Raw genomic sequence first — 72,089 nt, 5'->3', positions numbered from 1 at the left:
ATGGGGATCTGAACCCTGATTGCATGGCCCCCTACTCCATTAATTTAACTACTCTGCCATCCTATCTTCATTATAGAAGTCTGAACTTCCACACAGAATTAATGGAGCTTATGCATGCATTTATGGAAGTTGCATATGCCCGCACCAGCGTGTATATGTAGAATTTATTTATTTATTTATTTATTTATTTAAGTTTTTTTATATACCAACATTCAAGACAGTAGTCCCATCATGCTGGTTCACAAGAAACAGGGGTGCAATAAACTTTACAATTTGAACAATGGTGCAGAAAAGCAGTTACATGTAACAGGGAATCAATAACTAGGAGTAAGAAGGAAAATGAAGATTAAATAATTATATATATATATATATATAATAACATTATAAGAGGTGGCTATTAATGCTAATACTAGCGAAGAATGTTGATTGGCTATTAATGCTATTACTAGCGAAGAATGTTGATTGGAGGAGGTTAAGTAATGTTGGAGTTAGGAAAGGCCTGCGTGAACAGCCACGTCTTGAGTCTTTTCTTGAATGTTGAGATGCTGGGTTCCAATTAAAAGGATGCTGGGTTCCAATTAAAAGGATACCCCTGCCAGGATCCCCTTGGATGCCCTTATATTGAAAACCTAGGGCAGATGGGGATGGGAAGGGGTGAAGTACAGAGATACACATTGCACATAGACATCGTGAACTTAGATGCCTTTTCCCCTTTTTAAAGTAGATTAAAAACAGAAATACAAAAATCACTTTGGTATTGCTTTGTCTATCAGTCTGTCTGTGTACACACATTGGGGTAGATTTTAAAAGAAGCATGTGTGCGTTGATGTACGCGAGCTTCCCGGTGCTCGCACATAGATGCGACGGTTTTATAACGTGTGTGCTGTGGGCCGCATGCTCATGCGCGCCGGATTTTATAATCCACACGCACAGGGGGGCCTAATCTTAGAAACATACACCCGGCGACGAAATCGGGCCTCTCCCAGTTCTCTATCCTCTACCTAATCTCCCTTCCCCTTCCCCTTCCCCTGTCCTCTCCTCTCTTCTCCTTTCCTCCCCACCCCTAAACCCTTTCTCCTACCTTTATTTTTTTAATTTTGTTGCTTACTGCTCCGTTTGAGCAGTAACAACTTGTGTGTGCTGGCAGTTCCTTCCCCCGGCACTGTGGCAAAATGACCGCTGTACCTGCCACCTCCAGCCCTGCCCCTCCCTGCCCCCCTACTCGCCTCTTTCCTTTGGCCCAGCACTTCTGCATGTAACAGGACTTACGCGCAAGGCTGGGCCTCTTTGAAAATGTGCACGCCGCAAGCAAGGCCCAGCCACGCGCGTAACTCCCATTTTTTACACGCACAAGTGATTTAAAATCTGCCCGATTATCTCTTGAACCTTTCAACCTGCAGCAGCCAAATATTCAGAATAGGTGTACCTATATAAAAACTAACCAGCAAAATAATGGTTTCCCAAAATTAGCCCAAAATTGAAAAAAAAAAAAAAAGACTTTTCCACGTTCGGGCAGATTTTAAACCGGGGTTATGCACGTGTATAAGTGAATTAGATTCTGGTAGTGCCTAGGCCTACGTTTGTGATGAGAGAAGAGATTAAAAGGCCAGACTAAATTAGTAGTTCCCAGACTCTGTCTTCAAGATTTTCAACCATCTCTGGTTACTTTAGGATATCATCAAAAGTATTTGTACATACTGAGTAATCTGATGAGATACCTTTACCTGGATATGCAGCAAACATACCTGGTTAAGTGTTCTATTGGATATAGTTGGATACAATTTTGGGCCTGGATTTATCAAAAAACTAAATATCACATGCAATAGGAAAAAGGATGTGTTTTATGGTTATAGGCTGTTTATCGCAAAGTGCACTAACTTAGTGCTTTGCATGGGTATTAATGCGATAACTTTTTTGCACTTTGTAGTAAGTAACAGTTGTTACAATTCATAAGAGAAAGTAAGAGAGAGCGAGAGAGAGAGAGAGTGAGACTATCTATAAGGCACTCATACTAGGTAGATATTTATACCTCTATAGGAGGCCCACCTAGCTACTCGAGATGAGGTTTAGGTATTAGTGTAGGGGTTAGGGGCCACTTTGACATGCAGAGTGTGACATACGAACAGAACAGTGCTCTCTTGTGAAGATTTGATGACCTTCGGAGTGAGGAAACTCACCCAAAGATGAGATTTGTGCAATGTTCTCTCAACCTAGCTTGATGCATCAGCATTACCCAGTATGATGGCCTTATAGCTAGGTGTGCTCTCTTTCTCTCTCTCTCTCTCCCCCCCCACCCCAGCAGCTTAAAATGCTATTTGCAAAGACATTGCAAAGTGCAATAAAGCCATATTGCACTGCTTAACACAAATGAAAAAGCTGTAATTAAAGCTGTGCAATATGGCTTTGCAATTTGCGAAGCCAGCCCACTTGGCCAGAAATCTCACCCCAAACTCTTTCCCTTTTCTTAATTTGCATCACACCATGCGTTATGGTGTTTTTGCATATGTTAAAGGTGCTTTTTGCATGTCAAAATGCCTTAACGCATGCGAACATGCCATATAGCACTTTGATAAATGACCCCCTTGGACAGGTATTTTTTCAATTAGACTTGCTGGGCTAGCTTCGTCTGGGTAATGCTGATGATCAGTGCTGCCAAAAGTGAAACCACACTCTGGGAATGCCCACAGTGCATCCTCTTTATAGCCGGGTAAATTTAATGTGGGTAACAAGTTGCCTGGACAAAATTTAGCCAGGGAGCGGGTGGAAATATTCAAATCTTGTGGTTTGTCTGGATTTCTCTAGAAGTTACCTCAAAAACCCTTTGAACATTGACCTCATTTTATTTGTTAACTTCCATTTCATGGTTACCCTGCAAGCCTGACCTGGAGCTGCAATTGGGAACTGCTGGCCTATTGAGACAGACTGGAGGCCTTAGCAGAGCAAAATCTTAACATTTAACTTTCAGTATTAGGAAAAATAGCTTTGTTTTTCTTTTTGAATAGCTTGGTCTTGCAGGGAAGGTTGGGGAAAATGTACATTAATATTGGACCCATTCATTCTGTGAATGGGAATCAGTACCCAAAGACAGTTCACATTCTAACCGTGTATGGGAGAATGATGGCATCTGCGCACCAGCAATAAGCTGTTTAGCTTCTCCAGTGCTGATGAAGTGGATATGCTTGCTAGTCTGCACAGTTTATGGAAGACTTATCTGTGCTTTCACTAAGACTGCATGTGACATTATGCTATGTCAGCTAATTCAGCTGTTGCATTTTTATTGTACAGTTACTACATAAAGAGTAAAGGAACTGGGTTTTTTTTTCTACTTTTATAGCCATATTCTTAGTTTTTTAAACTATACACAGTCAAGAAATAACATTGCTGACTGTAAAAAAAATAAAATAAAAGGAAATTACATTTCATTAACATTTATAAACAAGCAATATAAGATCTCTGTATACTATGGGGACTACAGAATAAAGTTTAACATACATGGTAAGGGTGTTTTGTGCACACTAAAAATAGTGTTGTGCAGTAAGTCCTTAACATGCATGGTAAGATTGTCCCCCCATCACATCGATGTGCAAATGCTAAAATGAAGATCTTTCCTATATGTAAAGGAGCATCATATGCAAATTATGTTTTACTGAGTCTATGGAAAATAATATGCTATTCTTCCTATACCTGCTATTTTCTATGGGCTCGGTAAAACCAGAAAAATGAACATCATCTTCACGTCAGGTGTTAAAGTTTAACTGAGCCAGTTGCTTTAGGATGTCCCCTATGCTAACTGTTCTGAAGTGAAAGGGCTAGTTAGCAGGTCAGATTCCCTTCTTACCCTTCAAAGCCCGCTGATTGTACCGTCCCCCCTCCCCCCAACTGGCAATATCCCTTCCTGTTGCTTTCCATGACGCTAACTGGTTATGTTAAGAAGGTATTTTTCAGTCCACACACAATTAAACAGTGAAACTTGTTTCCAAAGGATGTGGCCAAGTGTAAAGGCAGAGCTGGATCTAAAAAAAAGGTTTGGATAAATGTTTGGAACATAGGCTCATTAATAATTATTAGCCAGGTTTGTGTGGAGATTGCTATCTCTTTTGCCTGGAAATGAACAGCAGGGAGTAGATCTTCCCATTAAGATCTACTTGTTTCTTTCAAGTGACCCAGATTGGCCACTGTCAGAGACAGGATGCTGGACTTGAAGAACCACTGATCTGACCCACTAGAGCAATTCTTATGTTATTATGTAACAGTACCACTTGTTCCCCAGTGAAAGGGCAACCTCTCCCACTAACAGTCCCTACTCCTCAGACCCCTCTGAATCCTCAAGTAGGGAGAGCCCTATCACCACCTCTCCTCCAGAATTAAGATTTGCTATTCCAGAATGTCCCAACCTTCGTGAGGCAGCAGCACTCCTACCACTACTGGCTGTTGAAAGATGAAGTGCCCTTAGCTGTGCCAATAAAGCAGGCAAACTCTGATGTCTTTTCTGGTTGTGTACAGTGGGATCCACCAGAATGGAAAGTCTTCATTCTGGAATTATAGTGTGTGTGTGTGTGTGTGCGTGTGTGTGTGTGTATGTGTGTGTCTATGTGAGAATATGTGTGTGTGTGTGAGAGAATATGTGTGTGTGAGAGATAGAGAGAGTATGTTTGTGTGTGTGTGTGTGTGAGAAAATATGTGTGTGTGTGTGTGTGTGTGATAGAGTATGTGTGTGTGTGTGTGTGAGAGAGAATATGTGTGTGTGTGTGAGAGATAGAGAGAGTATGTGTGTGTGTGTGTGTGTGTGAGAATATGTGTGTGGGGGGGAGTAAGGGTGGTGGCCAGTGGTTTGGAGCTTCCTGTTTGGGGGAGGTGTTTGGAACGGGCTCTGAGATCCAGTACCGTCACTTAGAGGTATTTTGCAGGCCCTCACTGGGGATGGGTTCTGTCACTCAGGAGGAGGAGGAAATCCCTTTATTAGCTGACTTTTCTCTTTGAGCCAGTTAACACTATTGCATAGGTTCCTATATATCAAAGATTTATAGGCGTTATAACCTTAGTAGCAGTTTAACAGAATACTGTAAATCATATTTTATTAGTAAGAAAGAAATATATAATTTTATCAAGGCTTCTTATTTCTTCAGTAGGATGTAATTTACATAACAGTATTTCAACTCATATTTTTGTGAGAAGGGAGCCTGGTTTATTATGGCATGCAGAATAGTTGTTTATTGTTTATTTCAAAGCTGCGAAATGACCATTTCTACATGGCAGAAAGTAAATAGATTAACATTGTTATATATTTTCACATGTAAAAACAATGTTAATATTTATAATGGTGGTAGCCAGTGTGACCACAGTAAAGTGTCAGTGAAGTCTGATTCAGATATTAGATTAAGATATTCTTCAAAATAAAAAAACAAGATAATATATTTTTAAAAACTGTAAATGATGTTTGCCTACAGATGGCACTGTTGATCTTTGAAAAATTAAAATTAGGCTAGCTCAGGCTTAGGAGTACACACACTTGAAAGATAGGATAGATGTATTACTGTATACAAATTAATAGATAAACAGACATGCAGTGATAGGAAAATATACCTGGAATGCTAATTAATAAAATATAACACATATCAATATCTTGAGAACACAATTATAATAATTGTAAAAGAACAAATCTTCCAAATTATGTTTAGTGAAAGAAAAGCTAGATGTTCATCACAGGCAGCTGTTTTCTCTTCCTCCATCCCTATTTCACCGACACATTCTCCCAGCCTTCAATGAGATTGATGCACAGAAGACTCCATACACAGTCTTAATTGGATTAAACATGACCGCAGCATTTATTACCATCATGCTTACAATTCATAAATTTGTTACAATGGAAAACTGGGAGACAAGGTGCATCATTTATAAACCCCAAAATCCATGTTTTTATAGCCAAATATGGCAATATGTAAACAATATACATTCATACTAACAACTGTTGAGGGGTTGTAGCATTCAGATGTGTTAGACGAGCCTGGTCTACTTAAAGTCATCTATCATATGTCAAACTCAGTCTATGAATTCCCACTTGTAAACTAACTTGTGGCACATGGTTCATGATGAAGAGCTCAGTTCCTTGGCTGTTAATAGCTCAAAGATGATGAATACTTTCAGAACTGTACAGTTTGCCATTTTCTATAATTTTGTCAGCTGTCCACCAGCCAAAGTCTCTGAAAGTAGAATTTCACTAGTTAGTCTCCCCATATTTCATTGCAGTGAATCCTGAACGAGACTTTCATGACTTCCTGGATATTATTACTATTGAATAAGTAAGTCCATGTTAATTTCTAATAAGCTTACCCAATCAGATCTCTATAAACCCTTAGCAAACCATGCAAATCAAGTCATGGCCTATAGGTTGGCTATCCAGAATATTCATTTTATTTGAGTAGATTCTTGTGAATTCCTTTCATGGACTATTTACTCATATCACCTTTCCAATGAGTCAAGGAATGAAACTGGATGAGACAATTTTCATGTCGTGAAATATAGATATGATCTGTCTGATATCTTTTATAAAAATGTATATATCAACTCAAGGCTTCACATTTATCATAAACTGCTTATTTCTAGATATACAATCAGAGTGTGAGGAGAAACATACATTTTTTTCTTGAAATATAAGGAACATTACTATTATGACCCAGAGTGTTTCAGAAATCAAGACTGAGGCTTCAGATTGAACAAAATATATTTATTAAAACAAGGAGCTCACAGATAGAGTAGTTGTTGTAACTCCCCTTATACCTCTCCAGCAGCACCCTCGACTGCAGGTTTCTCTGACAAAGCTCCCAGCTCTGTACTGTATCCAGTGGTTCTGACTAGGAAGAAGTCTGCAGCTCCTGAGCTTTTATAGGCCCAGCTTTCAGGACTTCCTGTGGGAGCTGGCTGATGATATCTCCATCCTCCTTGGATGTAAGGGAGTTCAGTGCAGTGAGCTAGTGTCTCAGCAACAGGTCCTTATGTGGCTACCTCTGAATAGGTGTTGCCTTTGCTTCTGATCCTGACTCCTGTCCCTGTTGGTCTTCTTGCCTGTTTTCATGTTCCTGATTCTACTCCAGTCCTGCTTTTACCTGCCCTGCTCTGTTCCTGCTTGCCCTGCTTGTCCTTGCCTTTGGATTGTCCTCTTCTTGCTGACCTTTGATGTTACTCTGCCAGCCCTGACCATTGTCTGCTTTTGTCTCTGCCTGAATTCTGCCAATCCTGACCATAGTCTGCCTTAATTTCTACCTGAATTATGCCAGCCCTGACCATAGTCTGCCTTCGTCTCTGCCTGACGTCTGCCAGTCCCAACCTCAGCCCACTCCACTTCTCTGCCTAGTCCCTGTCCACCCTAACCAAATCCTGCTACACCTCAGCTTCCGCCCCTCAGAGCCTGGCTCATGCTTGCATAAACCAGGCTGCACCGATCCGACAGTAGCCCAAGGGCTCACTTCCCTGAAGTATAACAGTTGCTTTCTTGTGTAGCCAGGGCCAGTGCTAGCTTTTTGGCTGCCCTCTGCGAAAAATTATTCTGCTGTCTCTTCCCTCTCCCCACTTTTATTCAGTCTCTGTCTCAGGCCGCCAAAAAAAGCCCAACTCCTTCCAGTGACCTAAACTGGAATCCATGGCCAGTGGAAGAGTATTAGGTGCCCCAGGTAAATCTTATACCCTTGGCACCACCCCCTCCTCCATGCATTTATAATAAAAGATTTTACAAGAAAAAGAATATTCAAAGTACAGTCTTCTGAGATAAAAATATCACAACATGTATATTATATTTACATGTAATACTATAGTGGCAACCAGAAAAGCCTGCAAAAAAGACACTTGGAACCGATCGCTATAGCATTAGGGTTATTGTAATGTGTGATAGGTATGGGCACCCTCAGAAAGTCATGAGTAAATTACAATTAAATTATAACAAACCTACCACACCAAAACAGCACTTATTGTCAGCACATAAAAAGTAACAAGTTTACCTATGAAAAGGCAACACTGCAAATATTGCCCCAGGCCCTAAAAGACCAATAAACCTTCTATTAGGAAAACAGAACAAACCAAGCTGCTATAGATTCCTACATACTAGCAGAAGACCTCTCCTCAGTCACACATGCAGAACACGGGCAGACCCTCATCAAATACAGAAAAAAGAAACTATAAAGCATAATAGAAACATGCAGGCAAAAACTGAACTGGAAACTGCTATGTCAAACTCTGTATGCAGTGCAACAATAGAAAAACAGAACTATTATCAATCATCAGCCATTAAACAATAAAATCAAGAAACAACAAATATATTAATCATAATAGTACATACTAATAAAAATAATTATTATAAACAGCTGATGAATGGATTATCCAATAATTAAAATATACAATTTCTTTTAAATTTCTCAAACAGCTTTAAAATATTTCAAAACAGCAAATAACACCCAAATATTAAAACTAATAAGGATAAAATAATTCACGTTCTCCATATCTGGGAACTTTTGATTTGCAGCCACTCTGAAATTATTGTTGATTAGTGGGAGAGGGATACACAAACTTTCTCTTCCCTCTTTCATATATATAGAAATATATCTTTATATACACACATATGCTCCTCCCACATATATACATACATATGATCTCTCATACACACAGATGCTACCACTTACCCGTTCACACGCACATGTTCCTTCTTACATATACATGCTCACACACACACACTCATCCTCTGTCACACACTTGCTTAGAAACACACCTGCTCACACATGCTATATCTTACATGCACATACTCACACACACAAGATCCCTCTCTCTCAAACATACATGTTCAGACACAAACACACACTCATGCACATGCTCTCTCTCTCACATACACATCAGTCACATACATACATACACACACACATGCTCAGCCACACATACAAAGAAAAGTGGCAGGCTTGGAATCCCACCCACAGAGAACACCCTATGCTTCAATACCACAACCTTTCCCGATATAAACTGCATACTCAAAAGAACTTGCTACTTACCATTTAGATCTCTTACTCCATCTTCCTAGAGCTGGTCTCTGCCCTTGTTTCAGTGTTCCCTCTCACACACATACTCAGGCACACACAAACACACTCCCTCTCATACACACATGCTATGATGCTCAGAGACACATATACACACACAAATACATTGTCAGACACACACAGTGGTTCCCTCTCACACATACCAAGGTCTCTCTCGGCAGCCCGGAGCCCTCCTCTTCTTCACTTCCACCAAGGAGCAGGTTGGCAACTGCCTTGTGATCTTTTTTCTTCTGGCCGTTCAGCTGACTGGGAATTGTCGGGCAGCCACACAGCTTTCTCATCTCTGCCACGCGGTGCTTTGGCAACTGCCGGGTGGCACCACAGCTCTCTCTTTTCGGTGTGCAGTGGGTTGGGAACCACCCGACAGCCATGCAGCTCTCTCTTCTCAGCCGCGCTGCAGATTGGAAACCTCTGGGTAGACACGCAACTCTCTTATCTCGGCCATGCAACAGGTTGACAACCATCAGGCAGCCCTGGAATCACTGGGCAACTTCGTGGCATTAACTTCTTCAGGCCGTCTGGCAGGTTCTTGCATGGTGGGTGGTGGCCTCTTTCTTCGTAGAGTGCAATCCAGTAGTGGCAGTATTCTTTCATTTTGGCTGCTGGCACAGCAGCTTTCTCTTGACTTTAGATTCCAGTGCCTCCCAGGCTGCCGCCCTCTTCAGCCCATCTTCCTGTGCATGTGCATGGCTTGCACACTGGGTGGAGCCTGAACCTCCTACATCTGGCAGCTTGGTGGAGCTGTACTAGGGTGGTGCATAGGCAGAGATGAACTGTAGCAAGCACAAACAAATCCTAATAGGATTACTGGGACATTACAATAAAATTCCTTGACAGCCAAGTCACTAGGGGTGTGCATTCGGATTGACCGCATTAGTAAAACACAACTCATATTTTTTTTTTACTTAAAAAATTGATTCGACATAAACGATCGGATTTCCCACATATCGAACATAGATATGTTCGATATGTGGGAAATCGCGATTGTTGAGCCAAAATAAAAATATAAACCCCCTCACCCTCCTTAATCCCCCCCCCCCCCGACTTACCACAACTCCCTGGTGATGGAGCGAGGAGTGAGGACGCCATTTCTGCAATCCTTGGCGAGAAGCATGTGACGTTGGCGGCACGTCGAGTGACGCCGGCGTCACGTGATTCCCGGCTCCTTCGCGCCGGACGGCTCGTTCGGCCCAAAAAGAACTTTTGGCCAGCTTGGGGGGGCCTCCTGACCCCCCCAAGCTGGCCAAAAGTTCTTTTTGGGCCGAACGAGCCGTCCGGCGCGAACGAGCCGGGAATCACGTGTCGCCGCGTCACTCGACGTGCCACCGACGTCACATGCTTCTCGCCAAGGATTGCAGAAATGACGTCCTCAGTCCTCGCTCGATCACCAGGGAGTTGTGGTAAGTCTGGGGGGGGGGATTAAGGAGGGTGAGGGGGTTTAAATTTTTTTTTGCACATATGTACATATACCCAACTCATTGGATTTTTTTTATGTCCATATTGGCCGCAAGTGGGACCCCCTTTCGGACATAAAAAATATGAACATAAAATTTTGCTCTGCACATCCCTACAAGTCACTGAATACACAATCTGTTCCCTGTTAGTAACAGGTGCTTAAGTAGTCCCTCTTGATTGGTATTTTGTGGTCTCCAAAATATGATTACCCATAGATCCAGATAAAAATCATTCCTTGAATGTAAGATGCAATTACATTTGATAAAAGTTAACAAAGGCAAGCAGAATTTTGGTTGACTTGCGATTATTATGTAATAATTTTGTAATAATTTTGGAATTATTTCATAAGATTGAATGTGGTTCCACAATCATCTAAACTGCAAGTTCCCAATTTTTTTTATGGGAACATTTTTCAAAGCATATACAGTATGGGGTAGATTTTCAGACCGTGCGAATAGGCGTACTTTTGCTGGCGCATCAGGCGCAAGCAAAAGTACGTGGGATTTTAGTAGATATGCGCTTAGCCGCGCGTATCCGCTAAAATCCTGGATCAGCGCGCGCAAGGCTATCGATTCTGTATAGCCGGTGTGCACCGAGCCGCGCAGCCTACCCCCGTTCCCTCCGAGGCCGCTCCGAAATCGGAGCGGCCTCGGAGGGAATCCTCTAACGCCCTCCCCTCACCTTCCCCTCCCTTCCTCTACCTAACCCACCCGCCCGGCCCTGTCTAAACCCCCTCCTTACCTTTGTCGGGGGATTTACGCCTCCCGGAGGGAGGCGTAAATCCCCGCGCGCCAGCGGGCCGCTAGCGCGCCGGGACGCGACCTGGGGGCGGGTCCGGAGGGCACGGCCACGCCCCGGACTGCCCCGGGCCGTAACCACGCCCCCAGGCCCGCCCCCAAAACGCTGCCGACACGCCCCCTAAACGCCGCGCGGCTCGGGCCCGCCCCCGACACGCCCCCCTCGCCAAACCCCGGGACTTACGCGAGTCCTGGGGTCTGCGCGCGCCGGTAGGCCTATTGAACATAGGCCTACCGGTGCGCAGGGCCCTGCTCGCCTAAATCCGCCCGGATTTGGGCGGATTTAGGCGAGCAGGGCTCTTAAAATCTGCCCCTCTGTGTATAAAGTACAGTTTAATGTACTTAAATAGGCTTTTTGAAAATTTCCCCGGGGGATGTATGTAAAATAAATATGCACAGAAACAATTTTGCATGTACTTTTACTCATACTGCAAGGAGGTTTTCCCGGGGGCAGAGTTTGGGTGCAGAGATAATTTGTTATGATTTAGTTTCTCAGTGTATAAAGGAGATAAACCTTTTGTAACGCATTGATGAAATTGTGCACCTTATCAGCATGCATTTTATCAAAATAGTGCATTTCTCTTATTTTAAAACTCACTAACTGTATTTGCCCTATTTACAATGTATGTTCTGAGTTCTATGTATAGCCGTTCAGGCAATTTTCTGTTCCTTGTAAACCGGTTTGATTTGTATTTAATGCAGGAAGATCAGTATATAAAAAAAATCAAAAATAAATAAATAAATAACTTAAATAATTCTAGTTACAATATGAAGGCTGGCTCAATGTCAGCTTTTGATATTACTGCACTAACACCTCACGCAGGGACGGATTTTCAAAAGGTTATACACGTAAATCCGGAGGATTTATACGCATAATTGGCCTTGCGCGCGCCGGGCCTATTTTAAAAAGGCCCAGAGATGCGTGTAAAGCCCTGGGACATGTGTAAGTCCCGGGTCTTGCAAAAAGGGGCGGGGAGGGGTGGGGGATGGGCGTGGAGGGGGCGTGGTGAGGGTTGGGTAATACTTCCTGCACAGCGGCCATATTGGCTGCTGTGCCGGGGATAGCGTGCTGGCAATTGGCCGGAGCACACAACTTGCACCTCCCCAGAGGCAGGCGCAAAAGGTAAACAAATTGGGGTAGATTTTAAAACATGTATGCATGCTTGTTATAAAATCCGGGGTTGGCGCATGCAATGTGCACAATTGTGCACCCCCTTGCGTGCGCCGAGCTGCACTGCCTTCCTCCATTCCCTCCCCCTAGCCTGACCTTCCCACCCCTTCCCCTAATCTTTCCCCCCCTAACCCTACTCTAACCCCCCCAAAAGTTTTATCCTACCTTTTGCGCCTGCCTCTGGGCAGGTGTAAATTGCGCGTGCTGGCAGACTGCTGGCATGCGATCCCTCGACACAGTGGCAATGGCCGCTGTGTTGCAGGCCTCTAACCCCGCCCCACCCACCCTTGCCCCTATACCACCTCACCCTGCCTATTCCCTGCCCATTTTGTAAAGCCCAGGGACTTAAACACATCCCGGGGCTTTACATGCACCACCGGGCCTTTTTAAAATAGGTCCGGCATGCGTAACCTTTTGAAAATCTGGCCCATTGTTTGAGGGGGGTTAGAGTAGGGGTGGGGGGGAAAAATTAGGGGAAGGGGTGGGAAGGTCAGGTTAGGGGGAAGGGAACGGGGGAAGGCAGCGCGGCTCGGCATACGCAAGGTGCACAATTGTGCACCCCCTTGCGTGCGCCGACCCCTGATGTTATAACTTGCGCACGCAGACGCGAGCAATTTATAAAATCAGGTGTACGTGTGCACACGCCGGGTAGCGCGCGCACATGTACACCGTGCACGCATGTTATAAAATCTACCCCTTACTGATTGAACTAAATGACAGATCAAAGGAAGCACACTGTTCAGTGCAAAATTCAGGGGCAATAAAAACATACTGAGAACTTCCTATTGGGTAAGAGAAGGTAATGAATCAATTTGAATTTCACTTTGTTTCCCATTAGGAACGTTCCAGCTGGAAATGGTAACATCTATATATAAAATACACTTTGGGGGGTCGGAGGAGCCTGAGAGAGAGAGGAGGACCGCTGGACATACCAGGTGACGGCAAGCACTTGAAAGACCTTTTGCCTTGCCGTGTGACATCACTGCCTGCGACCGGGCTTAAAACCCCGCGAGAAGCGGCGCTTAGACGGGGTCGGAGGAGCCTGAGAGAGAGAGGAGGACCGCTGGACATACCAGGTGATGGCAAGCACTTGAAAGACCTTTTGCCTTGCCGTGTGACATCACTGCCTGCGACCGGGCTTAAAACCCCGCGAGAAGCGGCGCTTAGACGGGGTCGGAGGAGCCTGAGAGAGAGAGGAGGACCGCTGGACATACCAGGTGACGGCAAGCACTTGAAAGACCTTTTGCCTTGCCGTGTGACATCACTGCCTGTGACCGGGCTTAAAACCCCGCGAGAAGCGGCGCTTAGACGGGGTCGGAGGAGCCTGAGAGAGAGAGGAGGACCGCTGGACATACCAGGTGACAGCAAGCACTTGAAAGACCTTTTGCCTTGCCGTGTGACATCACTGCCTGCGACCGGGCTTAAAACCCCGCGAGAAGCGGCGCTTAGACGGGGTCGGAGGAGCCTGAGAGAGAGAGGAGGACCGCTGGACATACCAGGTGACGGCAAGCACTTGAAAGACCTTTTGCCTTGCCGTGTGACATCACTGCCTGTGACCGGGCTTAAAACCCCGCGAGAAGCGGCGCTTAGACTGGGTCGGAGGAGCCTGAGAGAGAGAGGAGGACCGCTGGACATACCAGGTGACGGCAAGCACTTGAAAGACCTTTTGCCTTGCCGTGTGACATCACTGCCTGCGACCGGGCTTAAAACCCCGCGAGAAGCGGCTCTTAGTCGCCGCCGGCGCGTCGCCTAAGCCGCGCGCGCCGAAGGGGCGCGCGCGGCTTAGACCGGCTTTGACCGCCTTTGACTGCCTAAGTGTTGGATATTATATTGAATTTATGGGGCGGAAAAGAAAGGCCAAGGCCTACACCTCATCTCCGCTCACTCCAAAACTCGGACCTATGGACACTCACTTGAGTCGACTCAACATGCCATGAGAGGATGTCAATAGAGACGTATTTGAAGTCTCATTGAGACCCGGCATATGTCCCACACCTCCACAACCTCCTGCGACAGCGGCCTTGGATAGTTCCAGTGGAAGTAAGACTGCCAATGTAACTGGAGAGGAAGTCCTATCCGACGAGGTAGATCATGGCTCTCCACAAACTTTGTCTTCTTTACATGAAGAAGTAGATAATGGCATAACAACGCCATTACAAGTAAGCGTCCAACCAGTGGATATGGACGCTTCCAAAGTGACATTAGGGGATTTGTGGAGGATGTTATTAAAACTTGACTCTAACGTTTCTCAAATGAACTCCTCACTTTCAAAGATGGTAAATATTAACAAAGTTGATATAACTGAACAAGGGAAAAAATTGGCAGAGATAGAGGTTAACGTGAATACCCTGACATTAAATGTTCAGAATATACAGAGTGTGGAATCTATGCGAATATCTGATAATATGATGCTTCATAATGATATAGAGAACTTAGAGAATATGTTACAGGTTAAGAACTTGCGATATGTAAATTTTCCTTATACGAGGTTAATGTCCCCATTTGAAATGTTTATTAAGTATTTGAAAGAAAACCTGGCATATAAAGATGAAGAAATACCACCTATTTCGAAGATTTACTATTTCCCCTTAAAGAAGGCTGATAAACCTGGGGATGTAGATAATTTACAATCCCCAGGAATATCAACATTCTTAGAAGATTCGTTAGATGTGATACACAAAAGGACAACACTTTTGGTGTCCTTTGTCCAAGAAAGAGATAAGGAGATCATTTTTGAGAAATCCCTGAAAAATCGAGATTTATTATTTTGTGGACAAAAGGTTTTCTCCTTTCCGGATGTTTCTAAGGTTACCCAAAACCATAGGAAACAATTTCTTATGTTGAAAGCCAAAACATTAGAGATTGGGGCAACTTTTTATTTAAAGTTCCCCTGCCGATGTTTTGTTAATTATCAGGGGAAAAAATTTGCCTTTACAATACCAGAGCATATGGAGAATTTTTTAAGGGATAAAGAACTAGAAAAGTTAAATCAGGTTCAAATAACAGAAGTGGGCTAAGTATTAAAGAGACCTCAATCTCTCTCTCTGTATTATTTTGTTTTTATTTAAACTTTACTTAAAATGGCCCCCTGATTATTGTAATATAATCTACCAATTTAAGAAGTTATTGGTTGGCTGATATTTGTGTATTATTATGTGGAATGATTATATTTACTTTTTTAATTTGTTTGAAAATTATTGAATATATGTATTGTATTTGAAAATTTAATAAAGTATAAATTGTAAAAAAAAAAATACACTTTGAAAGAAGCGTAGCAGCAGATGACCAGAAGGCTCATTTGCATACTTTTCCCCAATAGCCCTAGCAGAGAACTCCAGAGGACACTGAGAGTGTCCTAGGTTCAAGCTTTTTAGCCCCTGAACTCTTTCTAGTACCATAAAATCAGAAGTTGTATTTGTATGTTTCTTGCTGAGGGTAGTAGAATGGTCTAGACTTTTGTTTTTATGGTCCCTATGCTGTTTCCAACTGCAGAAAGGTAGAAGGTTCATTTGCATACTTTTCCTAGCAGTCTAGGCAGATAATTTAAAAGGGTTTGGCTTTTATAACTACTAAATTCTTTCTGATACCAGAAGACCTAAATGCTTATTTGCATACTTCTCCTAGCAGCCTCAGTAGAGAATACTTTGAGAGATCTAGATTTGAGCTTTCCCAGCCCCCACGCTCCTAGCAGTAAAGGATCGGAAGGCTCATCTACGTACTTCCACCAGCAGAGTACTTCTCCCAGCAGCTCCAGCAGAGGACTCTAGAGGACACCATGAATAAGCTAGGCTTCAGCTACCACAATCCAACTTCTACATCCCCTTTTTCTAGCAGTAGAGAATCAAAAGGCATGCATCAAAACATCACTTTCTATACATTTTTTTATCTGATACAAAAATGGGGAATTAGTTCAAAACAAATTTCAATAAGGTGTATAACCGTGTACTTATAAATAGGTTAATTGTAGTTTTGGGAGAATCACTGACAGATAGATTTATTTATTTATTTATCAGATTTTCTATACCGTCATTAAGATGAGCCATCACAACGGTTTATAAATTTTTTTAAATACATAGGATAAAACATACAGAGTTAATAAACCTAACAATAATAATAGGAATAAAAGAACAATTAATGTAAAAGGATAAAAGAGATAAAGCAAGTAAAATGATTACAAGAGATATTAGGAGTTAAGATTTAAGTGCTATCTCATTTTCCAGCCGTATACGCCTTTTCAAACAGCCAAGTTTTTAGATCCTGTTTGAACTTCCTAAAATGAGCTTGCAATCTCAAATTCATCGGTAGCACATTCCATAATTTTGATAGATATAAAATAAACCAATAGATTAATAGCACTTTAGATTAGTTTTAACATCCCTACTCCTTTTAGAAATGTTAAATTGCTAACAACTGAACAAAATTAAGTTTGAGACAGAGTTCAGCAATGAAACGAGGCCATCCAGTCTTTTATACTGAATGTGACATGTATGATTATCTACCATTTGGTGAGAAGTTTTATATATGTACTTGTGCAAAGAGCTCTTAGCTGTTATAGAATGAGTGTGATATCTGGAGGCTATAGAGGCTGAGGCTTAAGTCATTTGGAGTAGGCAGGCTGTGCTGTAGCTGGGGGAGGGTCTTAGCCTAGGGGGGATTGCTCTGCTAAGGCTGGTAGAGTAAAGGCTGTGCTGAGGCTGCTGTGGGATACGGCAGGTAATACTGGGGTTGTGGCTGCAGGTGTGGAGGAAGGCTGTGCTGGGCTGGAGGGGGAAGGGCAATAAATATTAAAAAGGTGTCTCTGGGAAATTTCCATGGGTACCTGTGCTGCAGCTGGGGATGGAGGGGGGGGGGGGGGGAGGCATGCTATGCTACTCCAGAGGCTGTGGTGTGGGGGGATGGAGCTAAGTAGGCTGTACAGGGGCTCAGTGGGAGGGTAGGTTGTACTAGGGCTGTAAGGGAAGGCAATTCATAGGGACCTCCAAGGAATTTCATGGGTGTCAGCTAGTTATTTATTTATTTATTTTCATATTTATTTACATATTTATTTACTTATTTATTTAAAGGCTTTTATATACTGATAACCGTTTGTACATCGTATCGCTTTACATGGAACAGTATAGTTAAATAATAAAGAGTAACAGTTACATGGAACAATTGGTAGCATAATAAGTTAAGATATGGTACATAACTAAAAACATAGTGATAACTATAGACATAGTAATAACTAATTGTGAATGATATCATGGTTTCAACTGAAATGAGTTAAATGGAAAAGGTTTACAGAGATAAGCCAGCGAGCCTCACCAATTTTATTTCATGTTCACTATTGTCAGTTATACTCTATCCATTCATCTAGATTAATTTTTGAATGCTTTATTTCATTCCTACACAGAGTAGAAAGGAAACAGTTTTGAAAGGAATTGTAAAACGCAAAGTAACTCTATCAAAAATCAGTGTAACTGAATCTACCATGAAGTACATGCTAAACTAATGGAAAATGTTATTATAGTTACTTGGGAATTGGGACATTGTCCAATGGCTGTTCTTAGTCCAGGATTTCGGGTTTGAAAATGCCTCCTCTTAACACCAAATCACTGTGTGACTTTGCCCCACAGACCAAAGAGCTGTGTTAAAATTTGCAGGAACTTTGCCATAGGTAATACTTTGTATTGAAGTGATGGCAAGTTCAGCCTGCAGCCTGGGTATTCAATTCACTGAAAGGACCTTTGCTATTAGCAAAGATAAATTTATGCTGGGTAATCTCATCTGGTCATTAGTCAATATTCCTGTATCTCTATGTAATACTTCTATACTGCCCTTTTATATTTGAATAAAATATCATTATTCAAGCAGATTATCATTCCTCAAGATATCTGTGTGCTTTAATAATCATCTCTCTCTTTCTCTCTCTCTCTCTTTCTCTCTCTCTCTTGCTATATATATATATATATATATATATATATATATAAAGAGAGAGAGAGAGATAGTATATATACAATATATAATTATATATTATAAACCTCATCTAGTGTTTTTTGTTTTTTTTTTGCAGAACAGAACTAGCAAATGTATGAAACACAGATACCCAGTTTTAAATCATCTTAAATGTATTGGGCTTGTTCTCATCTTTCTTGCTGCCCTTTTCATGGAAACTGTCCTCATACTGATCTCTCTCTAGCAGGAGGGGGCTCTTGACCTCCCCAAGGCTTGCCAATAATCCCTGGGGGTCCAGCGGGGGTCCGAAAGCGATTTCGTTGTCGGCTGCCAGTAATCAAAATGGCGCCGATAGCCTTTGCCCATACTATGTCACAGAGGCTTTCGGTGCCATTGGTCAGCTCCAGTCACATGACAGGAGCACAAGATGGTGCCGATGGCCATGTGACAGGGGCTGACCAATGGCGCAGGTAGCCCCTGTGACATGGTAGTTCAGAGGCTATTCGGCACCATTTTAAAGAGCACGGCTTGCAGTAGCACGGGCACGGAGGGCAAATGAACCATTACTATTCTGATATGCTATGCACACTATTTCACATACTATTCGCCCTTGACGAAGGCCACTGACGCCGAAACGCGGTCCGTGTCGGGCTCTCCGGTTGTAAGATCTCACGACCATGTCTCTGGCGTTTCTCCATTTTGCCTATGAAGCTAAGTTAAAAAATTTTTTGGAATAACCGAATTATAGGTCACGTATGGACTATGCACTATTGCACTTTAGCAACAAAATAAGCTCAAAAAATACAATAAGACCTATGATTATATTTTCGGTATACCTTTTGCTAAATAGCAATGAATTTGTATGCCTTGATATGAGGTCTGCTTACAACCATTATACTGTGTACTTACACGATTAATTGTATGGATTGTTTGGGATCATAGCTTTTGTTATTTCTGCTTACCTTATCGCTATTCCCTGCTCAGTACTGTTGCACTAGAGGATATAATAATGTTATCATTTATTGTGCAACATACTAGTTGGGAAATTTGCCTAAACATGCCCACATTTTTATAGAGCGAAGGTTAACTTCCATGGCATATGATATTTCATATTTTTTTAATGCAGCTAAATAAATCTACCCCTATACTTGGAAGATGTTTTTGGGATAGAATGACTCCTGTTCTTGCTGATCTCCTCTGGCTCCCAGAAGAATTTCAAATTCATTTAAGACATTGTGTTTTTTTATTAAAGTTTTGTAGAGATCAGAAACAGGTTATTTGCAAAAATTATTGTCGAATTATGCACCCTCAAGATGTATTCCTTGCAAATGGCTTTGCTGGTGGTCCCCCACTGCAGGCTCTTAGACTATGCTCCACTCATAATATTGCTTTTAGTACAGTGGCTCCAAAATTGTATAATGAGTATCCTATTGCATGTCTTTTTTGCATATCCTGAGGACTGTTTTATTTTGTGAGTCTTTTAATTCAGGCTTATACTTTGGAGTGAAATTTCAAAGGAGTTATGCACATACAAGTAGTATATATAGTAGCTATTTTCAAAGGCTCATTTGCAGGTATAAAGTCCATTTATGCATGTAAAATATTTTGAAAATTCAGCTCTAAAGAGTAAATTTTCAAAGGAGTTATGCGCATTAAGACCATAACTTTCAAACATGTGTGATGGCGCCCATGAGTGCTCGTACATGACTGTGAATGCACAAAGAGGTCATTTTGTATCATGTACACAAGTCTGACTTAATGATTGTGCATACATCTATGTGTGCACACCCACGTTTATGTACATATGTGCACGTATACGTATGCACATGCACACTCACACACTGATGCTTCTGCGAGGGTGGCAGTTCCTGTTCTGCCAAAGTGTGCTGAGCTACGATGCTTTCACCAGTGCAGCAACCTAACTTTACCACCAAGGACGTCACCAATTTGGCATCCTTGGTGGTAGAAAATGAATGGGAATTGCTTCCCCATGCTGGTGTGAGGTGTAATCTTTGTTGCAACATGCTGGCCTGACACACCTTGTACCAGGTGTTCAACAGGGGAGCCTTCCACCCACATGGGGTAAGCAGTGCATGGGGAGGCACTAGGGGCTGGGATGGGTTCATTACTGCATGGGAGGGCACTAGGGTGCCAGAATTGGCCAAAATATAGCACCAGAGTAAATAGATATGCCTGTATAATGACAATTCTGGCATTAATGTTTATATATTGCCAATATCATATAATGTTAGGGCCTGCTGCATGGTTCTTGTTACTTCACAAAGTTGTCCCCTCTGTGTAAATGGATATTCTTTCTGGCTGCACTGAACAGCTACCTTAATAGTGACCTGGAATATTAGGGCCCTTCATAGAGGCTGTCTGAGCAGTATATTTTTGGTGCAGGTGGCATCACATCACTTCTATGTACAAGTAATGGAGTGCAAATAACTATACTACCCACTTCATACATCAGTAGCATACATGATGACATACCATTATGGAGGTCACTGTAACAGTTATAGTATACACTCAACTTTGTCATTCTATTCCTTCCTATAGATAGAGGACCTAAAGAAGAAGGCCCGGTGGTTGCACCTCATAAAAGGAGATGGTTGGACCAGCTGCAGGCTCGATGTAATGGATAGGGGTGTGCATTCGTTTTGAACTTAAATGTAAAACGCAACTTATTTATTTTTTTTAACTTAAAAAAGTGATGAGGCGAAAACGATTGGATTTCCAACTTATTCAACATAGCTATGTTGAATAAGTTGGAAATCGCGATTGTTGATCCTAAATAAAAATTTAAACCCCTCACCCTCCTTAATCCCCCCCCCCCCCCCAATACTTACCAAAACTCCCTGGTGGTACAGCAGGGAGTCAGGACGCCATTTCTGAACTCCTTTGTGAGGAGCATGTGACGTCGGCGTCACGTCGAAGTGACGCGGCGTCACGTGATTCCCCGCGCGTTCGCTCCGGGACCCTCGTTGCACCCAAAAGGAACTTTTGGCCAGCTTGGGGGGGTCAGGAGGCCAGCTATGTTGAATAAGTTGGAAATCGCGATTGTTGATCCTAAATAAAAATTTAAACCCCTCACCCTCCTTAATCCCCCCCCAAGACTTACCAAAACTCCCTGGTGGTACAGCAGGGAGTCAGGACGCCATTTCTGAACTCCTTTGCGAGGTGGTACAGCTTGGGGGGCCTCCTGACCCCCCCAAGCTGGCCAAAAGTTCCTTTTGGGTGCAACGAGGGTCCCGGAGCGAACGCGCGAGGAATCACGTGACGCCGACGTCACGTGCTCCTCGTAAAGGAGTTCAGAAATGGCGTCCTGACTCCCTGCTTTACCACCAGGGAGTTTTGGTAAGTCTTGGGGGGGGGGATTAAGGAGGGTGAGGGGTTTAAATTTTTATTTGCACGTATGGACATAGACTCAACTTATGGAATTCTCCATATGTCCATATTGACCGAAATTGACCCCCCCTTTCGACTTATGGACTTATGAACATAAACTTTTGGTCTGCACATCTCTAGTAATGGAGCTGGAGGTAAATTCTTTCTTTAGCCATTAAGACCATATTCACATGATCTGTATAGGTCCTATTTCTATCAGCACATGGACATGGGCCTACTGCCTCTGCTTTCAGCTTCCAAAAATCCTCATTCATACATATTTATTCTGCAATGGAGGAGGAAAAGAATTACCTAGAGCAACAGATATCAGAGCAAACTCTGGTGAAGAAGACAAAAGAATCTTCTGCTAAGACCTGGTCAAAGGAATTTCCAGTGGCAGCCATTGTTAAGGAGAATCATCACTCTTTGAAGATAAAAATGGAAAAGATAAAATCTCCTGAAGAAGAGGAGGCTCACTCTGTGGTGATAGAAGGGAGCTCCTCTGAAGAAGTGATGTCAAGGGAAGATCTTGTTGCAGAAGTGGTACTGAATGAGCTTCATTCAGATACAGGTTTCCTAGCCTAAATAGAGGTGGAAAAGGTTCTTGTTGCTGAACTGTTGGTAAAGAAAGATTCCTTTCAGGAAAGAGATAGCCTCAGGCTGGGTATCATCTGAAGAAGGACACTGGAGAGGAATTTCGTATTAATGAGGAACCAAAGGAATATTCACTGGCTGACATGAAAGTGGAAGAAGAACATTCTCAGAAAGATTTCTCCATTCAGGAGACTATGCCAGCTCTAGCTACAGAAATAGTTCCTCTGAATAGAGAAAGTGATACAAGCACTAACCTATGCATAGCCAACAGAGATAACTTGCCTGATTTAATAAAAGGTAGAAGAGGACCGGAAGGCTCATCTGCATACTGCTCCCAGCAACCCCCAGGAGAGGAGTCCAGAGGTCACCGAAAGCGATCCAGGGATTGAATTCCACAGTCCCAGCTTCCAGAGGCCCTGCACCCTTTGCAGTAGAAGAGGACTGGAAGGCTCATCTGCATATTGCTCCCAGCATCCCCTGGGAGAGAAGGCCAGAGGTCACCACAAGCGATCCAGGGTTTGAATTCCACAGCCCCAGCTTCCAGAGGCCCTGCACCTTTTGCAGTAGAAGAGGACTGAGAGTTCATGCCGTTTGTGTGTGTCTGAGGTAATAAGCAAGCCAGAGATAGTTAATTTAGTGTCTGTCTTTCCCACTCACTCAACCCTTGATTTTTAGGCAAGAGACACTTTCTCATTAAAAATCAATCAGGGTCTTATCTAACTCATACTATTGTACCAGCCTTTATTGAAAGTTTAATCATCCCCTTGTAGGACACTAGCTGATTAATTAGTAAATTCACCTGTAAATTTAAAGTACTTTAATTTCCACTCCATTAGTTATCCTAAACTTAACTAGGAACTTAAACTTAACAATTCCCAAACTAGAGGTAGGCCTGTTCAAATCCAAATCCCTCCAAATTCTCCTCATATATGCCCCCCCCCCCCCCCCCCCCCCCCCGGATTGCTAGACTCGGACGCCTCACCTTTAGTAGAAATCATAGCTAAATACCTAACCCTGGACTTACCAGCCATCATTCTTGGGGACTTTAATATACACATCGACGCTAACCCTTTATCTTCTAACTGCGAAGCACTTCTATCTTCCCTCATGGACATGGGCTTCACTCAACTCATCAACCATCCCACACATAAGGCAGGTCATACACTTGACCTCATCTTCACAAATGCCAGCCTCATACAACTCTCAACCATCTTTATGCCTACCAGTACCATGGTCAGACCATTTTATGATTACATCCACTCTCAAAATGACAACAAGACCTCCTGCACCCCCTCCGCTCACCACCCTGCACTATAGGAAATCCTGCCCATCAGAAGCCCTAAGCAATTCTCTGATCAAAGAACTTCCCAATCTGGATCTTTTAAATCCCAATACAGCCATACTCTCCTGGCAAAATATCACGGAAAACATAGCTAATAAACTATGCCCAACTTCGACAAAGAATATCAACCTTACTCAGAAAAACAAACAACCATGGTTCACAAAGGAGCTCCGCTCATTAAAACAAAAGCCTGAGACAAAAAGAAAAGTTATGGCGGATCTCCCCCAACCCTCATTCTCTAGCCATATACAAAACCGCGCTCCACTACTACAGAACTGCGACTCTACGATCAAAGAGAGACTTCTACGCCCACCGTATCCATGATATGATTTTCGATGCCAAAGCACTCTTCTCTTACGTCTCGGATCTCACTAAATCTACCACCTCATCAATCCCGGATGATCTAGCCCAATCAAAAGCCAATGATTTGGCCATCTTCTTCCAGAATAAAATCTCCAACACGCTGGCTAGATTACCCTCTAAACCTAACACACCATCTTCAGTACCTGCCCACCACCACAACTCAGATGCAGTGTTGGATTCCTTTGAGCCCACTTACACCACAGAAGTTGAAACCCTGCTAAAAAGAATGAAACCCTCCACTCACCCGCTTGACCAAATTCCATCCAAATTACTGCTTCAAGTACCGGAGTCCATTTCCAAACATCTAGCAGATATCATCAACTGCTCTCTCTCACAGGGAATCTTCCTAGATGCTCTCAAATTAGCCACCCTTAAACCCATACTTAAAAAACCAAACCTGGACCTGGACGACCCCAATAATTATCGACCAATATCCAACCTGCCATTCTTAGCCAAGATCATGGAGAAAGTGGTAAATAATTAACAAATTACTTGGAAGAACATAAAATTCTCCACCCATCGCAATATGGATTCCGGAAAGAACACAGCACTGAATCCCTCCTCATCTCACTTTTAGATCAGGCATACCTGGGCCTTGATAAAGGACGCTCCTTCCTGCTAGCTCTTCTCGATATTTCCGCAGCGTTCGACACTGTAAACCATGCCTGTCTATTAAACCGTCTATCAGATATAGGAATCACAGGAGCCACCTTCAGTTGGTTTAAATCATTCCTAAGTAATAGAGGCTATAAGGTTAAAATCAATAACAAGGAATCTCCCCATACCTATTCTCCATTTGGAGTCCCCCAGGGCTCCTCATTATCTCCCACTCTATTTAACATCTACCTCCTCCCCCTCTGCCATCTTCTCACAACATTAAAACTGAAGTTCTATATTTACGCAGATGACGTTCAAATTTTGATTCCCATCACTGGCTCTTTGGATTCTGCAATCAAGTTATGGGATTCTCACTTACAAACAATCAGATCTCAACCTGGTGCTTAACACCACCAAGACAGAACTCCTGTTTATCACTCCAGAAGTCAGTCAACCCCAACAACAGCTGTGCGCTAACATCCAAACCTCTCACACTAGAGACCTCGGAGTCATCATTGACAGCCATTTGAGCTTAAAGAAATTTGTAAACCATACTACCAAGGAGTGCTTTTATAAATTACAGGTGCTCAAAAAACTTAAACCTCTGCTATACCACCATGACTTTAGAACTGTTCTCCAAGCCATCCTTTTCTCCAAGGTCAACTATTGCAATTCTATTCTGCAAGGTCTGCCTGCTGCTACTACAAAACCCTCCAATTGCTTCAAAATGCGGCAGCAAGAATACTAACTAACACCAATCGGAGAGAGCACATCACACCTATATTAAAAGATCTACACTGGCTCCCAGTCAACTTTAGAATACTCCACAAATCACTCACAATTATTCACAAATGCATATACCATCAGACCCCTCTTGACCTGATACAACCGCTCAAACTACACACTACGGCCAGACCGATAAGAGACATTTACAAGGGATCACTTTACGTCCCCCCGAATAAAATGGTACACAGATTAAACTTCAGAGAGCGGGCATTTTCAACAGCAGTTCCCTCCATCTGGAATGCCCTGTCCTCTGACTTCCGACAGGAAACCTGCCTTCTGACCTTTAAAAAGAAACTCAAAACATGGTTGTTCGGCCTAGCCTTTCTGTGCGCCTAGACCATATTTACATCACTGAACTTTAATATACTGTTTCGTTACGCCTCACATAATCACTCATTAACTCACATAGATGTCATAATGTTCAGAAGTAACCTTAGAGATTGGCTATAATAGCCACCCTCACTCTCTGTATAAAGTATCCTATTGTTTTTATACTTTTGTTTTCCCCTTTTCTTTTCCTAATCCCCAGTTGCTCGCCCTTGTTAAAATGTAACTTTTGACTCTGCCAATATCTGCCTCATATTAATATGTTTCTTGGCTATGTTATTGTTAAAACTTTTGTTCGATGTAAACCGAGTTGATTTGATCTGTATCAAGAAATTCGGTATAGAAAAGCCTTAAATAAAATAAATAAAATAAACTCATTAAAACTAAGATGAAAGCAGCAGTCCAGCAGCAAGAGGAGGCTTTCCAGTCTTTTGCATTCAGTATCACATGAATGATTTTTTACCTGCCGGTGAGAAATTGTATTTGTGTACTCGGTGCAAAGAGCTCCTGGCTCTCAGGGAATGAGTCCAATCTCTGGAGGCTAGAGTGGCAGAGTTGGAGGAGCTGAGGCAGAGAGGTACATTGACGAGACCTTCAGAGACATAGTAGCCAAGTCCAAAATCCAGTCTAGCAGCCCCAGTGCTGTCTTGGATCAGTAGGAGAACATCACCCTGGTGTAGCAGGAAGTGATCCTGTAGCAAGGACCTGCTCTCCAGGTGATGTATTGTCCTCTCGCACTGAGGACAAGTCTTCCAGGGCTTTTGCCCAGAAGGGAAGGGTTAGGCTTGCCATCATAGTTGGTGATTCAATTATTAGAAATGTAGATAGCAGGGTGGCTGGTGGACGTGAGGACCGCCTGGTAACTTGTCTGTCTGGTGCGAAGGTGGCAGACCTCACACATTACCTAGATAGGATTATAGACAGTGCTGGGGAGGAGCCTGCTGTCATGGTACATGTGGGCACCAACAACATAGGAAAATGTGGGAGAGAGGTTCTGGAAGTCATGAAATGACATTTGAAATGACAGGTACCAGCGCACCCAGGATACTGTATAGGCGCTGTATAGCGCTCTATACAGTAAAATGGATTGCGCACGCCTACCGCTTCATGGACGCGCTTTGCACGCGGCTTGCATTTGCGTCTAATTTAAATACTGTACCGAGCGGTATGTGATCCGAACTGTGTGCGCGGCAAACGAGTGGGCACCCAGCACTGCTGCACTTTTTCTTACGCGCCCTTACTGTATTGGCCTGAAGATTAGCAGCCCTGTCGAGCATGGGGAGAAAAGATAGGCTTTGGTGTAAGGTCCTGCACACCTAACTGTACAATCCACTTGTCATGTCAGAGATGCTGTTACAACCCCCCAGCCCCCCTCCCCCACCATATCCATGCCATTTGCAGCTAACATATAGCCAGAGATGGAAAAGAGAAATAAACATGCCTTAACTATGAGTCAACTGCCACCATAGAGGCCGTCCTCAAAATTTTCAAATAGGCCTGATTGCCTAAGTACACCATCTTGTGCTCCCACCATGTGACAGGGCTAACCAATGGCACTGGTAGCCCCTGTGACTTTTGGCAAGTCTTGGGGGACCCTCCTGACCCCCACAAGACTTGCCAAAAGTCCCTGGTAGTCCAGCAGGGGTCCCGGAGTGATCTCCTGCACTCGGGCCATCGGCTGCCAGTAATCAAAATGGTGCCGATAGCCTTTGCCCTTACTATGTCACAGGGGTTATCGGTGGCATTTTGAATACCGGCAGCCGATGGCCCGAGTGCAGGAGATCGCTCCTGGACCACCGCTGGACCACCAGGGACTTTTGGAAAGTCTTGTGGGGGTCAGGAGGGTCCCCCAAGACTTGCCAAAAGTCCCTGGTGGACCAGCGGTGGTCCGGGAGCGATCTCCTGCACTCGGGCTGTCGGCTGCCAGTAATCAACATGGCACCAATAGCCTTTGCCCTTACTATGTCACAGGGGCTATCGGCGCCATGTTGAATACTGGCAGCTGACAACGTGAGTGCAGTAGAAGGCTCCCGGACCTTCGCTGGACCACCAGGAAGTTTTGGCAAGTCTTGGGGGGGTCAGGAGGGTGGGGGTTTTGTTTAAATTCGCTCCTTTAGATGGCCGAATAATTCGGTGAAGATTTGTTGTATTCGTGGGAATCGCAATACGTTTCACTTCCCCACGAATACAATGAATATGGCCCTATATGTTGCGGATTGCCAATACATTGCAAACGAATGCACACCCCTAGTGTTTGTTATTCTATGCAGAATGTGGTAGGACACCTTGATTTGTATTAACGTCTTCCACTTGCATCCTAAAATTTGCATGCTAGCTTGCGTTGTGCTATATATAAAGTGAGCAATTTGCGTTAAACCCCATTTAAGGCATATTTGGGCTCTACCGTAATTTGATGAATGACCCGGAAGGTTGGTTAAAGTTTCATCAAGACAGTGTAGACATCACATGCAGCAACACAATTAAACACATCTTTGGAAGAGGGGATTGTGGTTAGTTTAATTAGAGAATACATGTTTTTATTTAGTTAAAGATAGTCAGGTTCCCAATCACTGGCACCAGAAGAAGAAGAGGAGTAAGACAGTCCAGCAACCAGTGTCCAGAACCAGACGGGAAACAAGACAGGAGTGGCCTAGAGGAAAAGGAAGGAGACGGAGTCAGACACACAGCAGAGCGGCTAAGTGAAATCTCTATTGGCTAGCCATAACATTGAGATAATTAAATTAAATCAGAAACACACAATAGAAAATAAAAAAAGATTAGAAAAGAAAAGTAGAGGATAAAGAAAAGACAGTGTTACCACTAATTATTAACTAGAGAAAGAAAACACCAAGGACAGAAAGAGAAAAGAAAAAAATCAAACATTCATACCATCTTTTGCATCATCTGTGGGTCAACTGTGACACCTGGAAAAGAGAATTTAGAAAAAATCACTTTCTTTTAAACTTAATATTGGCTGAGTTAACACATTTTTTTCAGCAGAGATCGATACAAATATTCAGATATTAGTATATATATGTCTATATTATAATTCTTATCTGAAAAGTGCTCAGAAGTAAATATTCTGGTACCAGAAATGAGTCAGTGATCAAGTAGAAAAAAAAAATTGAGATAAAAATTTTTAGTCTGGAGGTTACCTGTTTGCTTTTATATTGCACATGAAGGGCAGATTTAAAAATGTTCGTGCGCGACCTACATTTGTGCGTGCTACCCGTCGTGCACAAATGTATGCCCAATTTTACAACATGCGCGCACAGCCGCACACATGTTATAAAATCAGGGTGCACCCTGATTGTAAAATCAGGGCGTACCCCCTTGCGGCGCGCGCAAGGGGGTGCACACTAGTGCACCTTGTGTGTGCCAAACCCTCGGGGAGAAGAGCTAGCTTTCCCCATTCCCTCCGAGGCCGGTCCAAAATCGGAGCGACCTCGGAGGAAACTTTCCTTCCCCCCCCCACCTTCCACTCCCTTCCCCTACCTGTCCCGCACCCCAGTCCAAAACCCCCTGTACCTTTATTTCACAAGTTATGCCTGCCAGACGCAGGTGTAACTTGCGCGGGCCGGCCAACTGTCAGCGCGTGATCCCCCGGCCCAGCGGCCTTGCAGAGGCTTCTGACCCCGCCCCCTCCTCGCCCCCGCCATGCCCTCAGACCGCCCATTTTTGTCAAGCCCTAAGACTTACTCATGTCCCAGGGCTTTCCCACGCTACCGGGCCTTTTGAAAATAGGCCCGGCACGCGTAACCCCTCTACGCGCGTAAATCTTCCTGGATTTACGCACAAAGGGCTTTTAAAATCTGCCCCGAAATGAATAATTGCCTATTTTATCAGTTTTTGATGAAAATTTGTGAATACCTAACCTGCTGATTGAGTTTTCAGAAAAAGTAAATTGTTTTTCTGGCATGAAACTGAATTTGGAAAACTGAGTTGTGTACTTAATCCTTGAATTCATTTGACCAATTTTATGTATTCATGTATTTATTTATTTATTTATTTATTTATTTATTTATTTATTGTTATGATCCTGCCTTCCCTCTCTACCCCTGGGAGACTATTTGAGTGGGTTTCAATCCTTAGGTTGCTTTTGAAGGGAAACCTCAACCAAAAAGAAGGTACATTTACTCTCTTCTCCCCTCTTTAGGTGGTGATAGTGATTCATTTAACATCTTAACACCTTATTGCCAAGAATACCTCAGTCACCATAATGGAGAAGTCACGGCCCGAAAGGGTGAGGGTAAGACTTACATGGAGAAAGTTCTGTAAGTCACAGGTAATGCTGTCATGAGATGTTCATTTAAAGTTACCCTCTGGCCTAGCTGGTAAAACTTCAAGCTCTTCACATTTCTTTGCATGCCAATTATATGTGCCCTATCTGGCACAACTATGTACAGGCTCATGGCCCCAGATGCCATGCTATGAAGACCACTACCCATCACTTCAAACCCTGTCACCAAGTCAGACACACAGCCATCAAACAACTGCCAGCTGAAATGTGTACTTTGAATGTCAAAGGATTTTTCTAAGGGTTAGGCACTGCATATAGGATGTCATAGCCCCATACCTATGAACGTTTCCCTTGCCCTACATATCCCCAATTAAAGGAATACCCTCTAACAGAATGGGAGCACATGATATGACACACTATTGCTGTTATCTTCACATATGACAACAACTTATCGTCAGAAGAGGAGGAGCAGAAGTCCAGTGACAAGAACCCAGACACCACTAGGTAGGAGCAGGATGCACCTCCCCATCACACCCACCATCAGGAGAACCAGCAGCGGTAGCAGTCTTCCATCTCCAGGAGGCACACCCCAGCCCACCGTACCCTCTCCCTATCCCAGTAAGGCAATCTTCCCTTTTTGACCGGGTTATGTAGCATACAGCAGGCTAGTATAACCCCTACCCCTCTGGTATGTCTAGTGACCCTCCCACTGCAGTGACTAAGGTTATAATTGGCTATGGGGTTTCAGATGGAACCAGAGGTATCAACAGTTACGAATAGCAGAAGGGGGATGTTGTGGGGAACACTCCTTCTGGTCAGCATGGCGTTCTCCGTGTCGGGCCAACCACCCGCGGCCTACCACGCGGAGCTCTCCCTAGGCGCAAGCACGTGAGAGGCTCCACCTCTTTAAGGGCTCAGTGTTGGAATCTCTGGGCCAGCCTCCTATGACATCAGCTCCTTCTATGACTTCAGGAGGCAGCCCTATATATTCCAAGCTTCTCTCCTGTTGGTTGCCTTTGCAACAGCTTGTCTCCTTGGAGAGCTCATTGGTCCTGTGCCTGATTCTGCTTTTGTTACATACTCTGCTCCAGCTCCTGACTCTGCTCCAGCTCCTAATCCTGATTTAGATTTGTCCTTCATCCTTCAGTCCTGCATTTCTCCTTGACTTGATCTCCCAGTACCAACCCTTGGCTTGCTTCACTTTCTTCCTGTCTGCTGCCCGCATCGACTCCTGGCCTGGTTTCATCACTTCTGCTCCTCTGCTGGCTGCCACGGACTCCGGATTGGACTTTTGTATTGCTCGTTTGCTGCCAGCCTGACCCAGATGTCGGACCTCATCTCTGCCTCACATGTCCTGCTTCATCTAGGCAACCCGCACCTAAGTCTTGCCATCCCCGGTACCCAAGGGCTCAGCCTGCGGGGAATGAGGGCTGGTATAGGTGAAACTCCAGTTGGGTTGACCTTGCTGGCTCCACCTACCGGTGATGGGTTCCACGTAGGGCCTTCCCTCTGTGGTATACCAACTCCTTCTCAGCTCAAGGGTCCACGAACATAACAGACCCAGATAGAAAAAGGAATTCTTCTTCCTACTGGGTCTCCAAGGAAATTGGAATAGAAGTCCAGAACCCACCCAGTACATATTCGAGTTGTAGAGAAGGAAGATAGAACTCAAAGATAAATAAATGATTCAGACAATGAATCAACAATTGAACTTAAGAAGGAACATATATTTGTTATAACATTATCCAGTTAATTCAATCACCTGCAGACAATTATGTATGTCCCCACAAGTTTTACTTATCGTGACCCAAAGTTAAAGTTTGAGAGCTCTCTTTATTTTGTAAGATAGCATAAAATAAACTTCAGAATTTCAGAGCTTTTTCTACTCAGGCTGTTAGAGAAGTAACCATTTTTTAAAATTTATATTAAACTTCAGCTTTTTTATGAGACTAAAGTTAATTACTTTCACAGCTCTTAATCTTTAAAGAACTTGTCTCTTTGTGTTATTTTCCTTTTCAGCAGTTCCTGTTTTCCTGGAAGCAAGTTTACTTGATAAGTTTCTTGTTTGAATGTCTACTAAATTTGAATGTTGCTATACTTTTTTCTTTTCTGTTTTCTTTTTAAATATCTATGTTGTCTGTCTCAGTTCAGATAAACTTTTATCAGCATTCTTTAACTTAAAAGTATGATTTTTAATCAAGTGCTTTTGTTTCTGATATCTGTCTCTGAGGTGTTGTTCTAACTAGATTATATGGTATTGTGATGGAAGCGTGCATACTTAATTTTGACTCCATAAAACTGATGTAGCTGGCTGGGCTGCACTGATTTAAATCTCCTTTGAATTTGGTGTGGCTGCAGAATATGGGACACTGCTCTGTTTTTGGTCTGCAAGGTATCTGCTGCTTGAGTGCACCATCTTCCTTCTTTATGATATAAATTCTTTACCCTATCCTTTAAATAACAAAAAAATATATTTACTCTATCTACTCTAGAAACCAAAGATCTTCTGCATACGTTCTGTTATGATGCTCAGTGCTGTCTAGAAGGCTAACGGAACTGGGCTAGCTTGGTGCAAAAATGCAAAGATAATTATATTTTTCCCTATTCTTAATCTTCAGAGGGAATCAGCGATGTATAACTGATGTATTTTCTACATCCACTCTTTCATTCTCTACCTGCTCCCTTTCTATTCTAATTTGCTTTTGTCCAAGCGCTGTCAAGATTTTTGGTACCAATAGTAAACACTGTTTCTAAAATACTTGAGTTATAAATTCTCTGACATTTTATACTTTATTCACTGAAATTTCACAAATGACTTTGGGGCATTTAGTGAACTGTTTATAGTCACTCTTTCTTTCTTCTCTTCTCAGGATAGTTTTTACCAACTCTTGAATACTTTAAGTTGATTTAAACTTAGGGGATACACTCAGCTGGTTGGTCACCAACTCCTAGGATTTAGATTTCTCCAGAAACAGTTTGTTGATAATATACAATTAATTAAAGACTAGAACTGCCTTTATGATTAACACAACAATAATGATACAAAGGGGTGGGAGTATATCTGCTGATAATAATCAGTAATTTAAATACTGAATGGAGCGGATTGTGAACCAAAATGTGCGCGCGGCAAATGAGCAGGCACTGGACACTGCCACACTTTATTTTACGTGTCGGTACTGTATCGGCCTGTAAGAGAGAGGAGAGAAAATTAGGGGAAGGTACACTGAAGTTGGAAGTGTATGAGAGGAGTAGACAGACTGTGTGGATGAGACGGAGTGGGAAAGCGGAAGTGGGTTGCGAGAACTTAGAAGGGGGTAGAACAGAGGGAGTATGTGGACTGCGACAAGCAAACGATATGGCTTAGATGTGGGTATGTGTTGGGCCATCCAGTATTTGCTTCAATTGAGAGGGAGATTGTGGGGTACCATCTTGGGCTTAATGCCCATAGGCCACCTGCATGCAGCCATTTGAGGAGCAGTTTGCAGCCCTTTGAATACCTCACTCTTTTTTCGTTATCATCTGGACATCAAACCCTCCCAGTATGTTCATGAGAAATGCTATCCCCCTGCTCCTTTAGCAGAAGGCCATGCACAGCGCAGAAAGCAGCCCATCTGCATATTTATCCCAGGTGCCTCTGCAGTTTGTTCCTGAAGTCTCCACAAACCATTTTGTCCAGGAGCTGCTCCCTCCCTGTGTTTGAGCACCCACAATATTGTCTGCAATATCCTTGTGAATTGGTAGGTGAATGCTCCATGCCTCTGACCTGCAGTAGAATGTCAGATGAAAGTACTTCATGTGGTTGTGATATCTACAATGAGGATGTGAGGGGTGCTTAATAGTTGGTGAGCATAGGTAGTCCATCCTGGGGATTAACCCCCATGGGTCACGTGCATTCAGCCATGTAAGGAGGAGTTTGCAGCCCATTGGTTACCTCACTGATTCATCGGTAGAATCTTGATATCAAACCCTCTCACCATGTTCATGAGAAACACCATTTCCATGCTCCCTTAGAAGAAGGCCATGCCCATCTGCATATGTCTCCCTGGTGCCTCTGGGATTGACTCGTGAAGTCACCAGTAACCAGTTTGGCCCAGAGCTGCTCCCTCCCTATGCTTGAAGACCCACAATACTGTCTTCTATACTCCTCTGAATAGGTAAATGAAAGCTCCGTGTTTCTGAGCTACAGTAGAGTGTGAGATGGAAGTACTTCTCTCTCCCTGCTACTGTTCTTGTCTTCCCCCACAGTCCAATGGCTGTCTGGGAAATGTCTGATCGATGTACTGCAGGAGGCCCTGAGACCAGCTGCCATTTAGGACACGCAAACTTCCTGCATTTGGTCTTTCCCAAGATAGAAAAGAGAAGGAGAGGAGACTGGGAAGCGGACAGAGAGAGTTGAAACTATGAGGAGGGAGAAAGGTGGGCAGAGACAAAGGCTGGGAAAGCAGAAGAGAGAACTCTAGCTGGGAAATGGGAATAGATATAAAATGATGAGCTAAAGAAGAAATTCTGGCGAGGAGAGGAGAGAAACTGAGGAGAAGAAACACTGATGGTGAAGCTACAGAGGATAAGGTACAGAGAATTGGTACAGAGAAGGGCGACCAAAAATAAATGATAAAGGGAATGGATCAACTCCCCTATGAGGAAAGACTAAAGAGGTTATGACTTTTCAGCTTGGAGAAGAGACGGCTGAGGAGGGATATAATAGAGGTGTTTAAAATAAAGAGCGGTCTAGAACGGGGAATTGTGAATCAGTTATTTGCTCTTTCAGATAATAGAAAGACTAGGAGGCACTCCATGAAGTTAGCATGTGGCACACTTAAAACTTATCAGAGAAAGTTCTTTTTCACTCAACTCACAATTAAACTCTGGAATTTGTTGCCATGGGATGTGGTTAGTGCTGTTAGTGTAACTGGGTTTAAAAAAGAATTGGATAAGTTCTTGGAGGAGAAGTCAATTACCTGCTATTAATTAAGTTGACTTATAAATTAGCCACTGCTATTACTAGCCACAGTAACATGGAATAGACTTATTTTTTTGGGTACTTGACAGGTTCTTATGGCCTATATTGGCCACTGTTGGAAACCAGATGCTGGCATGGCATGTTCTTATGTTTAAAAGTGTTGCTCTGTTAATATTTACTATTTTCTTTCACCCTCCTCTTCTTTCAACATTCCTACAAAAGCTGAGAAAAAATATAACCACACTTCAGCTGAATTTTAAACAGTAACTGAAACTGCTCTAACTCCTACCTGAAAATTTTGCAAAGTTTTCAAATTAAAATCTACACGTTTCCATTCATACACATACATACCCATTTCAATATGTGTTTTCTCATTCCCTCAGTGTATTTTACTGTACTCTGAGTGAGATTTAGCAGTCTCTATATAAGAGAGAGGCAACAGAACCTACTGCTTTACTCAAATCCTAACATCTCTCTCCCAGAAATTTTCACTGTAACCATTGTCCTGTCATGCTACTAATCATTACACCCACTGATGTCATGAGCAAATAGTTCATAAGGGTAACTGTCTAGGGTGTTTTAGTTCTCAAAACTCCAGTTTAATTTTACAGGACAGGATAGGAGGACTACTGAGATTTTTAGTTTTATAGGGGCTCGTATCAGCACCTTCAAGGTGACAGATGTTTAGAGTGAGTGCTAAATTGGTATTTTTACACTGACCACTTTATAATAACAGTGAGCTCAGCTTGAAGCACTTGGGTTATTACCATGGGTTGTTACCATGGATACAGTACTCTGACAGTTTCCAGCAGCTTGAACATTCCAACCTTTACTGAGTGTGGGGGCTGGAAAGCCTGTAACTTTGAGCTGTGGCAGTTAAGCATATTTGAATGAAAAAACAATTTTAGGGCAAAGTTTTAGTCCAAAAATAATGGGCCAGATGTTAAAAACTACGCGTGGGCATTGATTTGTGTGCGTAACCCAGCGCGCACAAATGTATGCCTGATTTTATAACATGTGCGCACAGCCACGTGCATGTTATAAAATCCAGGGTCGGCGCACGCAAGGGGGTGCACAATTGTGCAACTTGCGCGAGCTGAGCCGCACAGCCTTCCTCCGTTCCCTCCGAGGCCGCTCCAAAATCAGAGCGGCCTCAGAGGGAACTTTCCTTCCATCCCCCCCACCTTCACCTCCCTTCCCCTACCTAACCCGCCCCTCAGACCTACCTAAAACCCACCCTTTACCTTTAATTTTTAAGTTGCACCTGCCTCCGGGCAGGCGTAGGTTGCGCGTGCCGGCAATGGCCGGCCCGCGATCCCGGGCACAGCAGCAAATGGCCGCTGTGCCTGGAGGCTCCGGCCCCGCCATGCCCCCTTTTTCAAGCCTCGGGACATATGCACCCCGGGGCTTGCGCAAGTCACCGAGCCTATGCAAAATAGGCTTGGTGCGCGCAAAAGGCTTTTAAAAGGGTTGCACACGTATATTATGCGTATATTATGCACGTAACCCTTTTAAAATCCGCCCCAAATGTTTTCTCTCAAAAAATTTCCTTTATCTCTCTTGAAGCATTCATTCCTCTTTTAAATTTTCTTGGGACACTTTATTCATTAAAGAAAACTATAACAGTTTTGTCCACTTTAATGGCCCAAAGACCTTGCTGTGGGCATATTGTGGTTTAACAGTATCTTCTCACATGTTCCCTGGAGTGTTGTAATGATTTTAAGGCAGGTTAAACCCTTTTATCTCCCCAGTCCCCATATTGCCCAAATATGAACTACCTCTTTTAGAGGCACCCTATGACCAGCCTGAAGGTCAACAAGATCATCCCTGCTGACCAGCTTTAAATCTTATTTGAACAGTTTTGAGCACCTATTCATAACGGGGTAATAATGATGAGTTTAGGGCTCTGAAACCATATGTGCTGGCCTGAAGAGGTCCCCCTAACCTGTACACACTCTTTATTTGGCACAATTTTACTTTTTCAAGATTTGGGTAACTTTAGAATTGGGTCAGGTGAAATTCACCTGGAGCTTTCAAATCAATATGGGGGCCTCAACAGGGTTCCCACCTGTAAGGAATCAGGTAGGCGAGAATAAGGTAAAAGTAAAATAATATGTTTATTGGTATACAATCTTAAGTCCAAGTATTAAAAGTATAAAGTATCTAAGCATATACAGTTCTAAGCATATACAGTTCTAAGCTTAAGCATATACATCTGTATCCGTGCACAATATTTCGGCCAATACTCACTACACCCTTTTCATCATCAGCCTGGCAAGGAGAGAGCACATCACAGGCGAAAAAAGAAGGGGTCTTCACTTTGTACGTCTACAAAGGACAAAACATCACTTTGCTCTTCTGCAAAGGAATTCTCTCTCAGTTTGTCGTCCAAAGTTACCTTTCTTTTATAGTCTACTGTATGCCAGGTGCCGAAGGGTGCGTGCGAAGTAATCTTATCTTTATGCCAGGTGCAAGCTTATGTGCGTGCGAAGTAATCTTATCTTTATGCCAGGTGCAAGCTTATTTATAGCCTACTGTATGCCAGGTGCCGAAGGGTTCATGCGAAGTGCAAACTTATTTATAGCCTACTGTATGCCAGGTGCCGAAGGGTTCATGCGAAGTGCAAACTTATTTATAGCCTACTGTATGCCAGGTGCCGAAGGGTTCATGCAAAGTGCAAACTTATTTATGCCAGGACAGGATTGCTCACTATCTGTTCTTGCAGTTCAAGGATAGGTCATCTCCATTCCAGGCCGAATGTCAGTGCTGCAGCTGATTCTGCAATATCCCTTACATTCCACCCCTGAGTAATCATTTCCTGCAATCCACAGCAGTGGAAGAGGCTATAATAGGAGGGTGTGGTCAACTTAATTGGTGAACACAATGGGTCAACACAGGATACAAATACACATGACAAGTATGATAGCGGAGCGACCGGTCGTCAATGATTTTGTGACTCAAAGAATGAAGATGTTCAGCTACAAATAGAGTTTTAAGTGATACAATATCTATAGACTTATTCAAACAGGCTAACATATGCTGTAATTAATGAGAGGCAGTGTGCTAATCTATATTTACATAGGTTAAAACAATATGTATAAACATGTATTAAACACTGGTCCTTTTAGGACTAGCAAATATAGAAAAACAAGATAGGCAAAAGAAACTCCTTCTGAGTAATGGGTCAGAATATCCTTATCAATACCTAAGCTCCATCTAAACTGCCTGGCCCTGGAGTTTAACTGACACAGAGATCTGCCCAATTTAAAACAGTAGCAAGGCGTGCCTGTGGCCTGCCAGGAGTGTCCACAGTGATTGGTCTCAGTATCTTGAATCTTCTGTCATCCAATGCGATCTCCATTCTTCTTGTTGTATGTGGTTGGCCTCTCTGACTTCTGGGGGACACCCAGCTCATCAGGAGATATATATAGGCCACCTCTCATTGATTATCCAGCATCAGGCCTACTGCGCTCAGTATAGCCTGCGTCCATATGTGCAGTTATTGGGGTGCCTCTCCACACCTCGATGAAGTATGGTCTTGGGTCCTTGCTCAATAGCATCTCCCACTGGCAGCATGCAGCCTGCTAATCTCATTATCTTTTAGGTATCTGGAACAGTTAAACTCAGGTGTAGTACATAGTCCCCCACCCCCTGGTGGTGGCAAAAAGAAAACAACAAAAATTACTGTTTCAAAAATCTAGTCTAGATCTTTCTAAAAAAAAAACAAAAAACTTATTGTCTGAACCATTAACACAGAGAAGAGCAACTACAGAGCAATAAAACTGCATCAATTTAAACGGTATCATTAACGTGAGAATCAAAATAATAACAATTGCAAGTAACAATGTGACTATGTACTACTGAGTGTATCACAATCATATTTCATCATAATTATCAGTTATTACATTTCAAAGAGAAATACATATTACTTAAAAACATTGTCTAAGTAAGGCCACCCCCACGGAACAAGGAAATTCTGAGCACTTCAGTCCATAAAATGAAAGATTCAAGGTATCTTCTGTGGCAAAGGGTGGGATGACTTCAAGTTATGAGGTCAATGACAAATGATGTGAATATGTCTTGCAGCACAGCACTCTGGAAGCTGTCTCGCAGTACAGCCGCTGCACTCCCAGCACTAATTCAGATGTTTGTGTGTATGGATTAATACCTGATATAAAAACCAAAATTAAGTAAATAAGAAACTCTACATTAAACATCAATAACTTCTGGTATGCAATAAGCCCTATATACACTATTCATATGGATATCCAATATTATTTTATCATAAGTCAAAGAAACAGCTACATAATATCTAATCCTTTCTTTGTTTCCCCACTTTTCTATAAAGTAACACAATATTCAGACAAAAACAACCCAGATGCTTAGACATCCTTTCATTCAAACTGTCACACATCTATTCATTGCACAAAAAACAAAACAACAATTAACACATATTGTGAGCTCAAAAATTAAATAGCATAATATACTCTAGAACAGTATTTAAAACAGTCTGTCCATAAAACTTTAGCAGTGACTGCTTCACTTAAATGATGTCAAAAGCTATTGTGTATTCAGTGCACTGTTCTACAGTCAGTAAACTCTGTCGTCATGTATGTACAACACATAATGATACACAAACAGAACACAATTATCGAACATTAAAGTTCAAAAAGTAGGCCTTTTAAAAGTAAAAACAAAAATCTTTGGATCCAAAATTATGCAAAAATCAAAAAAATTGTAAAACAGATCTGTTAAAAAAAAAACAAAAACAAAACAAAAACAAAATCTAGGAGAAAGAAAAACCCTCAGCTTCCTGTACAGCAGCTTTTATTCTTGTAAATCTGTAAAAGAAAAATCTCACATACAAAGAGAGGTTAATTCTAATCTTTTTGAATCACATCACAAAGTATTAAACGGCTAGCTATAAGTAACTGAGCAGCACCATTAAGGTTCTTCTAACTAAAAGATTCTAATTGCTTAATCACGGAAACTAGAATTGTTTACATTCCTTCATATTTAGTCATGTGGGATAGATGGGAGAAAGAAAAAAAAGTTTAGTCTCTCCCTGAGGTATCTTCTGTAAAATCTTTTAGCTAAATCTATAGCTGCACAATTCATTAGGTTATCAGCTGAGGCCACATAGGGGCCTGCCGGGAAGAGAAGGTAAATAAAATCCAGGGGTTTGTGACAATTTTTTACTGTATGTCCTTTTCTCCTGCATCGATACCAAATGCCACAAAACTTCTAACTAAATACAGGTCTTCTCTTTAACATCCTGTCACAGATGCATGTTAACTTCTTTTTCATTTTTATAATCAGAGGAGGATTTGGGTTTATGGTGTTCCCAAAGGATTTTAATTTCAAACTTTAAAATTTCATTCTGAGTACAAGCAATTTTTAGCTTCTTATCTAAATCAGTCTCACACTGCTCATAGCATTGTCTATCTTCTGCCAACTGGGCAGGGAGAAAGGGGAAGGAAAAAATAAATTCTCCAGTTTTAACCAATTACAGTTTGCTTGTCAATATCTTAAAGCGTTGTGACCAAGCATTTGTAATATTTAACAATAGCCATATTAAGGCTGTGCTCATTTTTGAGCATTGGGGCATGAATATTCTTAGAAATCTTATTTTCTATATCATCAAAAGGATTTGTCTGCTAAGGCATTAGAATGCCATGGATTCTTCCCACATACTGCTGCTCTAAAAAGTGCTTTTTCTTAGTTGCTGCTTTTAATTCTAGTTTAGTGTCCTTGTGATTCTTAACAAGCGACACTTTGTTGCCACATAATGCTAAAGTTAAACACACACACAGAATATTCTATATGCAATAGATTTTCTTATGCCCTATCCTGCTGTCTGTAAATTACAAGAACAATTCTGAACACAGGCCAGACGTTCCCAATATAAACAAATCAGCCCTTCACAGTAAAAGATCAAGGAATACACAGACACAAATTAAAGGCTCATATAAAACTTTCACCATTGATTTTCAGTATTCCTATAACATTTTATATGATTTATTCTCCCATCCCGGAATATCCAGGAAGTCGCTATACTAATATGCTTTCATTTCCTACGTAACCCAGCTCACTGCGCCACGCTGTATTTATTTTACTTGTACGGCTGCCCTCTCTGCCACCACATGTTACATATCCACGTTATCTTTATAGAGCTGCAACTGACCTTGCAACGCCACTCTATGCCGCCTTAATATCTCTAATTCTTCTCGGGCTGCGGCTAGTTGCTACTGCAACTCCTTAACCCTTAAGTGAGCTTTCCTATGTCTAGTAAGAAATATCTATCCCCTTGTGGGGTTCTATGCCCAGTTTCCTATCACAATTTTCACATAACCCCATATTACACCCCCACTCATTGACCAGCAGTGAGTAAGTTACATCTTCCCAGCTGGGAATTTCTGCTAGGGCTTTCACCTCTGCCCCTTCAAATTCTTTTCTGCCCTTCTTCTGTTCTTTCTTAGGCAGACTTCGCACAGTACTGAACACACACACACACACACACACTATGATACAAGATAAGAGATATACAATAATGAATATATAGCTTTATTTACAGTACACATACTTCATTTCCCATAGCTATCACCGGGAAAGATCCTGCGCCACTCATCAGTGCACAGTGAGGCTCCAAGTTCTCACCGGAGAACCCTGAACCTTTTTTTTTTTTTTTCAACCACATCTTCTTACTGTCCCTAGTTCTTTCCCTTTAATTACTGGGACCTTTTGTAGCTTCTTTACAATATCTACAGGCTCGCCACCTGCATCCCATACCTCTGCCAATCCCATATTCATTGCCCATTCCTGTGCCGGGATTTTAACACCCACAGGGGTAACAGGTTCGGATGGCTGCTTCGTTTTCTTTTTAAATAAAGCCATCCCACCCTCGTCGCCAAATGTAAGGAATCAGGTAGGCGAGAATAAGGTAAAAGTAAAATAATATGTTTATTGGTATACAATCTTAAGTCCAAGTATTAAAAGTATAAAGTATCTAAGCATATACAGTTCTAAGCATATACAGTTCTAAGCTTAAGCATATACATCTGTATCCGTGCACAATATTTCGGCCAATACTCACTACACCCTTTTCATCATCAGCCTGGCAAGGAGAGAGCACATCACAGGCGAAAAAAGAAGGGGTCTTCACTTTGTACGTCTACAAAGGACAAAACATCACTTTGCTCTTCTGCAAAGGAATTCTCTCTCAGTTTGTCGTCCAAAGTTACCTTTCTTTTATAGTCTACTGTATGCCAGGTGCCGAAGGGTGCGTGCGAAGTAATCTTATCTTTATGCCAGGTGCAAGCTTATGTGCGTGCGAAGTAATCTTATCTTTATGCCAGGTGCAAGCTTATTTATAGCCTACTGTATGCCAGGTGCCGAAGGGTTCATGCGAAGTGCAAACTTATTTATAGCCTACTGTATGCCAGGTGCCGAAGGGTTCATGCGAAGTGCAAACTTATTTATAGCCTACTGTATGCCAGGTGCCGAATGGTTCATGCAAAGTGCAAACTTATTTATGCCAGGACAGGATTGCTCACTATCTGTTCTTGCAGTTCAAGGATAGGTCATCTCCATTCCAGGCCGAATGTCAGTGCTGCAGCTGATTCTGCAATATCCCTTACACCACCCCAGATTGCTGTTTTTTTTTTTTTTTTAATTATTTTTGCAGCTTATTTTATTTTTTTTATTTAAAATTGAAGTTGCCCTCATTTCAGCCTGAAACCAGAAGTGACTTTACAGGTCACTTCCAGTTCATAGCCCGCTTGCGATCAGTGCCTAGGACTTTCCCAGGGCTCCTCAATGCTCCAAAATTACTCCCTCTAGCAGCTGCAGCTTCCCCAATAATGGTACCAAGGCATCCCTTCACCTGCTGCAATGATCAAGGCTCAAGTCCCTCCTTCCTCCTGCCACTCATAGCTGGCCTGGGACAGGAAATGCTTGCTGCTGGCTCCCAATGTAGTCCCAACCAGCTCATGGGCACCTTTGATTTATAGACATGGGGTAGGAAACCTTCACAGCTGTCTTCAGTTTCAGGTGACTGCCTCTTCCTGCCTCCTGGACTAAAAATAAAGACTGTCTTAGTTCACTAGGGACTTTCACTGCCTCCCTATCCACCAGCAGCTTCAGCCAGCAACCACAACACCCAGTTATAGTCTATCACATCCCCTTGTACAGCCTCTCAGCGCTTCACTGTCCTTGTCAGAAACCAAAACCAGATCAACCTCTCCAGAAAGGACCTAGAGAAAATTGATTTTTTTTTTTACTTTAAAAATATCTCCCTATTTATTTTCTTTTTTTTTGTATTTTGTATTTAATTGTTACTCCCCCCAACTTAAATTTTACCCCAGGGGTTACACTAGAAAGATCTCAAATAATGACTGATTTCTATCAAATTACATGTTTTTCTTCTGCCTTGGGGGCTATCAATTGCACTCACATCCTCATAAGGGCACCAGGGGGAGATGAAGCTGCCTAGCCGCAACCGCAAGGGCTTCCATTCCCTCAATATGAAAGTGGTCTGTGACACCAAGGGCATCATCATGAACATTATGCCCAGGTTTCAAGGATCACCTCACAATGCCTACATTCTTTCACAATCAACAATTCATGACAGCTTCCAGGAAGAACACATCACTGGGGGATGGCTTCTAGGTAGGAAGGCACCTATCACTTCCAATACATATCAAATTCACCTCTTCCTATTGTCTCCCTTATATGTAGGTTGTCTGACAGTATTCTCAAAACTTGTCTTGTGAAATTTCCCACTCTCAAAACCAAAGGTATATCTAACCCAGCTTTTCTGTGGCTTCTGCCTTACAGGTGACAGAGGCTATCCATTCAAAACCTAACTCATGATCCCATAGCTATCCCAGGACCTGCAGCTGAGTGTTGCTATAACAGGGCATACCGGAAGACCAGAGCTGTAACTGAGAGAAGCTTTGGCCTACTTAAATCATGTTTCCACTGTCTGGATGGATCAGGAGAATGCCTTAATGGCGCCAGCCATCCATTGCTCCTACCATGTGACAGGGGCCTAACATATTGGCTGAGGTATGGGCCTTGTCAGCCGGTGAGTTCCATCCATTATGGAGCTGCCTCCTGCTCCTAGCTCAGCCAGGTCCCACCAGTGTGCCCTCAGAGAGGAGGGAGTGGAAAGCTTTTGAGGTTGTCCAGATGTCACTAGTGAAATGCACACTTCTCCCCTGTGTCTTTGCCAGCAGTGTCTGGATGTGACTACAGCAATGATTATACAAACTGGGGGTGACCTTTCTACCGAAAGTGGCCCTTGGAGGGGACTTTATAGTTTGGCACTAACATCTTCAGCAAATGCCTGAAACCCACTAACTACAAATTGATTATATCACCAATGCTCCTGGTCACCACTTTGGATGCTGCCTGCCTCTTTCCCCATGACAGTACCTTTGAACACCACCTTATTTCCTCCATTGTGGGTTGTCACTTCCAAACTATAACTGGGGACTGCTGCTGCTGGCCTGCCACCTGAATGGTAGAAGGAGCCAAAGGCCTGGTAGCAGCTTGAGGAACACTCATCCCTTTTCAAATAGTATCTTCTGGCTTGCAGAAGCAGCCTCTTACTACTGCTACTATCATCCCCAGCTGCATATTGAAAGGCATGCTGCTTCTTTAGGTGATGCTCCATCTCTGAATTACTTAAATGGCCCAGTTGCTTTCCTTGTCTGAACTCTTTCAAACTTTAATTACACCAAGCAAAGTGTGGGTCCCCTCTCATTTGAAAATGCCTCCAGATTACATATTTCTTTTGTGATCCCTTCCTTCTGTTTGCATCCTTGAGGGAGGATGATGCTGGAACTGAAGTGGTGGTCAAGACAGATGGAGCCTGAGAAACTATGCAGAGTTCACTCATCTTCTGTTCCTGTATTGTCAGTGTTGTCTGCTCTCCCTCACCAACATCAGCTCCTACTTCTCTCTTCTCCATCACTGAACTGGAGGCTAACATGGTACTGACGAATCCTTCTGATATAGGGTTTTCAGCTATCAGCTTTCCCATCTCTGATTCAGGAAATCCTTTAAAAGAAGATTCTTCTCCCTCTGATTCAGAGGAAAAATCTGACAAAACTGCTTTTACTGCCTCTTCCACACTAGTGAATTGCATTGCTGGTCCTTTAGTTTTTAGAACTTGAACTTCTACTTCCAATGATACTGGTGGTATTAGTACTACTAATGCCGGCCCTTTTCCTCTCCTCTTACACAACAGGATCTTGCAGAGACACAGCTGATGGTGGCACATCCTCCTCAAATTTCAATTTCTTATGGCTTGACATGCCTGCCTCTTCTGATGTTTTGGATTAGAAAAAAATCCCTCTTTATTTTGGTTGGGGGTCTCTCTGTTAATGTCTTATAAAAAAAAAAATCCTCTACCAATTGTGGCCTTGCCTCGGCCTTTACCTTTGCCTGTTATGATGGAATTTTATCAGGTGCAGTGCCTGCAGCATACTGGGATTTAAATGATATTGAATAGATTTTTTAAGTTTTATTCTTTTGAATGTGAATGTGTGTGTAGTACTGACCCTGACTGAAGTGATCACTCTATGTGTAAGGGTGAACAACACACATAGATAATGCACATCAGTACTATTTTCCTCTTCACACTAGTGCACTGCACACACACACACACACACACACACAGAACAGATGAATAATGTTTTAGTGTATGCTTGTAGTCGATGCACTAGTTCTTGAGCAACAAAATCCACAAAGTGGCTGGCTATATCTGTAACTGGTGACTGCCTGCTTTCTTTGTAGATGCAGTAACAACTCTGGGGCACTGTACAAATACAGACAGACAGAGAAAAAAAGCCTGTCTATCTTGGGGATTGTATTACACTGCTAGCATAACTGCTGCTGGTTCACTACAAGAAGTCCAATATCAGCCACAGCCACAACCACAACCACAAACCTTTCCCCCAAAGGGGAGAGGAAGCTTGTTTAAAAAAAACAACCCACAATCCTTCCTTTTTCAGTGGGACTGACAGTCAGATGTTAAATAAAATAAAAAAAAAATACTTGTGATTTACACAGCAGAAAAAAAGATTGGAAAAGTATCTAATATTAAACTAGAAATTGCAGCATTGTTGATCAGAACACTGTAGAAGAACACAGAACTCATTACAACAGCGAAAGTATCCTTCCTCTTCCAAAGAAAAGTATGAAATGCAGTTTTCAAAGTACAGAAGTAAGAATCAGTTACTGGATATACAGAGCAGCGATTTGCTTTAGGAAACATGCTTCACTCTGATATGTTCATTTATTTATTTGTTTATTTACTTCTATGCTGCTTAGTCCAAGGGCCATAGGTGGCGTACAAGAAAAACATACACAAACCAAAAATTAAACAAAAAAGGAAATGTAGACAAACTTCCTCACGCTGACATGAAACTATTAATCCAGTTAGGAAGGCAGACACTTTCACAGTCAGCTAAACAAAGACAGCTCACAAAGACAATCCTATAGTAATGCCAAACAAAAAAAGTAATGTTTTGGCCATTCTTTTAAAGGTCATGACAGTCAGCAGCAATTGTTTTGGAAGACTGTTCCAAAGAATCTCAGTGACAACAGAAAATGTACACTGTTTTTTGTCAGCGAGCCTAGTATGGCACACTGATGGAATGTCCAGCAAACCTCTTTGAGAGGAAACCAGAATTTAAAGTACATTGTCATTCTGGTTTCCTTGCCAACAGATTCCGTTTAAACTCTGACCTCACACATGAGTCATAGTCAGGGGTGGGTGCTATGCAGACTCCCACATGACCAGCCTCAGACAGCTCCACTAGAGGAAAATGGGCTGCATTTTATATAATTGAGCCATTATGGGAAAGGAAATGAATGAAACAAAGTTACATGTTTCATTCGTGGGAAGTGCTGATTCTTATTTGGGGACCCACAAATATAATAAAATGGCCATATTCATCAAGAAATTAACATTTGTTTTAAAATAATGCACATCCCTATTTATCAGTGCCATCTTCTCTGCTCTTCTCCCCCTTCATGGTGCCTTATCATGCTGATGTTACCTCTCTTGCCTGATGATGCCTTGGAGAACTCCTGCCAATACAGGTACCCCTTTTTGGAGCCTTAGGATATTCATGCTACTTTTGGTGCCACTTTGATACAGTCTAGGTACCTTAGAGTTCGTCTCCCTTTTTGATGATTTCTTCCTACAAGGCTCATGAGAATTGATAAGAAAATCCCAATCCTGAAGCCAAAAATAAGCTTGGTTGGCTCTTCAATTTTTATCCTCTGCTCATCTCTAAATTTCATTTTTTTCTGGCTGAAGCTGCCTATCTTCCCTGCCATTTTGGACTTGAAAAAGTCCCTTTTCAGTTTAGGTGTGGGACTCCCTGGTTTAGGGGGTGCCCCTGCCAACAACATTTTTCCATCTCCCTCCGTCTATCCCTGACATGATAGAATTTGTTATCTTCTACTGGGGATTTGAATATTAAAAGGATTTTTTTATTAGTAGTACTGTAACTCACCTGTATACCCACTGACTATACCCTCTAATGTGTATATGAAGAACTGTCACACACACACACACACACATACACACACACATATTCAGTGCAGTGTTGTGCCAAGCAGGCCTGCACTAGTGTTGAGACTGCTCACAGGCCTCATACACAAATACAGAATGGCAGCTTAGCTGGTACGCTTTATTCAGTCTCTATGCACTGCTCACCTTACTGGACTGGTTCCTACTGCCCAGAAGAGACAAAATCAGTAGTACCACTGTAACTGTCTCCACTTCCCCCCATCCTCACACACACACACCCACAACACACACACTCACACACATACACATACATACACCAGGTCCTGCACCTTCTCCTAGGGAAAAGAAACATCAGCAGCAAAGTGCCACCAGCATTGCCTGTCTTCCTCTGCTGACTGTCACAGTGAATAGACCAGTGTAACACTGACTAAAATTAGCAGTGGTCATCAGCCAAAAAGCTTTTTTTGAAAACTCTAAAGGCTCCTAATTCTATGTCCTTTTCGGAGAAAGTCTACAGAGGAAAGATGTAGTACTTTTCATACATGTTCAGACTTCAGAATCAGTGTCACTTGATCTAGATGGCAGTGATAGGGTAATTTAGAAAAATACTTCACTATTATATATTATGTCTGCGGTCTACTTGACAACATGTCCTGCCCAGACACTGACAATGCAGTGAGGTCACTCGTGACTCACAGGGAAGGGCTGATTGCTGTATTTACTTACACTTCCTCCCCATTCATTTCTATGGCCCATAGACTTCAGTGGGCCTTAGGAATGAATGGGGAATGAAAATAAATGGGATGAATAAGATTTATTTTATTTGTGGGATCAATTTATTAATTTTGTTTACCCATGAATGAAACTAATAGGATCCCTTTTGTTTTGAAATGCCCATTTGTTTAAAACAAATAAAGACTCATACCAATCTCTTGTAGCAGATATTTCAAAATTCTGTGGAAATTATGTAGTAAATTTGCATAAAGATTCACACCCTTGATTATGCAAAAAAAGTCAGTTTTATCAAAAAACATTCATATTTAAGCTATATACAAATAAAATATGTACCAAATACAAAAATAAAAAATGTTACAAACTTCTAAACGTGAAATATCACTTCTGTTTTGAATTAAAATGGTGCAACCATCCTTTTTATATTTTCTTGAGAAAGCCCTTGTCATCATTCCTAGTATATGTGTTATGTATGCTGAAAATGCTCTCAGTATCAGCAGTTGTCATGATGTTAATTACACAGAAAAATATGTACACATATATTAGACACATGGTAACGGATAAAAAATGGGCTGAATTACCACAAGTTGAAGCCTGTCAGCAGTAGTGTCAGCCATCAAGACTTCTATGAATTGAAATTAATTCCTTCTTTGTCAGTTGTGAGATACCAGTAGTTGCAGATTTTCAAATCACATCCAGGTCTTGTAAATGGCATATAATTGGCCACATATGCATGTGCAAAACCTTTGCCTAAAGATTTATGTTTTTTCTATAAGAATATCACTCCATCCAAGAATTATATCAAAATCATCTGTGGTTTGATAAAAATTTAAGAGATCTTTGAGCGATTGAACATTAAACTGTTTTGTCTAACCATTTCAACTTCACCTCCACCTTACTTCACTTCAGGAAAGGAGGAAGTATGAGGGGGGGACAACAGAAGAAGATTCTCTGCAAGCTGCTTGTGATGAAATGAGCTGGAGCAGGAGCAAAGAGAGAGCTGAGACTGAAGGCAGGCAGGCAGGCACTCTGCAGTTTTGTTTAAAAGATTAAGAGGTATGTGTCACAGATTCGTCTGCCATGCTTGCCTCTCTGTGACCTGGTGCTACATGTCATGATGCCTCCTCACCTGCAGAAGCCTTCAGCGAGCCTTGCCACCAGCCTTGCTAAGCTCCTCTTCACTGCTCTTGCCACACCCAAGTTCCAGCCCTATGTAACCCAGCCTTGTCAGTACACTTTTGCCTCTTCAAGAGTCACCCTTGGCTCTCTGACTGCCCATTCTTGTCTTGTTCCTTGCCTTGTGGTCTCCAGGACTACTCTATTCTTGTATCCTGCCTTGTGGCCTTCCAGGCCTTTTTGTACCTAGGGGCCTTCATGCCTATTACTTAGTGGCCTATGGGCCTCCAGCCTTGCTGCCTTCAGGCTTCTATGTTCCTTGTTCTATGTTATCTTGCCTAGCCCTTTCATGGTCTTGTCCTGTCTGCCGTATCCAGACTGTCTTTGTTTGGTCTGGTCTGGTCCTGCCCAGCCAAGTATCCCATCCTTGCCTTGCTTCTGACTTGCCTTACCTCAGCCCCAATTCATGCCCAGTATTCTTTCCCAGTCTGTGTCTGTAGTAAACCCCAGCCCTGTCCTGTATCCAGACTTGATCCAGCCTACCTAGCCTTGTTCCAGCCTGCCTGGACTCACCATGATGTACTGCCACCACAAAGACCTACTGTCCCCAGTATCCAAGGGCTCAACCTGCAGGGGAGGGGGCTGCCTAGGTGGAAAACCAGCCATTGTTTAGCCCAGTATCCTACCTTGAAATCCTATACTGCTCTTAGGGTGGTTTACCCAGACTCCAGTAACCATGACAGTATGAATGCTTTCAGGAATGCTGATTCTGTGGCAGATTATAAAGTTTGCGACAACAAGCTAATTTGATTGAAATTTATAAAATCATGAATGGGGTGGAACAGGCAACTAGGGAACAGTTATTTACCACTTCAGAGAAAACTAGGACTAGAGGACACTCCATGAAACTAGCAACTGGCAAATTTAAAACAATTTTAGGGATGTATTTTTTAGGGATGTGAATCGGGCTTCGGACGATTGAAAATATCGTACGATATTTTCAAAATCGTCAGAAATCGGGGGCTCCCCCAGAATGATAGGAAAACCCCACAAAATTGTTCGTGGGGGTTCTCTTATCGTTTTGGGAGAAGGCAGGAAAAATGGCACACAAAAATAACCCCTAAACCCACCCTGACCCTTTAAAGCTAATCCCTTAGCTTCCCCCACCCTCCCGACCCCCCCCCAAAAAAAACTTTTTACAGGTACCTGGTGGTCCAGTGGGGGTCCTGGGAGTGATCTCCCGATCTCGGGCAGTCGGCTGCCACTAATAAAAATGGTGCCGATGGCCTTTGCCCTTACCATGTGACAGGGTATCCGTGCCATTGGCTGGCCCCTGTCACATCGAGGGAGCACTGGATGGCCGTCACCATCTTTAAAAATGGTGTGGGCCATCCAGTGCTCCTACAATGTGACAGGGGCCGGCCAATGGCATGGATTAGTTTTAAAGGGTCGGGTGGGTTTTTTGTTTATCAGCTCGGGCGCAGCCGGACGAAAAAAAAAACCACAATGTGAATCGGAACCGGAATCAGAACCGATTCTGGTTCCGATTCACATCTCTAGTATTTTTTCACTTAGCACACAATCAAGCTTTGGAATCTGTTGCCAGACAATGTGGTCAAAGTAACTAAAATAGTGGGTTCAAAAGAGGATTGGACACATTCCTGACAAAAATAGATCATAAACAGTTATTCCAGACATGGAAATGCTGGTGCTTATCGCTGGGAGTGAAATATAAGAAATAGATCAACTATTGGGGATCTGATGGGTATTTGATACCTGGACTGGCCACTGTCAGAGACAGAATGCTGGACTTTATGAACCTTGTTCTGACTCAGCATAGCACTTCTTATATTCTTATGTCATGTGGTTTCTCTTGTAATGGAGAAAACGCAGGAGGCTAGGGGCACTGTCTGAGAGCTAGGGATTACATCTTTACAAGATTCACAGCAGGGGCTTCCTCATGCACTTGGATAAGTGCAAGGTGGTGCATATAAAGAAAAATAACTCATGCTATAGTTACAAAATGTTAGGTTCCATATTAGGAGTTACCACCCAAGAAAGAGATCTAGGCGTCATAGTGGATAACACATTGAAATCTTCGGTTCAGTATGCTGCGGCAGTCAAAATAGAATGTTGGGAATTATTAGAAAGGGAATGGTGAATAAAACGGAAAATGTTATAATGATGAGATCGCACTTTGAATATTGTGTACAATTCTGGTTGCCGCATCTCAGAAAAGATATGGTTGCGATGGAGAAGATACAGAGAAGGGAGACCAAAATGTTAAAGGGAATGGAACAGCTCCCCTATGAGGAAAGACTAAAGAGGTTAGGACCTTTCAGCTTGGAGAACAGACGGCTGAGGGGGGATATGATAGAGGTGTTTAAAATCATGAGAGGTCTAGAACGGGTTAATGTGAATCAGCTATTTACTCTTTCGGATAATAGAAAGACTAGGGGGCACTCAATGAAGTTAGCATGTGGCACATTTTAAACTAAAGCAGAAAGTTCTTTTTCACTCAACGCTCAATTAAACTCTGGAATTTGTTGCCAGAGGATGTGGTTAGTGCAGTTAGTATAGCTGTGTTTAAAAAAGGATTGGATAAGTTCTTGGAGGAGAAGTCCATTACCTGTTATTAATTAAGTTGACTTAGAAAATAGCCACTGCTATTACTAGCAACAGTAGCATGGAATAGACTTAGTTTTTGGGTACTTGCCAGGCTCTTATGGCCTGGATTGGCCACTGTTGGAAACAGGATGCTAGGCTTGATGGACCCTTGGTCTGACCCAGTATGGCATGTTCTTATGTTCACAGTCAGCATGCTCATCTTATCCCCCTAGGCTTATGGTTAATGGATCATATATCACACTCAGGACACTGAGCATTTTTTTCCTGTCTTTTCACATAGCAGTTCGTTTCATTACAATTAACATAATTCTCTCTTCCCCCCACCCCCAGTCTTCAAATCCGAGGGTGGAGAAGAGGAAAAGATTCACTATTACTGATGCTGATATCACTTGAGTCAAATACATATTGTCAGACATTCCCCATCACAAAGACAGCTAAAGACAAATGCAAAACAATAAGTGTAAATTAACACTGACTAAAACAAAAATAAACTGATTACAATTGGTCCACGGGCATCTACTAAAATGGTCAGTGGTCTTCATGAAAAATGATATGGAATAAACTTAAAAGAATAAATATTTATACCCTGGAGGAAAGAAGGTAAAGTGGAGATATGATAGAAACATTTAAATACTTCCTAGGAATAATTGCACAATAGCTGAGCTTCTTCCAATGGCATGGAGAATTTGAATGAGGGGCCATGAGATGAGGTTGAAAGTGGGTAGGCTCAGGAGCAGCCTAAGAGAATATTTATTTACAGAAAGGATGATTGATGCATGGAATAGCCTTCTTGTGAAGGTAGTGGAGATGGAAAAGTATCAGAATTCAAGAAAAGATGGGATCATCACGGAAGCTCTGTGAGGTATAGAAAAGGACTATAAAACTAAGCTGGAGGTGCAGATGAGCAGACTGGATTAGCTGTATGGTCTCTATTTGCCTTCATATTATTTGTTTCTAATGGGAAGAGGAAACAGTACAGGACACTGCACAGAGAAATCTTTTCAAATCCCTTTCCCTTTTACGTGATTCCTTGCCTCCATGCCCAGATCCAGTTCCTCTCACTACTATTTACACAGCAGTGATGGCCAGAACTTATGCTAGCCTCCATTTTAAATGTTTTTGCCTTGAGAAGGAGGAGTTCAGATTTTAACTCACTTAGTTCATTTCCATGGAAGAGCATTCAACAAACAAAATGATGATAAAAGGGCACTGTGCATGTGCTAATTAGCACACTGGTGCTTAAAAACTAAAGTGCACAGAACTCTTAATGTACACAGAAATATAAAAATTTGGGCATGCATTTTAATGACTGGTCCCATAGCTGTTTAAAGACCAGAATAGAAACAGGGACCAATTTATCTAAATTAAAAAAAAAAAAATACTATAAGGTCCATCTCAATTAGTTGAAAGAGTCTGCATAAGGTAATCTGTACATGGGCTATAAATTAAAAAGGAAAAGGACAGGAAGGAATATGAGCATGAGCATGTGTCTCTATTTCAGCTTATTGATATAGTGCCTATGTACTAAGCACATTAGTATGAACTATTTGCACGATGCATTTAACGCGGCCAAGGTAACACTGCCATATTCTGCAGATCCTTAGTTTGTTACATCTTGTGTTAAAGACTGATGTGGCACAAAGTTAAAACCAGCAGGCAATTTAGGTTGCCGTGATCTTTTTATTTTGACCCAACAGTTTACTCCTGCTCCTTTGTACTTCTTCTTCAATTGGAACTAGGGTCAGGATTTGGTGCCATAGAGATACTCAGAGCTGATGTTTTAATCACTGCCCTCCTTTCTTCACCAATCCGGTCATTACTACAACAGTCCTGGGCTAGGGGCATTGCACCAGGGCTCCTTCTGGAAACCTCAGATGATAGGCCCTAAATCTGGCCCTTAGGTGTCACCCTTAAGCAACAATCATGATTCCTTCCCCCACCGGGGGTTGTTAGCTAAGCTGTTTTTTAATCCAGATTAGTACATAGACCTCCCCCCCCACACACACACACACAGAGTTTTATTTTAAACCCAATAATCTAAGGCTGGCCCCCTCCCCAGGTAGCAAATCATAGAAGAACAAAATCCCGATTCAAATTCAATAAGCCGACACTGACTCCTACATCACTTTTTTAAAAATTCCACAGAATAAGAGCTAATTACTTCAAGTAAGGCAGAAATGTTTTAGCAAAATGTATGGCTCAGTTACCTCCAGAAGCAAAACGAGCAGATCTGAGACTTTGCTTCTCTCCTAGGACCCAGGACAGCAAATGAAGGAACTAATATGTATCCACAGAAAACCAGGGCATGCCATAAAAATTCCAGCATAGAATTAACTCCTACAATTTATTTAATAACAGTTTGCTAACAGTAAAGCACACTAATATATAGCAGCTTATAAACTTTATTTATTCCTGTCATATCTGTTTAATAAAGAAAAATCACATATTTAAAACTAAAAGCCGGAGAGAGTATGCATGTGAAACAGGGAATTGATCTTTGTTTCATTTTTCCATTTGTATTAATTCTAAAAGTATCTACAGACCACGGGAGGGGTAATGTATGTTAATACTTTATTCTTGCCCTATTACTCCTGAACTGCCTGTTAACTTGAAGCCCCAGGGGGTATTTTCAGTCACTAAGGTTTTTTTAACCTTCCATTTCTAAGCATTTTGATATTTATTTCACGTTTTATATTAATAAAGGTAGAATGACAAATTGCTATGTGAAAAGTAGCACGAACCAGTTAATGAATCATGAGAAAACTGGTGGATGGAATGAGGAAGAGAGGGGGGAACATTTTTAATATTGTGCTGGATGGTGCAGAGTCCATAGGTGCTTTTCATTGCAGATTTTACGCCAGATTTCAAACATGAGCATACTTTCCTTTTGAAAAATTTCCAAGGAAACAGTACTTATAGAGATTTGTTCCTGTTTTTCTGCAGTGTTTTGTTTTTTTTTTATGCCTGACACAACGTATTTAGTTTGGGAAATACAAAACTAGGCATGTTTCAGCCTCTCCTGGCCTAATCCTGACCCAGGAATGCTTTCATTAAAATGCATGTAAAAGTGGGTGCATTGTGGAACATCACACTTTCTTTCACCCCCATACCAGGTGAGCAGTTTTCAAATTGTCCATTTTACCTGAGTATATAGCCATTTGCATGGAAAAAGTGGCTCTTGAAAATTAGTCTACCAATGAGCAGATGAGATCTTTTAGAATAGACTTGTAGAGCCCAATATTCAAAATGGACTTAGTCGGAGAAGTCAGACTTATCCAACTAAGTGGCACTGCTGAATATCTGGCTACAGTCAGCGGTTGTCTCTTAATTGGATAAGTCACTGATCCTGCTACATATTTAGCTGGATAACTAAGGGGCAGGACCTGGGCAGAACAGGGAAGAATAGCTGGATAAGTTGTCTGGCTGATATTCAGAGTTAGCCAGATAACTTATCTGGCTAACTCTGGTCGTCCATACACCTGTCCTAAAGTTAGCCAGATAACTGTTACTCTTTGAAGGAGTCAAGTAGGCCCAGATTTAGACATAGGCAATGTAGGCAACTGCCTTTGGTGTCAAATTTTCATAGGTGCTGGAGTGTCGATGCCACTGCCGTGCCTAAATCTGAGTCTGCACCATAATGTCTCTTCTTTCCTTTAGTGATGCTGGCTCTAGATCAGCAGTAGCAGCAGTAGCAATTTAGGATAAAGAAAATTCAGTGCAGGGCCTCGTGCTACCTTAGTGCACTAACAGACTCTGTGGCATCCCGCCATTCGTATGGGTTTCCATAGTATCAGGAAAATCATACGAGAGGAGGGGTGGGATACCCCAGGCTCTGTTTCGCTCCATGGTGAGACCGCACCTTGAATACTGTGTACAATTCTGGTCGTCATATCTCAAAAAAGATATAATTGCGATGGAGAAGGTACAGAGAAGGGCAACCAAAATGATAAAGGGAATGGAACAGCTCCCCTATGAGGAAAGACTAAAGAGGTTAGGACTGTTCAGCTTGGAGAAGAACGGCTGAGGGGGGATATGATAGAGGTATTTGGGCCGGTGTGCAGTGACTTTTTCAACAGCAATGTGAGATTTGCGCTGCAGTTTCCCGTGCTGTTAAAAGTTTGGCGAGATGGCAAGGTTCACACATTTGATACGCCAAACAATGCGAAGGTATGGCTCCAGAGCACAGGCGGGGAGAAATAATTTTTGAGAAACGGCACCTTAGTGGCAAAGCCACACCTGGTTGGGACAGGATAGTCTGTGAGACTGGACCATGCACCGGAGTGCTAAGGAAGAGTTGTAGAGAGTTGCAGCCCAGAGTTGGGGCGATTACGGCTCGAGGGGTATGTTTGCAGTAGACCAGTTCACAATTGTTTAGTTTGGTTCACTTTTGGGTTCGGTGCTCCATAACTACCACTGCTCATGGGAAGCTGAGCGGATATCTGCTTTCAGACGGATCACAGTAGAACTTGCAGTGCTAACCAAGGGTGCAAGAACAGAGGGTCGGGACAGTGCCTGACAGGCATGGGAAGGTACAGCTGCTAGCTTGGACGCCCGACATGGGTTGATTAAGGAGGTGCATGACATGTTCGCTATCGCACGAGTCAGGGACGGTTCCATCTTACCTGCGTGGGAGTATCCTGATTCGCAAGACTGAGATCCGGGGGTTTTGCTTTCCCAACACTACTGTGGGGCATGTTTCTAAGATGTTTATCATGTGTATGTCTTTAAGCTGTTTCTAAAGTGTGTACTGGGGGCAGAGGTTGTAAGGGGGTGTTTGGGGCTTAAAAACAGGGCCAGTGGGGGGCCACACCCGGACGCATTAAAATGGTCCTCTAGTCCACTCACATGTGGGCAGTTCTCTTTCTATATCTGTTTTGGGGGGAGTTGCCTGGGGGGAGGGGAGGGGGGCCAGGGGGGGATTGGGAGGGGGAGGCTTGGAAGGGGAATACTCACCACACATTTGGGGGAAGTTGCTGTCAAGATAGAGGCATACACCAGAGCTGGGGGGCAGTTCAAGCTGGGAGACTGCCCACCAGGACAGAAAGCTTTTGGTTTGGGGGATATGAGACGGAACTTACGACCGGATAGGTCAGACTAGATATATCTCGTGGAACGTGGGTGGCATTAGCACTCCGATCAAGAAACACAAAATACTAAGTGCTCTTCAAAGGAAAAAGGTGGGAATAGCGGCCCTTCAGGAGACACATTTATCTATGGCTGAAAGTATGAAATTGAAGAAGAGCTGGGTGGGTCAATGCTATGCCTCACCAGCGGTGGGGAGGAAGGCAGGTTTTACAATCTTAATCCATAAATCCATAAAGTTTGAATTAATCCGACAACTGTCTGATGAGCAGGGCAGGTACCTTATTCTACTGGGTCAGGTGAATGGGTTGGCGGTAACGATTTGCAGTTTATACACACCAAATGCTTACTCCCATCCGTTTTTTCAGGACGTGGTATCTAAGCTCTCTCGGGCCGTCGGCTGCCACTAATCAAAATGGCGCCGATGGCCCTTTGCCCTTACCATGTGACAGGGTATCCGTGCCATTGGCCGGCCCCTGTCACATGGAGGGAGCACTGGATGGCCGGCGCCATCTTTAAAAATGGCGCAGGCCATCCAGTGCTCCTACCATGTGATAGGGGCCGGCCAATGGCACGGATACCCTGTCACATGGTAAGGGCAAAGGGCCATCGGCGCCATTTTTATTAGTGGCAGCCGACGGCCCAAGAGGGGGAGATCGCTCCTGGGACCCCCACTGGACCACCAGGTACCTGTAAAAGGTTTTGGGGGGTCGGGAGGGTGGGGGAAGCTAAGGGATTAGTTTCAAAGGGTCAGGGTGGGTTTAAGGATTATTTTTGTGTGCAGTTTTTCCCACCCTCCCCCAAAATGATAAGAGAACCCCACATCAATATTGTGGTTTTTTCCTATCGGTTTCGGGGAGCCCCCGATTTCTGACGATTTTGAAAATATCGTACGATATTTTCAATTGTCCGAAATACGATTCACATTCCTAGTATTCTGAGATAATTTAGTTATCACCTTTTCCAAAGATTTTATCGCAAACCAAAGTGTGTTCATAGTAATCTCAGGGGGAACTTGATGTACATTAGATTCTAATTCTTTTCTGGATTCCTCCTTATCCCCTATGGAAACATCTCCACTCCTCAATCCATCTCCAATGGTAACGTTTATATTATCAAGACCTTCATCTAACTGGAGAGGGCCAGCAAAACTTTTAATACTTGGTGGAGTTGTAGGAGCATCGGGGCTAAGAGAGATGGCTTCAGCCTGTGGATAAGCTTCTCGCTCCAAAGCATTATCCACTGCGGCTCCTTCCTCCGGTTTGCCTGCTGTTGCCATAAAAAAGAAGAAATTTGAGGCTGAGATATACTGGATAAGGGAGTTGACGGCTTGCATTTCCCTTATCCGTGCTTTCCTTTTTGTATGAGGCATATCATAAAATTCATATAGGAATCAGATTCTCTTTTATATGGTCTCTCTGTTATTTTAACAATTGAAACCCAGGGGTGAGGGTTAGAGGAGACAAAAATAAAGTAAATTTTACTCACTAAAGTTTCTAAGTTCCACTCCTTTTCTCAGGCAGTAGTTCTTCAGTTTTTCATAAATTCAATCAAAGCCGCGCGCCCCTTTGGCACGCGCAGCTTAGGCAGCGCGTCGGCGATGCCTTCGCGCCGCAAAAAGGGCCGATTTTATGGACCTTCGAGTCCTCCAGTGACGTCACTTCTGGGTTCCTCAGGTCAGCGTCGATACGAAGTCGGCGCCCCACTCCCGAGCAGGAAATCAACAAACAGCACACAGATAACATGGCAAAACCTTCGGGTCCTCGCTCCTCTCCCCCAGTGCTGGCCTGTTTCAACCCAGGTAACACCTTAGGCCGGAGTTCCTTTACCTTGTCTCGGAGCCGACAGTCAATTCGAGTAGCTAAGGCTTTTAATTCTTCCAGCGAGTATCCAGGCCTCTGCAGAAGAGAGTCTTGAGACATCTTGGGTCCCAGCGAAGTTCTGCTGCAAGAGTCTTAAATTCTATGGAAAATTCCACCAGAGATCTGTTGCCTTGCTTCAAGTCCACCAAAACAAATCCAGCAACAAACGTTCGAGCAGGGTCATCAAAGACGGTTTTAAATAAGTCCATAAATCCTTCTATGTCCTGCAAGATAGGGTCTTTTGGTAAAGGTAGCAAGTACACATAGGAGTTTTGAGAGTTAGAGGAAGGAATCAGGCTGATTATCTGTGGGCAGCAGATTAGGACAAGTTGTGGTCACTTATCCACCTTGGAATTTCAGGACAAAACAGTCTGTCTTGCCTGCATGCTTGGTTATGACCAGGTCAAGTATCAAGGATTGGTGGGAGATGAAAGCTACACTCCACTGGGGCCCATTGACAAGAAATCATGATGCAATTGGTAACCTAGTGAACAGGGCTGGGTAAGAAAAACAGTATCATCTTTCCATATCCAGGTCTCTTTAAGACATAGGATTTGGCACTTAAATTCTTCAATTAGGTGCATGGTGAGGGAATGTTTGTTATACCTCTGACTGTGTATATAAAACTGCCCTCCCCCCCCCCCCCCCCAAATGTACCCCACCCACACCTAGTTAAAGTGTCCCTTCTTACAGTGGTATAAATAGCAAAGTTGCATATTGGTCTCTATAAAGTTGCTCTCTCTCTCTTTTTCCCTCTCTCTCTCCCTCTCTCTACCTTTTCAGTCGGTAATATAGAGCTAACATGGGCACAATGCACACAAAAAAGGTGTAATTATTTCCAGCATTAAAACCCACATTACTATGCATTACTCTATCACATTTGATATTAGGAGCTGCTCATTTCCATTAACTCTGCCCAAAGTCCTCCCATTTGCATAACTAATGTGATATTTTCATATTAGCATGCGTTGCACTATTTAATGCAAAATGATAAATGACCCTGTTAGACTAATTCTAATAGTGTGCAATGTTCATTTAACTTGAAATAAAGAAAATCAGGAAGTATCTAAAATCACATTTCTTGACTTTGCTAGAAAATAACAAACAACTGTTTCAATACTACTAGATAAGAACTTTTCTTCAGGATAATTAACAACCATAAACTTTCAACTACCAGAAACTGCTTTTTTTCTTGTTATAATTAGACAGCTGGAGGTTGCAATTAAGGTCTTTCTTCATGACTACTTGCTATGACAGGTTATAGGTTGATGCATAGAGCAGTAAACCAAGGCCTAGGTTGGGAGGCATTGCAACATGCAGCAGTAGCAGTAGAGCTGGCTCAGCTGAGGAGAAGCGAAGAGCTGGATCCTGGAGTAGGATGGAAAAACTGAATGCAGAAGAGAAACAAAGTTAGACAAGCAAAGGTTCTGAAGGATGTATCCCAGGAATCTATTGTACCATGAAAGGTGTGTCTTTGTTGCTCTCTTTATATGCTATCACAAATCAGGGAAGACCTGTGCTCAACCAATGGGACTTTCTGAAGGCTTGGCTATTTGGCAACCATAAGGTAAATATTCCCTGGCCTTTCCCTAACTCTGTTTTGCGCACTATTAGCTAGATAGGAGGACTAGGTGAACTGGGGGTGGGGGGGGGGGGGGGGGGGGGAGTTCAGATGAAGAACCAGAAGAGTATTGATGACCTGGACAATAACTTGGTGAATTGGCAAAGGAATCTGAAAACTGGTCATTTCAGTTATGCTCATATATTTTTAAAATATTCTGATTTGTGTGAGTAGATTTATTTTATGTGAGCAGGTCCTACTTTATTTTAATGTGTAAAATATACAAGCATATATTTTTTAAATTGGTAGGAAAAATACTTGCATTCAATGCTTTGAAATACTCACTTCCAATGCATTGTTTGCATTCATGTATAAGCACACATATGTTCATATATGGGTACATTTTATAACCCCTGCACATGAAAATTCCAGCCTTTACATGTGTGGCCGGGCCTTATGCTTGCTGGGTGAATTTTCCAAGAAGCCCAGTCATGGCGAAAAAACCAGAACATGATCAAGTGCTGGGCTTCCTGGAAGGGGCAGGCCAGGGGGCGTGTTCTGGGCGAACCGGGCAGCACCATTGTTCGCTGTCCCGGAGACTCACACGCCAGCAGACGGCCGGAGCACGCAACATTCTTCAGCTAGGGAGCTGAAGTAAGTTGCAAAATAAAAAAGCAAAAGGTAGGGTTTAGAGGGTCGGGAAGAAAGGGGAAGAGGGAGGGAGTATAGGTAGGGCTTTAGGGAAGTTCCCTCCCAGTCTGCCCCTTAATTGGAATAGAAAGGAAAGTGCCGATTGTGTGACTGTGCAGACTTCGCAAATGTACACCCCCCCTTGTGCACGCCAGATGCACATGCACGCACGGATTGTAAAATCCGGCGTGCATGTTATAAAATCGGCACATCCATATTCAAATCTACCCCATATTGTGGGGTAAACAAAGATATATATATATATATATATATATATATATTATAATTCACGCATATCTAATATATGGAGGTTATAAAATAATATTGTAGAACTCCGTGTAACCTTATACACATATGTGACTGTGTAGATTTGTTTGAAAGTTATCATTCTAATGAACATACTTTATAAAATATCTGCCTCCATATTTAATTGTATGTGTGCAATTTAACAATTATTTTGCATGCAAAATGTATACACAGACACGTGTTTATAAAATGCGTGGAAAAAGTATGCATTTTCTTGCATGGGAAATATGTATCCATTCTGAAACATACATGTGTGCTTTTGGAGAAGAAATATGTGGTATTTTATAAACTACACAGCTCCTGCAGGAAGTTTATACAATACTAGCTTTAATCTCTGTGGTCCAATTACACATACAAATGCTGTTCTGTTTGACAGCTGGATCCTTATTATCTAGAAATATGTACTAATATATTTGAATTTCAACTTATGAAATACGTTGAGAAAACTGATTTGTGTCAAATAACAGTAAAACACTGAAAAAAATTGCTGTATACACAGATTTAGCTGGACAAAAAATGGGCCAGGCTGAAGAATACCTAGGGTTGGAATTTGAAATGTAACCAATAAGCATGTTATTCAGTGCTAATCAGCTAAATTTGTGCAGACAATTCTGTTCATTCCAGAAACCTAACTGCACATGAGATTAACTAGATATTCAGATGCTAGTTTAGCTGGTTAGTTGCAACTAAATATCCAGACAGAATTAACTGGTTAAACTTAATCTATTAACTTCTCTGCTCAGCAACTGCTTGAATATTTACAACTATATTTACAGAAAAACTTTTCAAAATCTGTTCCAGCTTTCAGAAAGAAGTAAGAGATATCAAAAATACAAATAACATCTCACCAAATGGTGCTGGATGATTTTTTTTTTTTTACAGGTCATTCATTCAACAAATGGTTAGATTGTCTAAAATAGAAAATCTAAATGCCTCCAGTTTCTGGTTCAGATTATGGATGACTTGATTTCCATTTTTATGGTCTTGATAAATTGTTTTCCCTGCATAAGTTGCATTTCTTTGCATTCTGATTTTATTTATATATTTGCTGCAGTCTAAAATAATAATGAATGAATTGAACTAAATAGCGACTTTTAAATCAAAGCAAGTAGACTTTTGCCTTCAATAGGTGTAGCCAATCCATTAAAAATCATTATTTTCTACCTTATTCTTCATATTATTTGTATTATTTACAAATCTATATAATAATTGTTCCACATAAAATATTTGTATGGCATAATCTCCTTAATCCTTATCATGCCAGATTTCAGGTTAAATTTGACATACAAGAGATTTCTTATCTCACCCAGTTTTCTGTTGTACAACTGTCTATGTTGTGTATGTATATAATTCTTTATAAAGTCTATGGGGAAATATTATTTTAGTGTAATCCTGTCAGGTTTACCTTATTCAACAAATGTGGATTTGCTAAACATGAATGCATCTAATTTTAAGACAATTTTATTTACCTTCTGCTAATGCTTTTTTAGCAAAAGTGGCCCCATCTCCACATTACCCTAAATGCCTGCATCCCTTTGGCTCTTTCTTTCACAGTTTTTCAGCCTCTCCAAAGATTATATCGTTTTGGGAGGGAATATGTGATAGTTGCAGTCGGATGCTTAATCTACCCTTACCTGTTGATCTGACTCTTTGGCTGTTTGGAACTACAACATCTGCCTCGATGGTCAAAGATCCCCTGATATTGAAATTTCTTCAAAAAGCAAGCCTTGTAGGAAAAAAGGTTATCGTCTCCAACTGGGTAGGTACTAAGGATGTGCATTCATCCCGGTTCGGGAAGCCCAAAACCCGAAGGAATTTTTCCCAAAATTTCGGGAAAAATTATTTTTCAGGTTTAGTGCACACTAACTCCCTGTTAGTGTGCACTAAAATGAAATTCGGGTCTTCCCAAATTTTAAAGGCTAGAACCTGCCTTTAAATTTTGTATTTCCTGTGGCAGGACGAAAATAAAGCAATAGGTTCAGGCTTCACACATCCCTAGTAGGTACCTCTGTACTACACCAGAATCACTGGTTTCGTCTCTTGGTGAAACTATACATTTTTGAATTCTTGACTGCTAAGCTCTCCTCTTTGAAAAGGTCCCAAGTCACACATTCCATTTGGGGCAAATTTAATGACTATCTATCACCCAACACTATATGGGGGATTAATGAATTAAACAAAGCCTGGATAGTCCAGAGGGAGTGCCTTACTTACTTACTTAATTACTTATCTACTTACTTTCTACATTGTACAATAAACAATTCTAGTAGAAATATTGCTCAGGCTTCCGATTCCCGGGGCAAGATGGCGGCATAGAGAGGCCATTGAATGCAGGATGCCCTTAAAATCTCGGTTTCCTGATCTATTTTCTTCTACCATGCCATCTAAGAGAAAGGGGAAGGTCAGGATTTTCCCTCCAGAACCCTTACCTCCTCCAGGGCAGCTGGATATCCTGTGCTTCGTTAATCAGCCGGTGCACGAGGGAGCTGGTGAATTCGATGTGAGTCTCGGTGGGGGAGAGAGGAGATCTCAGTGGACGAGAGTCCCTCAGCCCTGACCTCCGTCCACCTCCGTGCAACGTGACCACGGCAAAGATGCTCCCCAGTCGGCAGACCGATGACGCGGTAGGAGCGACTGGGTGGAGGGAGCACTTCTTGTCTCTCGCTGGAAGCAGAGAGTTCTTCTTCTGCTGGAGTGGAAACAAATCTCCGGTGTCAGAGGCTCGGAGGCAGACTGACCTGGGGTTTCTCCAAGGAGGGGAGTTGAGGATGCTGCTGTGGCTAGTAGCCAAGGATTGACATCGACCAGCGTGTTTTGTGAGTCCTTGCAAGTTCCATCAATACCGGAGGTGGTGACCCTTGAGACATTGTGGGACTTAGTGGCAGGCTACGGGTTATCTTTGAGATGGTTAGAGTACAAAATGGACTCTCTCACCTATAATTTTCAACAAACAATTCTTGGGATTCAAGAACAGGCTAGTATTAAAGAACAAATGGCCTGTTCTACACGTTTGGAAATCTTAGAGAATAATATTGGACGTTTGATTTTAAGGATCCTGAATTTTCCCAAAATTGCTGGTGAAATTCCCTTTATATCAATGAAGCGGTTCCTGGTAGAAGCTCTTGGTTTCTTTGAAGAAAATATACCTTCAATCAATTTTTGTCATTTCCTGAATTGTAGTGTTTTTTCTATAGGAGTAGCTGCTGCTGTTAGTATTCCTGTTAATTTGACTAACTTTTTAGAAAATTCAAATATGGATGTAATAGATAGAAATACTTTATTGGTATCTTTATCTCTGTCCAATACCTAAATAATGTGATGCAAAATTTCTTTAGGAAATTTCCAGTTATGTATTATGGTCAAGCAGTAAAGATTTAGCCAGACTTAGCTCAGGTGACACAAATTAGGAGTAGGGAGTTTCTTTCTTTAAGGCAAAATGTTACTTCTTTAGGCTTTTCCTTCTCCTTACGTTATCCATGTAAATGTGTCCTTAAGAGGGGTGATGAGTGTTTCATATTTTTTCGACTAGACTAACTTTGTCAATTTATAGATGCCTGTAGGCCAACCACTTCTTCCCCTGCAACTTAAACAAGGGGAGGTCAATTTTTGTTATAGTACTGGTGGAGAATTCTATGTTAAAGCCTTGAATGTAAAGTTGTATTTCCTAATAATTCTCCCTCATAGTTTTCCATTGCCCCTTTTTCCATTCTTTCATTCTTGCTTCTTTTTGACATACAGATTGGATAAAATTAGGTAAAATTTCCTTTGTAAAAGCTACTTATAATGTTTGATATATATATATTATCCAACTGTAATGTGAAAATATTCTTTTTGTTTGTTATATGAAAATGATAAATAAAGAATTAAAAAAAATAAAAAGAAGTATTGCTCAAAACTGGTGTCAGATGCCCTGGTGCTTCATCTCCTAATTTGCTCAGTTATTCCCCTTCCCATATATGGTCCCAAATACTTAGGAGAGGTCCTTACCTGGGCATACATGCATGTATAACTGTTCGGCTATGCTTGGTTGCTCAAAAGCTCCGCAAGATATAATACAGACACAATTCAGACACAATGCAGCAAGAGTATGAGGGGGAGGGAGGAGGGATTGAAGGGAGGGGGAGGGACTGGGGGGCCCAAAAGGTTTGTAGAAATCTTAAAGTAGTATTAGAATGAATCAATCAATAATTGAATGTCTGGATCGTCAGAACATCTACATAAGAACATAAGAACATGCCATGCTGGGTCAGACCAAGGGTCCATCAAGCCCAGCATCCTGTTTCCAACAGTGGCCAATCCAGGCCATAAGAACCTGGCAAATACCAAAAATTAAGTCTATTCCATGTTTCTGTTACTAGTAATAGCAGTGGCTATTTTCTAAGTCAACTCTGTGGTAACTACTCCTATATATATTAGTATACCAGATGAACAAGAGATCTGATTATTTATCTCAAAGATTTCCTGTTTTTATTTGCCATGCAAGTCTATAGATTTTCTATGTAATAGTTTATGGTTCTTTACCTTGAAGAGGTGGGAAGGTCAGGCTAGGGGGAAGGGAAGTTCCCTCTCAGGCCGCTCCGATTTCGCACATGTAGGCCACGTGAACTTCTTTTAAAATCTACACCAAAGTGTTTACCCCCAGAAGCTATTTATCTAAATACATACACATCTTTTAGTCTCCTCTAATAGGTCTCTGAATCTACTATATTTGCTCCCTCTCAATGTACTCCTAATTCCAGGTTGTAACATTGCTGCATTTGAATAACTCCTATTATTTCCTACAGAAGAAAAATAGGAAAATAAACGCTGGGGTGGATTTATCAAAATGCAAAAAGGGTATTTCCTGCATTCAACCACTGGGGGACCATTTTTAATGGTTGAGAGAAAAAGAGAGAGAGAGAGAGAGAGAGAGAGAGCAAGCACCTGGCCATAATATCATGGCCCATAGGTAGGTATTTGTATCCCTATGGTAGGCCCACCTAGTAACTCGAGGTGGGGATTAGGTAAGAGTGTAGGGGGTTAGGGGCCACGTTGACATTCTACATGACACCTACGAACAGAACAGTGGTCTCTTGTGAAGATTTGCTGGCCTTCGGAGTGAGGAAACTCACTCCAAGATGAGATTTGGGCAAGGTTCTCTCAACCTAGCTTGATGTGTTCGTAGGTGTCACGTAGAATGTCAAAGTGACCCCTAACCCCCTACACTCTTACCTAATCCCCACCTGGAGTTACTAGGTGGGCCTACCATAGGGATACAAATACCTACCTATGGGTCCATGATATTATGGCCAAGCTCTCTCTCTTCTCTCTCTCTCTCTCTCCCTCTCTCCTCTCTCCCTCTCCCTCTCCCTCTCCCCCCCCCCCATGTCAATTCAGCTGAAATAGGACTTACAGGAGACATTGCAAATGGCAATGAAACCTTACCACACAGTCATGGCAGCTATTGCACAGACTAACACAATCCAAAGAGGTGTTATGGCTGTGCAATAGCTCTTCACAGACAGGCTAACCCAGCCCACTCTCCACTCCTCCTATTTTCTGAATTTGCATCGCACCATATGATTGCATGCGGTAAACACGTTTTCGCATGCGTTAAAGGGGCTTTTCGCATGCGAAATCACATTTTGAAAAATGACCCCCACTGTTTGTTTCAGTCTATCTATAAAGACCATTTGAAAAAAATTTAAGAACCTTCCTTTATTTTGAAAGTGTCTAGACCTATCTAGTGACTTAGGTGCAGTCTAGCTCATGGTTTAAAATCAGTCAACATTTCCACAAATAAAAGTACTGGTTCGAAGATAAAACTGAGGTGCTGGCATGGCCATGTTTCAACTCTAAATGCCAACTTCAGGGGAAATAACAGTGACAGTAATTTTAAAATGAGTGCACGTGCACCCAATTATGTACATATCAGCGCAAGCGAAGATACACTGGAATTTTTAAGCAGGTATGCCCTTGCTCGTATATGTTGTAAAATACACCAACTACTCAAAATTAATCTCCTAAATTTATGAGGTTATTTGAGCACAGCTAGCGCACATGTATCTTCCATAGGGCTTTGTTAACTTTTATGCGCGGATGTCAGTGGATTTTGAAACATGCTCGCATGAGGCACATTCCCAGTTTTCCAACTAGTCCGGCAGTTTGGTCAGTTAATATTGAGGGTTTTCAGAACCCTCTAGTTCTTCATCTTGCATACCGCCCAGTTGACCCAGATGCTTCACCTTGTTTTATAAGTCCTAAAACTCGAGATCTACAGACTTGTTCTCATCAGGAGCAGCAGTAAAGTTATGCAGATATCTAGCATTCACACTGTTGGGCTGGAGATGGACCCTTGGGCCGAGGTGGGGTTGACCAACAGGTCCCCACCGTGGCAGGCAGAGTGCACTGATGAACAGAGGCCAGCTGGAGCTTCACCACTACCAACCCTTGTTTCCCGCGGGTTGAGCCTTTGGGTGCCTGGGCAGCTGGACTTAGGTGGGGCCTCTGTTGCGAAGTCGATGTGGAAATCGGTTCAACCCAGAGACAACAGGTGAAAGATGGTACACCCTTATGCTGACGAGGTAGGGTCCTGGAGATTCGGGCACCAATGGAACAGAAGCCAGACAGGGGGAGCCCGAGCAAGAGACAGGCCGAAGCCTGAATGAACCAAGTCCAGGCAATAAGCTTAAGAGGCATCAAGGTACAGGCTTGAGTCAGGGCTGGCAGCAATCTGGAAATGGTGGCAAGCAAGGCTGAGGTCTGAACACGAAGGTTGATGAGTAGACAGATGATGCAAGGTCTGGATCTGAGGATAGACAATAGCGTAGTCAGGCGAAGCAGAGGTCTGGGTCTGGAGATAGGCAGTAGCGTAGTCAGTGTCTTCATGCTGCTCTCCCTGACATCCCCAGATCGGCAATGGCGATGGCATTCGCCATGTTTCTCCTAAGGGCCTCCTACGGTGTGTGCGCGCACGCCACCCACATCTTTATTCACGTCATGACAGGAACCTTGGGTGCATCCCCTCCGAGTAACATCAGCACATCCTGGTATTTAGCCTGCCCTTGTTTGCTAACAAACTGAGTTAGCAAGAATTGGATTGCTCCTGTCTAAGCTACTCTGCCGCTTCCCTGCAGCCGCTGGAAACTCTGTCTTTGCCCTTCGGGGTAATTCATCGCTAACCTCTGGGCCCATCATCTCTCTGTCAGGTACCTATCTGGGAAACCAGGTACTTGTTCCTCGAGGGCCTGCGCTCCCTTACACTGGTGCCTGCAACTGCTTCACTACTGCCTGCCAGGATATCCATCAATACAGCTAACTACTCAGTGAGTACTAATTCTATCAGTCTGTTCCACCTTCAGCTTCAGCGCTTGAAATCTACATTCGGGTCCTGCCTCTGCTACCTTGTGCTGCCTTTCATCTGATCAAGTGTGGGACTGGTCTCCTTTGACGAAGACCCCTGGACTGCTTCTACTAGGTTGTCTTACTGCTGTCCACCCCGGGCAGTACCAGCAAGCTGTATAATAAATACACATTCTCTGTGTCTGCATGTATAGAGTCTAGCCTAGTATTGAGGTTCCTCACGGGGCTCCTCCCCGTGGGAGTGGCCATCTCTGCAGTACCCAAGAATCTACTTCAACACCTCAAAACGCTAACACAGAGGTCTAGGTCTGGGTCTGGAGAGAGACTGTAGCGTAGTCAGGTGAAGCAGAGGTCTGGGTCTGAAGAGGCTGTAGCATAGTCAGGCGAAGCAGAGGTCTGGGTCTGGATAGAGGCTGTAGTGTAGTCAGGTGAAGCAGAGGTCTGGGTCTGGAGACAGACAGTAGCAGAGTCAGGTGAGGCAGAGGTCTGGGTCTAGAGATAGGCAGTAGCGTAGTCAGGCAAAGTGGAGGTCTTGGTCTGGAGATAGGCAATGGTGAAGTCAGATGAAGTGGAGTCGAAATCCATATAGGCAATCTGAGGGATGGAACGAAGCAGGAATGAGGAGACAGGAACCAGGAACAAGAGGAGCAGGAACGCAGAGATGAATCTCTAGGAGGCAACGAGTATTTGACCAGCAAGGGGACCTGTTGCAAAGGCAAAGCTAGGGAGCGGAGCTCTGTTGACGTGATCATCCGGGGCCATGGCTAGGTTCCTGCCGCGGTCCCTACTTTAAGCAACACTGAAGTGAGAATGCCTCGGGACGGGCATGGCGCCGAGAGGGAGAGTCTCGCTGTGGACCACATGGAGAGGCCCGACAAGAAGCAATGGATGCGGTGGCTGGACTGGAGATGCCAGGGTCTGCAGTGGGGCCGGTTGCACCGGGGGAGGCCCGAGGATGAAGCTGATGGTCCACCACCACCTGCAAGGAGGAACCAGGAGCTGGAGACACTGTAGCAAGGTGAGGGGGCCGTGCCATGGGTCTGCCGTGGATGGCACGCATAACACACACACTGCAGTTTTTGGTTTAAAAATACAGAAGTATGCAAGTAAGACCCCAAACCAGAACACTTATGCCCTGCCCATACCCCACCCCTTTCCACCCCGTTATTCCTAAGAACATAAGACATAAGAAATTGCCATGCTGGGACAGACCAAGGGTCCATCAAGCCCAGCATCATGTTTTGAACAGAAGCCAAACCAGGCCACAAGAACCTGGCAATTACCCAAACACTAAGAAGATTCCATGCTACTGATGCAATTAATAGCAGTGGCTATTCACTAAGTAAACTTGATTAATAGCCGTTAATGGACTTCTCCAAGAACTTATCCAAACCTTTTTTGAACCCAGCTACACTAACTGCACTAACCACATCCTCTGCCAACAAATTTCAGAGCTTTATTGTGCGTTGAGTGAAAAAGAATTTTCTCCGATTAGTCTTAAATGTGTTACTTGCTAACTTCATGGAATGCCCCCTAGTCCTTCTATTATTCGAAAGTGTAAATAACCGAGTCACATCTACTCATTCAAGACCTCTCATGATCTTAAAGACCTCTATCATATCCCCCCTCAGCCATCTCTTCTCCAAACTGAACAGCCCTAACCTCTTCAGCCTTTCCTCATAGGGGAGCTGTTCCATCCCCTTTATCATTTTGGTTGCCCTTCTCTGTACCTTGTCCATCATAACTATATCTTTTTTGAGATGCGGCTACCGGAATTGCACACAGTAATCAAGGTGCGGTCTCACCAAGGAGCGATATAGAGGCATTATGACATTTTCCGTTCTATTAACCATTCCCTTCCTAATAATTCCTAACATTCTGTTTGCTTTTTTGACTGCTGCAGCACACTGAGCTGATGATTTTAAAGTATTATCCACCATGATGCCTAGATCTTTTCCTGGGTGGGTAGCTCCTAATATGGAACCTAACATCGTGTAACTACAGCAAGGGTTATTTTTCCTTATATGCAACACCTTGCACTTGTCTACATTACATTTCATCTGCCATTTGGATGCCCAATCTTCCAGTCTTGCAAGGTCCTCCTATAGTGTATCACAGTCTGCTTGTGATTTAACTACTCTGAATAATTTTGTATCATCTGCAACTTTGATAACCTCACTCGTCGTATTCCTTTCCAGATCATTTATATATATATATATATATATATATATATATATATATATATATATATATATTGAAAAGCACTGATCCAAGTACAGATCCCTGAGGCACTCCACTGTTTACCCTTTTCCACTGAGAAAATTGACCATTTAATCCTACTCTCTGTTTCCTATCTTTCAACCAGTTTGTAATCTATGAAAAGAGATCGCCTCCTATCCCATGACTTTTTAGTTTTCATAGAAGCCTCTCATGAGGGACTTTGTCAAATGCCTTCTGAAAATCCAAATACACTACATCTACCAGTTCACCTTTATCCACATGTTTATTAACCCCTTCAAAAAAATGAAGCAGATTTGTTAGACAAGACTTCCCTTGGGTAAATCCTTCTTGACTGTGTGCCATTAAATCATGTCTTTCTATATGCTCTACGATTTTGATCTTGAGAATAGTTTCCACTATTTTTCCTGGCACTGAAGTATTTTGCAACTTTTTAAACATGTTGCCTTCATGTGACCCACATATGGTTAATTTTGTGCAAGCAATACTTTTAAAATCAACCTGTAAAATTATATTTAATGTAAACTATGCATGATTATTTTATTGCCTTATTTGTACACATTACCATCATTTTTGTCCCATTGAGTTTGCTTATTGTATTGTTATTTATTTGTTTATTTATGTTTATTTATTTATTTATTTGCTGGTTTTGTATAATGTCATTCGGTGGAACCATCTCAACGGTTTATAACATAGTAAAAGAAATATATAATATATAAGAACATAAATACAATGCATAATAAATAAAACAATAAAAATAGAAAAAATTATTATTAATACAAGTCAATAAAAACTAAAAATGATAAAACAATAAAAGGATAATGATTATTAGCGACATTTCATAAAAAGATAAAATAGGGTGAAGTAAGTTATAAGTTGTATTTGTTACTATTATTATTAATGAATCTTTGGGCCTCATTTTCTAAAGTAACACAGGCCTGCCATACTTTAGGAAATGA

The 72,089-nt window shown here is 42.5% G+C and overlaps 1 long non-coding RNA gene across 1 annotated transcript; it reads right to left on the bottom strand.

Annotated features, from left to right (window-relative positions):
* Window positions 1-28,350: 28,350 nt before the first annotated feature.
* Window positions 28,351-43,556, bottom strand: LOC115092264. The gene is made up of 3 exons (XR_003856966.1): window positions 43,480-43,556; window positions 28,717-28,751; window positions 28,351-28,477 (listed from the first exon to the last, which is right to left on the bottom strand). It is a non-coding gene; the product is annotated as an uncharacterized LOC115092264 (long non-coding RNA).
* Between the last annotated feature and the right edge of the window lie 28,533 nt (window positions 43,557-72,089).

This window comes from Rhinatrema bivittatum, chromosome 5 (genome assembly GCF_901001135.1).
Source record: "Rhinatrema bivittatum chromosome 5, aRhiBiv1.1, whole genome shotgun sequence".
In the NCBI taxonomy this organism is placed as follows: domain Eukaryota; kingdom Metazoa; phylum Chordata; class Amphibia; order Gymnophiona; family Rhinatrematidae; genus Rhinatrema; species Rhinatrema bivittatum.
This window is presented reverse-complemented; position numbering and strand designations above follow the sequence as displayed.